This window comes from Achroia grisella, unplaced genomic scaffold, assembly GCF_030625045.1.
Source record: "Achroia grisella isolate CSIRO2021 unplaced genomic scaffold, CSIRO_AGI_Agris_v1 utg1240, whole genome shotgun sequence".
Taxonomy (NCBI): Eukaryota; Metazoa; Arthropoda; class Insecta; order Lepidoptera; family Pyralidae; genus Achroia; species Achroia grisella.
Genome location: NW_026712603.1, coordinates 9,767 through 81,855, shown reverse-complemented (window position 1 = coordinate 81,855; position 72,089 = coordinate 9,767). Strand labels below are relative to the sequence as shown.

At 32.0% G+C, this 72,089-nt stretch overlaps 2 protein-coding genes across 2 annotated transcripts; one reads left to right on the top strand and one right to left on the bottom strand.

Annotated features, from left to right (window-relative positions):
• The first annotated feature begins 1,187 nt into the window (after positions 1–1,187).
• Positions 1,188–11,859, top strand: LOC131854591 (uncharacterized). Its single transcript, XM_059205710.1, has 3 exons — positions 1,188–1,304; positions 3,317–3,442; positions 11,767–11,859. Exons 1-3 carry the CDS (start codon positions 1,203–1,205, stop codon positions 11,857–11,859), a joined length of 321 nt encoding a protein of 106 aa, XP_059061693.1. The 5' UTR covers positions 1,188–1,202.
• Positions 11,860–42,661: 30,802 nt separating this feature from the next.
• Positions 42,662–44,497, bottom strand: LOC131854585 (leucine-rich repeat-containing protein 24-like). The gene is given in 2 exon segments (XM_059205705.1): positions 42,662–43,029; positions 43,032–44,497. Coding segments are annotated over 2 exon segments (1,761 nt in total). The 5' UTR covers positions 44,488–44,497; the 3' UTR covers positions 42,662–42,724.
• Between the last annotated feature and the right edge of the window lie 27,592 nt (positions 44,498–72,089).

The following is a 72,089-nucleotide window of genomic DNA, read 5'->3' as shown; positions in this document are numbered from 1 at the left end:
ATAACTCCGAAATTGTCAATTTCTATGGCATTCATTTATTCGTGTAATGAGAGGGAAAGATTATATCTTGATGCCTGTTCGGTAAATACCACGAAATTGTTGTCATTATTCGTGTAACGTTTTGTAAAAGTGATCGCCCAAAATGTTTGCAGCGCGCCCATACTGTGTCGTGATATTTTTCATTTGTGTGACTTGTACGGTGCTCGCTGAGGAGAGAGGTGAGTGGTCATTCGATATTTGACAATATAAATAAATAAAAATTAATAACAATTGTATAAAAATAAAATATATTACATTAGCTTTTGTAATAACATATGCTGGTTGGCTCTATTCTCCCAAATTTGAATTTAAATGAATCTGTATTATTGTAAACATGTATTGAAACAACATTTATTGAAAGGAATACGAGCTGAGTTGCTTGTCAGTTCTTCTCATCTCAAATCATTCCGAACTGACGGTAGATTTGACATATTATAAGAGTCTGTAATAGGCTTACATGAATAAATTAAATTAAATTCAAAATATCTTTAATTGAATTGAATTTAATTAAAATTTATTATTGAAGTCAATGACAAATAAAACATTGAATTTTGTAATATTTATTCAACTAATAAAATTTAATTAGATTCATATTAAATTAAAATATGTTAGATTAATATTTATTATTGAAAGAGTCAAAGACAAAGTCAAAGACATACGACACTTACATCGAGAAGTAATTTAAAGAATTTTTGACTTTCTGTTGTACGTGCTAATCACTTAATCTGTTCAATCAATTTCGGTGGTACTGTCAATCGCAGATAGTTAGTAGTATAATAAGTAACTTAACCTACTTTTATTTCAGAAATTATATTTATTTTAATGTGATTTGGGTACTAGATATACTTAGATAATTTTTTTCTATAAACACACATATTATGTACATATAAAACACAGACTAATGCAAACAATCTTACTCATGAATACAAATGTTAGTACGAATGAAATTGAATTGAACCTGCGACCATCAGATGTGAAACGCTGTATTAAATCACTATAAGAATAGAATAATGACTAAATTAACTTGAAAAAAATCCAAGCAAATATAGTCTTTATACATATAGGAAAACGTATTTGTTTTTGTTTCAATATTTATAAAAATTACAGAGAATCCATTCACCACGGTGGTCCGCAAGACACTGATTAGCACGGCCAGATCTTGTATGGACCATGTTAAGGCGACCGAGGCAGATTTAGAATACCTGCGAGATGATCCGCCATATCCTGAAAAAGCTGCTTGCATCATCAAATGCCTGTTGGAAAAGGTAAATAATTATTATAGTAAAAATGAAATGACAATAGAGAGATGCTTGTATATACGTCTTTTATTGCAGAGCTTTTATTACAGTGACAGAAGTATTATAAAACAAAATGTATATAAAGAACATCATATTTTGAATATGGATGAAAGAATATATAAAAACTGCCAGTGACTCTCATTGTAGGTCTAACAATTATTTACCCACACACATATTTGGACTTTGTAAAAAGTCCATATATGGGTGTGGGTATACATTTTATTTGCTCTTTTTTTCGTTTGTTGTTTATATTGTATTTTTTATATTGCACTGAATAAAATATTTTTCTTTCTTTCTTACTTTGTAGATTAAAATAATGAAATATTTTATATTATATATTCATATACCTATCATAAATTCATCATATGAGTATTTTACTGTAGCATATGAAGACTCTGTGTGGGCATAAAGGTATACTGCTTTTTAGCACACAGTCACATAATTTTAATTGTCAGGCATTGTTGTTTTGTAACAATAATAATAATAATAATATCAGGACAATTCACACAGCGCCGTCTAGTTCCAAGTTAAGCTTGTGTTATAGGATCTAGATAACTTGATACAAGTACATAGATATATTTTTTTTCGTAAATACATACATATTATACAAAGAAAACACCGACACACAAGACCGATACAAACAATCATACTCTTGAATACAAATGTTTGTTCCGTGCAAGGAATCGAACCCGCGACCATCGGAAGTAAGGCGTTGTGCTAAACCTAAATTAAAAAAAAACTGCTTTGTAATGTGTGCTTTGGTTGTAGGGTAAGGCAGTGTAGTTATAGGACTAATTGGTGAGAACTGTATTGAAATTGGTCAAGCTGTTTAACTGTAAACATTTCGTATTTACGTTTGTCAGTATGGATGGATGAATGGATACTTTTTACTCTTTCAAGTAAAAACTACTGTACACATTTTAATGAAATTTAGTATACAGAAGCCTCATCTATGGTATACAAATAAATAAAATTGAAGTGTCTATTTGTAATTTCAAGTTAACAGATTTCCACTACTTCTTGCTAATGTCTGAAACGGTTAGATCGATTGTGATGAGACTTACACTCACAGATACCTAATATTATGAGGAGTAATTTAAACCACTTTAATTTTAGAAATCTTATTTAAATAACTAAAAAGTTAAATTGTACGAGTACAAAGTCACGGGTAATAGCTTGTATACAATATCAATACAAAGTACTATTTATATGAACTGAAATGGGATGTAGTTAGTAATAAATACATATGTTTAAATAAGTCGACCTCACGACCTCAGCAAGAGGTACCTCCGTATGCCGAGACTTATTTGAACAAATATTTGTATGCCCTATTAATTAATTTGAATTATTCGCCTTGTGTTTGACTTGCCGCACAACTGTGGGCACTATTTGTCATCGCATTGAAATTGTTAGTTTGCGTAGTGAGAATAACAGCAGAGAAGAGAGTTTGTTATAACATAACAACACCGTTTACAAGCTTCTAGGCTAATTAGATCATAAATGCTGAGTGGAAGTCATTTCAGCGTCACTTAGATTGGAAATTAAAGTAAAAATAACATGTGGAGGATGATAAAGAGCATGAGGTGAGGTCAGTTAGCCCATTGTGACAAATTGATCAAGATTTTTTGTCACGATGATTTCCTGGGGGAACCGCGTGGAGGTCAACCTGACATGGTACATTGTTATAAGATCATCAGTCCACATTAATATATAATATTACAGTACGATCAATAGGATAAGCTGTAATGAAAAATATTGCAACAATATTGAGAATTTAATAATTTTTGTATACGAAGTGATGCGCTTCAGCTTTTGATAATGAGGTAAAACGTTTACTCTGTAAAAAATACAGTAATATAATACAAAAATAAAATAATACAAACAAAAATCGTCATATAACAAAATCAGAAGTAATACACCGAAATGACGGTTGAAAAGAATAAAAATACAAAGAAAACTCAAACAGTGTCCTTTCACAGGTTGGTATAGTAAAGAACAATAGATACTCGAAGGCTGGGTTCATGACGACCGTAACTCCTTTAGTGTTCAAGAACAAAAAGAAGCTGGAGCACATGAAGACTGTGTCTGAAAATTGCGACAAAGAGGTAAGAACAAATTGTTAAATCATAATTATGTCAAAACTTTTTTCAGCAGTTTCAAATACAAATCTCCACCAATTGCATAAAAAATGAATAATGATGACTAATGAACGCTTTTTTACAATACTCATAAGATTTTGATAATTTATTTTACAAGGTAATACAAAAAAATGTATTACATTATTAAAAAAAGCACACTCTCATAGTTAAAATGGGTTTAGGATTTAGTTTTTGTTTCTTGTACATATTATAAAATCGTAACGTGGCGAAAAATGTCTGTATAAGATCAAGCTTAACGTTAAAACGACTGAAGGAATTATATGCAATTTTCTAAGAATATAGTTTATATATGGAAAATATAGTTTATATAAAGAAATCGGCGACAAATACGATATAAAATTTACCCAGCAAATGTCACATAGTAAAGAGCGATAGGTGTATATTATTTGTTCCAACTTAAGAATAAAACAAAAAATATTTCAATATCGTGTAGATTATTAAAAAAAAGCAAAAACAAAAATATTTAGTAGTATAAATACAACACAACGATTGTTTAGACAATTGATTATAAAAATGGTCAAAAAATATATCTGACCTTGACACATTAAAGTTTCCTTGTAAAGTATGTGACCTATATATTTTCGCCGAAACCTTTTTCAAATCTGTCAAGGAATACCATAGAGCAACTGATTGTTAGCAAACTCCAAACATGTAGAGAATCCTATAATATTCAAATTTCCGCAGCCATAAAACAAGGGTATTTGAGCCGTGACGATCAGAACCAAAGTTAAATGAAAAAGCAGTGAAGCGGGAATCGGCAGTATAGTTGATTGAATAATCCATTCCTGATAGTGAATATACTGTACTAATTCATCTCTAAATTTTAACAGTACTCTGGAATTTAGTGTGCTCATATGCCGGAATGGCTATAATTTTGTTATAGAATTTTCTCTTTTTTTATGTATTTGAAATGAGTACTGAATCGTTTCTAATGTTAATAGTACTCTGGAATTTAGTGTACTCATATTCCGGAATGGCTATAATTTTGTTACAGAATTTTCTCTTCTTTTATGTTTTTGGAATAAGTACTGATTCATCTCTAATTTTGAATAGTACTCTGGAATTTAGTGTGCTCATATCCCGGAATGGCTATAATCTTGTTATTGGATTTTGCTTCTCTTTTTTGTTTTTGGAATATGTACTGATTTGTCTCTAAATTTTAACAGTACTCTGGAATTTAGTGTGCCTATATCCCGGAATGGCTATAATCTTGTTATTGGATTTTGCTTCTCTTTTTTGTTTTTGGAATATGTACCGATTTGTCTCTAAATTTTAACAGTACTCTGGAATTTAGTGTGCCTATATCCCGGAATGGCTATAATCTTGTTATTGAATTTTCTTTTCTTTTATGTTTTTGGAATGTGTACTGATTCGTCTCTAATTTTTACTAAGGTCTTTTAAGGTTCTGTCCAAAATCTCTATAGCTCATGGTGATTTCATTACATATAATCAATGAGGCGTCTTATAATAATTTATAAAAAGGTTTGACATTAACAATTAATTATTTATCAAGAATCAAGAATCGGCCAACCAAGAACGAGAAGCTGCAATATCAGCCAATATCATGCGGCGACGTCAATGATGCAGGAACAGCAATGATAGCAGTTGAAGCTTTTTTTTTACAACTTTGAATGGCAAACTGGAATGTGTACTGATTCGTCTCTAATTTTTAACAGTACTCTGGAATTTAGTGTGCTCATAACCCTGAATGGCTATAATCAATATATATTTAATAATATAAGAATTGTTATTGAATTTTCTTCTCTTTTATATTTTTGAAATTAGTACAGATTCATTTCTAATTTTAATAGTACTCTGAAAGTTAGTGTGCTCATATCCCGGAATGGCTATAATCTTGTAACTGAATTTTTTTCTCTTTTATGTTTTTGGAATATGTACTGATTTGTCACTAAATTTTAAAAGTACTCTGGACTTTAGCTGTCCCGAATTAGTTATAATTTTGTTGTAGTAGTTTTTATACAATTGGAATGACTATAACCCTAATACATAGGACTAATAAAGGATAGTAACCGTCGCATGACAATTTCACAAAAATTTATCACGATATTTTTCAGGGCGAACCGCGTGGAGGTCAAGATTACTAACAATCCCCCAAATATCCGTGGTTAGATGTAGCAATATAAATGCTTAAGAAAGTGTAAAATGTGGTTATACTTTTTAATTTAACAAGGAGAAACGTGATTCAGGGCCAGAACAATAAGAAACCGCGGAATTGAATTTCTAATTAAAATATACGAGATAATGGTTTTGGGAATTGTGTAAATTGAGCCTTTTGACGCTTATATCTACAGAATATGATTGACATTTATTAGAGAGGAAAATGAATTAATAGAATAACATTTTTTTCAGCGACTTGGAACTAGGATATTATTAATTATACTATTGTTAATTGTTTTACTTAATTTCTTACTGCCTTTTTGCAGCTTTTAGATATACAAATATTATATGTTAGGTAAACTATAATAAATAGTAATAATTATTAAAAAAATAAAAAAACTATAATAAAATAAGAAATAGGTATGACATATAGGCATAAAATATATAGAAAATTATTATCTATTCATATATATAATAAAATAAATATGAAAAACAAAAGAGAAAATAAATTTATTGCATAGCAGTGTTAAGTGTTGAGTGCAAAACAAAGACAACATTGTTTAACCATATTGGTTTGCTATTTCTTTGAATTTGAGGAACATATTTTTTCATGCATTTCCAAAGGATATGTTACGATTCCAGTGTCATTTATGTTAACAATAAAAAATAGTTCATGTAACTTTTAGTTTTTGCTGTTTTACTAATAACGTGTCATGTTACGCGTTATACACAATGAAATATCTATACATATAAATAAAATTGGAGTGTCTGTTTGTAATATTGAAATAACGGTTTTTTACTACATGCATATGAATATAAATACTATACATACTTACATCAAAATATCATTTTTACGATTTTTGTCTGTCTGTCTGTTTGTTTCGGGTAATCTCTGAAATGGCTGGACTGATTTTCACTCTTTTTTGGCAGGTAACTGATGTAATAAGGCTCCTTTAATTAAAAAAAACATATTTTAGAAAAATATAGTTAATTTCCACGCGGACGAAGTCGCGGGAACAGCTATATATACATATATATACATAGTGCAATTGAAAATTACTTCTTTTAAGTAATAACACTACATAAAAAAATATTGAATATCTCCTACTTTTAGAAGTCAGTTGAAAATGTCCGAAGAAAACGCACTAACTTTGTACTAACAAAATAAAAAGAAAACTTTGGAAAACTGTCATGAAAGCAACGGAAATCGTTTTTCCCAACAGGAAAATATCCGGTCTCTGGCTTACCTGTGTAACCTAACAGAAAAAGATTAACCTGGCTGCTAGCTTACTTATTTTTATTACCAGCCAAGCAAACACGAAAGTACTGGGAAGCATTTAAAAATATAGTATTACTACAGAAAAAATACTAAATAGACTTATGCTACGAATAGAATAGAATAGAAACAATCATTTATTCAAATAAAATTAATTTAAGCACTTACGGCAAGCGATTTCGGACTTTTATCAATATACTAGTATAAATGAGAAATTTTGTGAGTATGTATATTTGTAACTCTTTCACGCAAAAACTAATGAACGGATTTTGATGAAACTTTACAGTAATATAGCTTATGGATCACAGCACATAGGCTATATTGTTATTGAAATTTATATACTGAAATTTAACGCGGGTGAAACCGCGGTCACAGCTAGTATACATACAATAATTGATGTTCTTCTTTTATTTAAACTAAGATATCTCCTAAAGTGATTGTTGATATAAAAAAATTGATAGGGCATTTTGTTCAAAATTAAACACTTATTATAGGTAACGTATTTATTTGAATAAGAAATAATATCATGTTTATAAAAACATCTTCGCAAATAATTCATTCATTCATTCATAAGAAATTATATTATTTATTTGCTATGTTTCATTGCTGCTCCGCTCCTATTGGTCGAAGCGTGATATTATAGCCTGTAGTACTCGGGATAAAATACTATTCTAACACTGAAAGATTTTTCAATCGGATCAGTAGAATAAACCAACATGTTTGTATGTTTGTTTGTTCAGAATAATCTCCGGTTCCTCCTTTATAATTATTAGTGTAGATATTTTATTCAATAAGCAATATAAAGTGTTAAAATAAATAACGTTAAAGAATATGTAATGATCATACAAGTAAGCCAAATACATTCATCAATATTGTATTCAGGTAAGAGTAAAGAATAGAATAGAATAGAATAGAAAATCATTTATTTAAACTTAATTTAAGCACTTTTGAGTAGTCATAACAGGTTTTTTTATCTACCACTCGTTCGTAAAGCTGCCTCATCATAAGAACATAGTTTCCGGATAATTCGCGGTCTTCTAGTATTACTTCCCTAAAATTTAGTCAAGCGCAGTGATGGCCGACTCATCCGTCATACTTGTGAACGAGTTCTGCTTGTTCACAACAATCTTATTGTGTAAATAACATTTTAACCCTAATAGATTAGTGGTAGTTAGTATTTTATATTCACACAACACAATATAAAAATGTAAAGTTAAATTTCTGTAAAAGAGCAACACGCAAGTTTCTTGCTCGTTCTTCTTGCGATGAGAAAGGTCTCCGAATGAGCTGTAGATTATAAATAACTATTCAAAAGTGCTTAAATTAAGTTTATTTGAATAAAGGATTTTCTATTCTATTCTATTGGTGTCATAAAATTATTATATACACAGCAATTTGTCAGGTGTTGCGCCATAGTAACTCTAGTTAAATATATAGCTAATATATGCTATTACATTAGCATAGAAAAGTCATTAAGGTAGCTAAGTACTAAGTATTTAAGTAGTTATACTGTAATTAAAGAGAGAGATTGGATTTTGTTATAAGAATAGTAAAGTCCGGCACTACTGGATAACTTTGAAAAAGAAAGAAATTTTTGTTTGAAAATTTCATTCCAAAATGAAATAGTTCAGACTTTTGTAGTCCCCGAGCCAGCTGCTTATTTAGTCAATCATTTTATCTTGGTCGAATACTTTTGAAATGGTTAAAGTAGTTGTATTAGGAAGCCTGGTGAAATCAGCTGTGGTTTTGAAGATGGGTTATGAAGCATGACCCTCGTAACCGCAGCTGAAATTCACCAGGCTCTATAATACCTTAACCATTATAGAAGTTTTGAGCCGGAATGAAATTAGTCACATTGACCTGTTGCTCGTTCGCGATTATATTATGTTAAAATAAATAAAACTCACAAAAGTAAGTACCCAAACGAGGACGCAACGGAATGCTTGTCATAAAATAATTCTATAGAAAGATCTTGTTTGTTACAGCAAAATTCAAACTCGAAATTTCATTTTAACATTTAACATTTTAGTAGTTCCCTATTGTTTATAATCAAACAAACACATTACATTATACTATATATAGGCCTCGGTTGCTAGCAGTTTAGCACACCTTGCTTCCGATGGTCTCGGGTTCGATTCCTCGCATGGTACAAATATTTGTATTTATTAATATGATTGTAATGTATCGGTCTGTGTATTTACTATGTATAATATATATGTATTTGCGAAAAAAATATATATCGACGTATTTATATCAGTTATCTAGTACCCGTGCGTATGTCAAATATGGTACCTAGTGTTGTGTTTTTAATTTTTTTTTTTAATTATATTTATTTTTAAGAAATAAAAATATATTAGCATTCTGCACTAACCAATTACGTACTGACGATCGGTGATGGGTTTTTTAAAAGCAAAGAAAGTTCATTTAAATTATTTATTTAATTCTAACTTACAATTTATTAATAGGATTCGTCTTATACTAAATTAACCTATTTGCGTTCGCGACTAAAACTAGAGTGCTCGTCCTACCATCCTTTGTTCTCGTACTTCTTGGATGCCGCTCATTTGAGTCAGCAACTGTTAGAAAGTTGGGACTTTCCAAGAACAATCGCTATCCAAGAATAGTCGGTATCCATACAGATTGTGTAACTACAGGTAGGTAGTATGGACTTAGGCGGTCTCATTACAAAAAATCTGTTAAAACTCGGACGAAACGTGGTCTAAATGGTCGTGGTTTAAACCATTCCTAAAGTTAATACTTGGAATAAACCTAACATTATTACGAATCCAGATCTAACAGAGGACTACTTAGTACTACAGTTAAATCGTTCATTATGTATTCCATACAGAAATCAGTCACTCATGTCTGTCACCGTACAATTACGTTCCATTTTACCAGAAAACTGAAAAGATCAAAAATAATATTAGTTCAAAGAAAAATGTATAAACTAAAAATAAATTTATTTCTATTTACCTATGTCTTCATTATAACTATTTCATTAATATATAATATTTATTAATGTACTATTAGGCTGAAAATCAGTTTTAAATTACATGTAGGAGTCCTATACGGAGAAAAGGAACGGCGAGATATTTTTATTGGATCGTTCGAATGATGACTATTTCAAAGTCAAATGAGTGAAAAAATAACAATTAACGTCTTTTATATGTTTTTATTGTCGTAAAATTTGCTTTAAATATTTTTAGTTAATATATTTTTAATTTAGTTAAAATATTTTTCCAAAAACTACAACTAACAATAGAATTTTTAAAATGGAGTTTGTATTTTTGCATTTAGACCACTGTTAAACTAGGGGCATGATTCGTCTATGGTCTAAAGTTAGACCTGCGATGCCCCTAGTTTAACAGTGGTCTAAATGCAAAAATACAAACTCCATTTTGTAATAAGGAATACATTGGTGAATGGTTTATTACTAGTGCTAAACCAGATTTATCTTTTTGTAATAAGGCCGAGGGAGTTTGTACTCGTAACAAACTACATAATAATTGTGAGCGATTTCCTACTACACCGTCCACGTAAGTTTCATAAAAAGTGGTAGAAATTTTTTTCGCGTATTAATGTACCAGAAAATTCTTTTACAATTAACCAAGCGAAATTTCTAAACTCTAATCGACAACGTTCAATGAATGCTTAAAATAATTTAAGATTCTCAAACGAACTAATCTAAAGTTTTGCGTGTAAAGTTTCGTTTTAAATTTAATATTGGTTTCAAGATTGGGTGGACAAGACGTACCTACTTACTCTTAACCGAACGCCTCGCTCTTGACATTCGTGAAAGATATTCTGAAACTATTGTAAAACTATTTTTTAGTTTTGTTAAAGTTTTTACTAACTATTTTTAACGGCTTCGGTAGTCTAGTGGTTTAGCAAACCGCATTATTTCCGATGGTCGCGGGTTCGAATCCTCGCACGGTTCAAACATTTGTAGTCATGAGTATGATTGTTTGTGTTTGATTGTGTTTGATCTGGGTGTTAAGTATATACAAAAAAAAATGTATTTATTTCAGTTGTCCAGTACTCATTACATAAACTCTGCTTAACTTGGGACTAGTAGGCGCTGTGTGTACAGTCCAACAATATTATTATTTTATTATTAAACGAAACTTATTAGAATGGAAAATTTAAAAAAAAAAAATTACCATTTACGATATAATATCGTATATATATATGATATTCAGGATGCAGGTAGTGCAGCTATTTAACACATGACTTCGCGTTTCGACAGACCTTGATTCGACTCCTATCTAATGGATCGTAGAGTGAACAACTACACTCTATATCCTGAGGTTTTTTAAGTGTATATTAATATCTATATATCTATCTATTTGTTAAAATAGATAGTTACAGAACTACATATGTTTTATCCATGAACTAGTAACCGACCCCGGCTTCGCCCGAGCGATTATATATATAATTGGCTGTGCCCACGACTTCGCCTGCGTGGAAATTAACTTTATTTTTCTAAAACAAAATATTTTTTTTCCGGAACAAACAGACAGACAGACAAAAAATGTACCGTATTTATATTCATATGCATGTAGAATATAAATACGGTAATAATGAAATAGAAATAGAATATAAATAATGTAAAAAACGTTTATTTCAATATTATAAACAGACACTAAAATTTTATTTATATATGTATAGATTATTACAATAATTATTAATTTTCATTATTTTCGTTTACAATATTATTGACTTTACAAAAACATGTATATCTTTATTTAAGTAAATCCGTTGAAGATACTCATGATAGTCTATTATCAGTTGGGAAAGTCGTTTGAGTGCAGAGTAATTGAAATTGAACATAATTATAATATATGTTAAAGTTTAATTTATTTTTATCAATTCACAGGTCAACCATAGCACAGAAACTCCGTGTCAACTTGGGAACGAAATTACTGCTTGCATTTTCAAATACGCACCCGAGCTACATTTGAAGGCGTGAAATTTACATATATTTTCCGAAAAAATATTTGTCAACTTAACATATTCCGTATCTGTTGTAATAAAGTGAATTTATTTTTTATAATACTTTTTTATGATTGAATTAGTTTTTAAACATTTTTATTATTAAAACTTCTTTAAAAACCTCATTTTATAGTAAGGTTTCTTAATACACGTGATACCCCTGGTGTTTCAGGCGTCCATAGGCTATGGTAACTATTTACCATCAGATGGGTTGTGTTTCTTTACCAAATGGAAGTATAAAAGTAACTGTGATACTCTTAATGCGTTGCCATTCCAGATGACTGAGATAAAAGAAAGAAAGAAGAAAGAAAGAAACATATTTTATTCTGTGCAATGTAAAAAATACAATATAAACAACAAACGAGAAAAAAAAGAGCAGATAAAATGTACATATGATTAATGAGGTGTCTATATACTGTAATTGAATAATAATTTATTTACTTAACTTTAATACACAAAAACAATGTGTACATATGGCGAACTTAATACCTATCGGTTTTCTACCAGGCAACCATGAGTGGTGCAGAGAAAGATTGTTGGCGGTGCAATATAAATGAGATATGTCAAAAAAGAGACACATAAATGTAAAGCAAAATATTTATATATATAATTCTATAAAAATAATAATATACGTACATAATGGCGGTGCACTAATATAAATGAGAAATGTCAAAAAAAGAGATACATAAATATAAAGCAAAATATTTATATGTAAATTTCTACAAAAAAAGTAATAGTTGTAAGCGGTATAAACCACAAAGCGTAAAAATAGTAAACGCTTATAAAATGAGACAACAATAAAAAAAAAACCAGTAATATTATCAACTACAGGAACTATTTCTAAAACGCTACATAAAGCAATAGAAGATCTGAAATTAAATAAACTAATCTACTATCTATCCCTTCTGCAGTGTAACTAATCTTACACTGCAAAAGGCTGTTTACTTAGATACATGTGCAATGGTCCGTCACTTCCTAAGTGCTACAACAGAATAAAAATGAACATCATCACGCAAAATAAAGTAATGAGAGACTTGGCAAGTCGTGTCTTCACTACTAATCACCAGCTTCACAAAAAGAGAAAATAATAATAATAATAATAAAATCCGTCATAATCCGTCATACTCGTGAACGGGTGCTGCTTGAGGACTGGTCTGTTTAGGTTACGAAAGCTGATTTTTTCTTTTTGCAATAACATATGCTGGTGGTCACTATATTCCAAATTTGAATTTGAATGAATCTGTGTATTATTGTAAACATGTACATTTATTTAAAAAGAATACGAGCTGAGTTTCTTGTCAGTTCTTCTCATAACGAAATCATTCCGAACTGACGGTAGATTTGATATGTCAAAAGTCTGTAATAAACCTACATTAATAAAGATATTTTGAATTTGAATTTGAATTTCAAGGACATTTAGTCAACATTATCAGTAGGTTTCCAATATTTTTTTTTATTCCATCATTTAACCGAAGTTCTGCCTACGGATCAAACTGGTTGACTGAAATAGGTGAGACTGAAGTACCACGACAGGATTTTTTGTAGTCTACCTCGATGGAAACTGGAACAGCGCATACGAGGAGCTCGTATTTCTGCCTACGGATCAAACTGGTTGACTGAAATAGGTGAGACTGAAGTACCACGATAGGATTTTTTGTAGTCTACCTCGATGGAAACTGGAACAGCGCATACGACGAGCTCGTATTTCTACCTCGAATCAAACTGGTTGACTGAAATAGGTGAGACTGAAGTACCACGATAGGATTTTTTGTAGTCTACCTCGATGGAAACTGGAACAGCGCATACGACGAGCTCGTATTTCTGCCTACGGATCAAACTGGTTGACTGAAATAGGTGAGACTGAAGTACCACGACAGGATTTTTTGTAGTCTACCTCGATGGAAACTGGAACAGCGCATACGACGAGCTCGTATTTCTACCTCGAATCAAACTGGTTGACTGAAATAGGTGAGACTGAAGTACCACGACAGGATTTTTTGTAGTCTACCTCGATGGAAACTGGAACAGCGCATACGACGAGCTCGTATTTCTGCCTCGATCCAAACTGGTTGACTGAAATAAGTGGGACTGAAGTACCACGACAGGATTTTTTGTAGTCTACCTCGATGGAAACTGGAACAGCGCATACGACGAGCTCGTATTTCTGCCTACGGATCAAACTGGTTGACTGAAATAGGTGAGACTGAAGTACCACGACAGGATTTTTTGTAGTCTACCTCGATGGAAACTGGAACAGCGCATACGAGTTCGTATACGACTCTAATAATATTAGGGTAAAAAAGCATATTACATATGTAAAATTCTTGGAATGTCAGAAAATTGTTTCGTATAATAAATGTTAATGGTATTCAAAAGCTTGTCATATACATGCAAATGTGTGAGAGAACACTTGTTTGGGAAAGGGTTGGACTACATGTACTTGTAGCTGTTACAGGTGTATATTTTAGTCCCTTTATGTACATGAAATTTTACATTTTGCATACTTTTTTTATTGAGTGTCGTAAAATATGCGTGTGCACTATTTTCAGTGTACACTGAAGTGTAGTAATAATATTCTGGAATGAGTAAAAATGTACTATTTTTAGTGCTTGTTTATTAAAGATGTTGTTAAAAGGACGGTAGAGAAAAAAATTAAATTAGAATATAAAAAATTTGACGTTCATAAGCGGCTAAAATGTTCTACATGAATAAATGATTTTTGAATTTGTCAGCGCTATGGATTTTAAGTTTTTCTATTAGAATATTATTATCGCTAATGAATTCTTAAATTTTATAGTAAGCTTTTTTTGCAAAGGAAATGTTTTATATGACATTTAAATCTTTTTTCAGGCAGATTTATAACAGACTCTGATATTTTGTTGTAATTGCCATAAAACGAATTACTAACTTTAGTTATACGACATTTAGGTAAAATCAGTTTGTTTTTGTTGCATAGCATTTATTAGTGTAATCACTAACTCTTTTGAAAATATCTATATTCTTCCTGGCATACATGATATTTTCATAAATGTATTGACAAGCAACTATAAATGGGTACCATGGATACTATAAATGGGTTTATCTGTAAGTTTCTTAAGTCGTGTAAACTGTGATTACCGAAATAGATTTTGTTTCGTATAAAAAACACTTTTATGTTGACATTATCTGAGATTAATCCACGAAAGCTATACATCAACGTTGACTATTATGATATGAAGAGGGAAGGAAAACCTTTTCATATTAAAAAATATTCCAGTCTGTGCAAACAACACGAGTAACAAAAGTACAAAAATAAATAGACGATTTAAAATTCTTTATTGAATTTAGTTGAATACAATACGAAAAAAATAAACATTAAAAATAAAAATTAAACTGTCTTGTAATAAATAACATTTATTATAAGAAAGTAATAGCTACAAACAATTACAAAAGATGTTATCGTAATCTAGTCAATCTTAATACGCATATCAAATCTGATCATATTTTTTATATGCACTTACATATCTTATTTTAATACGCATTAACAATTAAAATAATTAATGTTGATTTTGGGACAAATAAATATAATTATAATAATATTTCCTAATGCTAATTACTTGACATTACCTATTGTACGTCTGATGCTAGCAATGTATCATGTCAGGTTGACCTACACGCGGTTCGCCCTCGAAACCATAGTGATAAATTTCCTGTGAATTTGTCACAATGGGGTAACTGATCTGACTAGCCAGCGTAAACCGTTAGCGCAGGCGGGTGCACATTATCATCCACTAAAAAAAACTTGTCCATTTTGTATCTGTTTTCTTTGGTTATCGATCGAAAATACATAAAATTTTGTGCAAAATCCACTCCCTGACTCCACCGAATATCACCAACTAATCGAAGTAGATCACAATGATATCGCGCAATAAACAAAAAATAAACATGTCGTTTTAAAATCTCCTCCCTTTGGTTATCGGTTGAAAATACGTTAAATTTTGTGCAAAATCCACTCCCTGACTCCACCGAATATCACCAACTAAGCGAAGCAGAGTATATGCGAAGCATTTTAATATTTTTCGCGCCAAAACTTCCCTTGAGCGTGACACGGCGTCCCCCGCCATGTTTTCGTGTTGTATTTTGATGGGTGTTATTTTTATTTTTTATCGCTCGCTTCGTATTGCGTGCTTGAATTCGTATTAGCTCTTTAAATATATAATGAGCGCTGTGTTTATAGGGACGAATGGTAGACGGTGAAATAAAACGAATGTTATATTTGGATGACAAAGTAATTAGGTACAATTTATAACATTTATTTAGAACAGCATGTATATTTATTACAACATAAAAATTAAATATAAACATATGTAATGTTTATTAAAATTAGCATACTAAAGTATACCTAAACATAAAGTTATCTGTAAAATTTTTATTTATCATAAAATGAATTCGCTGCCTCTGTCTGTTCGATTCGATCTCTTAAACTACACAATAGATTTTAATGCAGTTTTAAGCAATATCTATATAGATATAAAGAGGAAGGTTTATATGTATAATACATTTAGCTATATGTAGCATGTATGGAAGCTAATTATTTATAAATAAATCAAACAGGGAGGTAACCCAGTTCCAACTACTTCTACCTAAATAACTTTTCTAAAGAAGACACGTTGAAATTTTATATGTTTGTTTAAAGTTACAATGATTGTTACGATCACTTTATAATTAACAGTTCCAAATTAACATTCAGATTTCGACTTTATCTCTTTGAGAAAGTAGTTCAGTTTCGTCTGTAATCATCGTCAATATATGGATAGATAGATATTTTTTTAATTTATTTTTTTATTACAAAGTCTACAATCACTGTCCTCTAACACTTCTATCGGGGTTTATCTACAGGTACGTAGTTCTCACTTATTTACTGAATAGGTACTATTTATATTATTGAGACAGTATTTTAATGGAAACATGAAATACAGTTTTCCGATTTTATAATATTTATATTACATAGTAATACTGAATCTGATTTCGACTTGGTACCCTGTACTACTGACTCTGTTTATTGATTGATGATAGGTCATTTACAGTCGCCTCAAGTATTAGATTTTTATATCGATACAAACAAACATTACGGCTCTTACGACAAGTCAATATTTTATTTATATCCGTCCCGCATCTTGTCCTTACATAAAATTCATGAAACCCTAGACCTGAGGGAGAAATAACTACACCCTTCATCAACAAAGTGGGTAGAGTGAAGATCGATTGGCTTCTCTCATATGACACTCTACAGAAAAGGTAAAACTAGGACGACAAAATTTCTGTACCTTATTTTTATTACATATGGAAATTTAAACAACTTAAATGCATTTCACTTTTTTGCGAAAATAGTTTTAACTCCAGTATATATGAGCCTCAACTTCTCGCTTCGCAAGATAAGATGCATTGAATTGACTCTACTCTGAAGACTAGAAATGATGTGGCAACATCATTAATATCATAAATATTTTACTTCTACACATTTTCTTCATTCATTTCATTACTTACTTGATATGTTGTCATAAATGATATCAAGACAACGTATCAAGTAAATAATTAGTTTATTAGCATACAACGTTATAATTTAATTTTCTCATTGCTTTCTTGATTTAATTGATTGATTTTAGAAATATGAAAGCGTAGCGGTTTTTGTATTGATTGCCGCATGCATTCTTATGTAAAATGTGAATACTATCAGATGACAATTGTAAGTAGCTTTGACGTGGTCTAGTGTTTTTAGTAGTCATGCTCACTAAAATGTCCAGACTTGTGGCGGCGTGGTGGGCCGGGTCATTGGGCTCCCTAAAATATGGTCGAGCACAGTGATGGCTGGCTCATCCGTCATACTCGTGAACGGGTGCTGCTTGTAGGGACTGGTCTGCTCTAATCACTATGACTGATTTCCTCTAATTAATTGTTTAACCAGTTGGTTATATATTCAATATTTTTTCTATTTGAGTATTTAATTGAATTAGTGCTAATTGGTGGTTTGTATTCACACACTTAATCTTAAAAATGTAAAGTAATAATAAAATTATTTAAAAGAGCAACACACAAGTTTCTTGCACATTCTTCTTGTGATGAGTCTGCGTTCCGAATGAGCGATAGATTAAAAAATGTAATGACTATTCAAAAGTGCTTCAATGTAAGTTTATTTGAATAAATGATTTTCTATTCTATTCTATTCTATTCCCTCGGTACATTTCATTAAGTTTGATATAGAATAGCCAGTATAGTTATATATAGAGTGTTATGTCTATACATATGATTATAATTATGTATGTGTAGGATTCTAGAATAGGGAGAAGGGATTTGTTAGTAATGTGGACTCATGACCTCATTACTAGCAACATACCATGTCAAGATCACCTCCACGCAGTTCCCCCTGGAAGTCACTGTGATAATCTCCTGGTGAATTTGTTAAAATGGGAAAACTAACCTGACTTCATGTTCATCTTATTATCCTCCACTGGTGCCCCTTTCCATTATAAACCATAAAAAAACCTGCAGTAGCATACATATACTTTATTCAATCATATTTGTACGCGTAATTGCAGAAGACAGAAAAACTTATTAACTATTCTTATTAGCTACCTTGGTATTCTGTACTTCATACATAAATCATTTGAATTTGAATTTTATAAGTATTAGGATGCATTCATTTATGTAATTCCATTTTCATTTTGTATTTTATGAACCCACTTAAAACGTTTACAAAACAATGTATTTATTATTTAGAAATTTCGCAGCTGACTTTACATTTATTGTTGTTTTGTTCATGTAAGGGAAAAACGATATAGCCATTGAGAATTTTATGTTGGAATTTGGACTACACTCAATTCAAAAAAGCCAACAAGACTCAAACAACTTGAATGTTACAACTAATTTGTAATATTCAAATTGTAATATTCAAGTTGTTGTATCTATCTAATATAGATACACAGATAAATACTTTTTTCATCAATTTCAAACACGATGATACATGAGATCCAGAACTATAGATTTACTAATTAAAAAATTTATTACCTATGGATATAGGTAAGCCATTCTTCATTCATTCTGGTCTTTTGAATCGATCGTGGATTTAAAGTCTACCTCCATTTATCTAATTAAATTGTTTGATATCTATGTTTCTGTCACCAAAATATAAATAGTCACGAAATTTTTTTTGGTGTCAGCCATATTCGAAAACAAAATTGATTGTTCAAGTAAACAAATATTTATATTAAAACTAAAAAGCTGGTTATTGGGAAAAATAGTAAATTATTTTGTATACCCTTGATAGCAAATCTGCTGTAGTATAAGTAAATGTAGTTCCATATTATAGTTTAAACGGAGTGCAATTATAAAAAAAAAATGAGTGTATTTATTCGCCAACAAAATATCAAGCAGTTTGGCGAGAACTCTTGTAAATAATTATTTTTGTAGCAAAATACTATTTTTTTTTGGGTAGTTTGGGCTATTGTCAGATGTGTAGCACCTGTAGCACTGCGACCTACATAGATCTATTGTGCTCGCCCTTTTCAGAGTTCGCTACCTAGACCCGTCAGGGACAAGAATTGAAGGATATTCTTAGGAGCGATCGTTTTTATCTCCTCGGGAAAGAGTGTAAACTTTCTAAAGGAGATATTTCGTTTATGCATGAGTGGGCTACAACCACATAGGATGTGTAGTGGCGTTTCCTCTTCAGTTTGGCAGAATCTGCAGATACTTGTCGTGCATAGGCCTAGCTTAGCCATATGCTTGTTCAATTTGCAGTGTCCTGTGAGCAAAATACTAACTTAAATTCATAACGCTGACAATGTTATCTGATTGAACAAAGATTAAGTGGTAGCGGTTTCTAAGTTAATTGTCGCATGCGTAATCCTTGTTCAAGTATATTTACTTAGAATAACATTTATTTAAAAGAGCAACACACAAGTTTCTGACTCATTCTCCTTGTGATGAGTCTGCATTCCGAATGAGTGCTAGAATAAAAAATGTGTGATTATTCAAAAGTGCTTATATTATGTTTAGTTGCGTAAAGATTATTGCTATTTATAATTGTTGTAGTTTATTCATGTAGTAATAAAAAAAAGACTAAAGAAAAATATATATTAATACTACCTGTCCCGGCAAACGTTGTTTTGACTTAATATAAAAAAAAATAGGGGTGGACTACCCCTAACATTTAGGGGGATTAAAATAGATGTTGGCCGATTCTCAGACCTACTCAATACGCTCACAAAATTTCATGAGAATCGGTCAAGCCGTTTCGGAGGAGTATGGGAACGAAAACTGTGACACGAGAATTTTATATATAAGATAGACTACTGACATAACAGAATAGAATGAAAGTGAAGTAACAAACAATAATCTACAAAAGGAACTATAAATTTTAAAAATAAATTTAGAATATATAACGTTTCTTCATTAGACAGTTACAACAATAATAAACTAAAAAACCTATATATCTAAGTTAAACACTCAATCACAACACTCTCAAGAACAGTGAATAATGTGTACATGCAAGAAGATGCTTGTCGTTCAAATTGAATTTCGGTTTCAAGGTGTATTTTACAAGGAACAAAGCAGTAAATTATACATAAAGGAACTCGAACAAAGGTTACGTGGAACGTAGAGTACACATTTTGACAATGCAATGCTCAAAGTACACGTGAAACTAACGGTACAGAGAATGCGCGCTGCATTGCTGGATTGCACTGTTTGATAAAAGACAAAGACTGAACAGCATGTTTCGATAATAGATCTATTGTAAACAGTATATAACGAGAGTAACTAGTACGATACTAGTAACGAAGTACCGTATCGGTACTGTTATTTTTGTTTATTGCAATACAAACAACAAAACTGTCGCAAACTGGAATATGGCTCATCTGATGATAAACGTTGACCGTAGTCTGTGTACAGCCTCGGTGGTCTAGCGATCTCCATGTATTTTATATATATATATATATGTATATATAATAGTGAACAGTGCTATCTAGTCCCATGGTAAGGAGATCTTGTGTTATGGGTACTAGACACCTTATATAAATACTTACATATTTCTGTAAATATACACGTAATATAGAAAACACCCGACCGATACAAATGTTTGCACCGTGCGAGAAATCGAACCCGCGACCATAAAATGTAAAGCGGTATGATTAACCTCTGGACCACTGAGGCCGTTTATTCTTCTTGTTTAGCTTCTCAATATATCTACGAAAATATTATGTATGCCAGGAAAAACATGAACAGTTTTAAAAAAGTAAAAAACTCCCAGAATCTGTACTCAATTTTCCAGAAAAAAAAAATGAAATGTGACATAAAATAATTTCTTTGTAAAAAAGCTTATTATAAAATTGAAGAATTTATAAATGATAATAATGTTTTTAATCTAACTTAAAATTCATAGCGCTGACAATGTTATCTGATTGAACAGAGATTAAGTGCGTAGCGGTTTCTATGTTGATTGTCGCATGCCTAATCCTTGTTGTTAATTAAATATAAGTAAATCCATATTTATTGAAAAGAGCAACAAACAAGTTACTTGCTTATTCTTCTTGTAATGAATCTGCATTCCGAATAAGCGATAGAATCATAAAACTTGACTATTCAAAAGTGCTTATATTAAGTTTATTTGAATAAAGATTATTTCTATTTCTATAAATACTCTAAAAAGAAAAAATATAGTACCTGGGGTAAAAAACTACGGAACTGGTAAACTACTATACTATGTAGGAGCACAGCATTTGTTATATTTGCAGCTCTATTCGATAAATTCGTATCTTATTGTAGACACGGTTGCACAATATCTATTATTGCTATTGATTTTTACAATACTGAAACGGGACGTGCGTTGGGATAATACTTGCACCGTTAAATTTGAAGTACGTAAGTTCGAATCTGAAAAAAATTATATACATATGGTGGCTAAAATCCGCCTACTCAACAAAGCCTACCCCAGCGAGTAATTGTCAACATTCCTAAACAAAGTTATTAAATATATTGGTTGTGAAACTTTGTAATTGAAATACATACCGAGTATATGGATTCAAATATTTGCAGTAATCAGGAGTTTTTTATTTATTTATGTCTACATAATTTTATGTATATCAATTTATTATATATTTAATATATCATATCATACATCGTGTTCAACACGGCAATACACCACCCCAGGTCTGGTGCTGAAAAACAGCGTTGCAGCGCTCCAGCCGCTGAGCACTATGCTGAGCACCTATTCAGTAGATGCTTCGACAGACATACACATGCTCGCGCAGACATGTAATTTGTTCACTGTTTTTTTTTCTAATTGTCGCACTGTTTGTTATTTCTTTTTTTTGTTTGTTTAATGTGTGTTTTAGTTTATTCTTCTATTGAATAAATATCATTTCTTATCATTCTTCTTATCATTATTATACATGATGATTGTTTGTATCGGTCTGGGTGTTTTCTATGTATAATATTTATGTATTTACAAAAAAAAAATCTATGTATATGTATCAGTTATCTAGTACCCATAACACAAGCTCTAGCTAGCTTAACTTGGGTCTAGATGGCTCTGTGTGAATTGTCCTGAGATTATTATATTATTATTATATATTTCATTTCATTTCAGAATAAAGTATGTATAGTTTTATAAAAAAATTTCGACTTAACATATCTTAATGAAACTTAACATGAAAATTCTATAACGAGGATATTGGCTACCTTATCATTACAAAGTATAAAATAAAATCGCTATCGATGTTTCTCCCTATGTATGTTTAAATCTTTAAAACTACGCAACGGATGACGCTTTATTTAAATATAGTACATAGAGTGATTCAAGAGGACGGTTTAAATAATACATGTACACCCATACGCCGAGGCTAGTAACTAGTATTTAATAAACAAAGTCGCGGTAAGTAATATACTCGAAAATTACGACCCACATTTCGGCAATTCACGATGGTCCAATAGTAGAACTAATTTACTGTCCCTTTCCTTTGTTTATGACTATCTCTTTCTTAATTCATAGTATGGGACTATAGTACGTGATAGTGTATTCATGCCTCAGAGGTAAATTAAGTCTATAGTTAATAAATAGTACAGATAATGTTGTATTTATAATACCAGCGCTACGGCGATGGTAATGGAAAATATGTTCTATGTGTGTCCGTGAAGTGTTTGTGAATTAATTATTGGACTCTACAGCTGATATATAAGTGATAATATTTAAATTTGTACAACTAATACATTTTAAATTACACCCAAATAAAAAAGAATCATTGCATAGTATAAAACAAAGTCGCTGTCGCTGTCTGTCTCTATGTATGCTTAAATCTTTAAAACTACGTAACGGATTTTGAATCGGTACATTTTAATAGGTAGAGTTATTCAAGAGGAAGGTTTATATGTATAATACATACACCCGTGCGAAGCCGGGGCGAGTAGCTAGTACTCTAATAAAGCTAAGTACCAGCTTGACCGCCATGTCACGTCAGCTTCAAAACAAAATACAATAAAACCTAATCATCCCTAATCGGTACATTAGTCGAGAAGCTTCGATGCTATTTATACAGTTAGATAGATACATCAGACAAATTGGTATTTGCAATAGACTAAAGGTGTGACAGTACAGCATTTCAATGCTACAAATAACCGAATTGCTTGCCCAATCGGGTTTAAGGCATTCGGCCGTGTCAAACATAGGTACCTATTTTCCAGAATACCTGGCAGCTTTCCCGATTCATATCTGTGTTGCAATATTAACAAAATAATTGATTTATTACCTTATGCGTTTAGATTTAGAGTATAAATTGGAATTGGCTGCGCCGATTTTCAATGTGAATTTTCCGTGCAATTTCCATCTTTATTTCTATACGATAAGAGTGTTACAAAATTGTTTTGCAAAGTAAGGAACCATTGAAGTTTTAGAACGAACGATTAAGTGTACGTAGAAAGAATCTTTTCTAACAATAATAGTATTGAGAATATATTTTAGTATTTATCTGGTGTCCCTTATCGGTTTCGTCCCGATGCTCTAAACGATAACTATTTAAATTTTAACTTATATATAGCATCTCACATTAAAATAATATACATTTCAATCAGTTAGAGAATTTCTCAAGTGGTGCAGTGGTACACGTGTTCTCTTTCCTCAAAACAAAATCTCTCTGTAAAATCTTAATACAGATATACCTCCAGCTCATTTTCGATAATGATAACGTGAGGTAATATGAATGTTTTGAAATCGCACATGGGTTGCCGAGCCAAATCTACGGTCTAGGTTAAAACTCAGAACAATGAAGTAAATACGCGGATATAGGAGTATGAAATTATCCACAATTATAGTTTACTAGCTACCCATCCCGGCTTCGCGCGGGTGTACTTGTATTTTTTTTTTTTTGATAATGGAGTGGAGCGTCCGCCTGCTCTAACGGTTTACGGTGGCGGAGCACCAGTGGAGGATGATAAGATGAGCATGAGGTCAGGTCAGTTAGCCCATCGTGACAAACTCACCAGGAATTTATCACGATAGTTTCCAGGGGGAACCGCGTGGAGGTCAACTTGACATGGTACATTGCTAGAAATGGGGTCATGAATCCACATTACTAACAATCCCCTTCCCCCCCAAAAAAACCGCTTCAAAATCTGTTGCGTAGTTTTAAAGATTTAAGCATACATAGGGACGGACAGACAGCGACAGCGGCTTTGTTTTATACTATATAATGATGATATAGAGACGGAGTGCAGAATGCTAATATGTTTTTTAAATTATCTATAAAAATACATTTAATCAGTAAAAAAACTACCATATATTTGACACACACGCTTTAGTCTTTTGTTTATTGCCAGTACGACTGCCAGTGTTTGTTTATGATAGTATATTTCTGACAATAGAAACTTAATAATGTTCAAACGTACAATTTGATTTAATTATGGTAGAATTTCGACCATTGGGTGACCACTAGTTATTTAAATATGTCATTATGTATATAAGTTTGGAATATGTCGTTGTTGTAATATTTTATTATGCAAAAATAGCCGAGATAACATTAGGTCCTGTAATATTCTAGGACAATGATTGTACCCTTATTATAAGGGTCAGATAATCGGTTAGGATGGCACTTTAGGGTATGCCATTACACTTCACTTATTCTTTCTTTTACATTTTGTATTGCCTGATGACAGAATTATCTGTGAGATCTTTATCAGAATCTATTTTTATGGAGCTGTGTCCGTAGTGCTTCACCCGCATGTAATTTATATCCTACCAGCTTCTACCTATGGCTTCGCTCGCATTATTTCATTACTAGCTGCTAGATGGCGCTGAACTAGCAAAATGTTGTTTTTTTTAATAAAAAATATCCTATGTTCAAAAATATCCTGTGTACAAAATTTCATGATGATCGGTTTAGTAGTTTTTGCGAAAGCTTAACAAACATTTCTACTTTCACATTTATAATATTAGTAATGTTTTATTCTGATGTCATAGCTATATTATTGTAAAGTTTCATTAAAATCTATTTAGTAGTTTTTGCGTGAAAGAGTAACAAACCTCCATCCATCCTTCCATACTCACAAACTTACGCGTTTATAATATTACTATAGTAATAGTCTCGGATTCAATTCTCCATACTTTGTCAAATTAAATATCTTTTTTTATGTGTATGTCTATCACCCTTTCATTCATCGATTATAAATGGAGAATTTTTTACATGTACTAGGAGTTCATAGGCTATGAAGAGTATGTACACATCCAGCTATAGTTTTTATCACGCAGTACTATATCTTGGAATATATTAAAAGGAGCAATTGAGAAAACAATAACATACAGGGTGTGTTGTACCCATATCACGGATATACGCATTGCAGAGTTCCGCATATGGCGGAAAGGTTTAGGTACCAACATTAATATAAAGTCCAAACTTGTGGCCGCGCGGTCTGTTATATCGAGTGCAGTTTATCTGTCATATACTTAGTTAGACTTTGGGACTTTGTAGACTTTGTGCATGGATGTCACAGCAACGATTTTAGCTACCAATTGCTTTCATTTCTATGCTGCATTTCTGTTGAGAAGTGTAATATAGCGTATATTTATATTCGTCATACTCATCAACGGGCGCTGTTTGTGTGTATAATAATACTAGCTTTTGCTCGCGGCTTCGCTCGCGTTAATTTATCCCCTTAGGGGTGGAATTTATCAACATCCATTCTTAGGGGATGCCTACGTCATAGTAGCTTTATGCCTGCAAAGTCTCAGCCTGATCGGTTTAAAATTGACAAAGTTTCATCCCCTATTTTATCCCCTTGTGGGTAGAATTAATCAAAATCCTTTCTTAGCGGATGCCTACGTCATAACATCTAACTGCATGCTAAATTTCAGCCCGATCCGTCCAGTGGTTTGGGCCGTCCGTTGATAGTTCACTATGTCAGTCACCTTTGAGTTATATATGTATAGATATAAATATAATAGGATACGATGAAGGGCATTATAATGGTTATAACAGCAGAAGATAAGGGCATAGTAGAGCCGAGTATGTTAAATACGGACGTATATCATAGTACGCTTTTCAGCACAATTTATTAAAAAAAAAAACTCAACCATAAAACATAGAAGTTGAATAAAAATAAACTCAACCATAAAACTGTGATGCACACTATTGCTTTCCCGCCATTTTACATCAGCACGCTGCCTACTGGCAGTGGTCAATTTGAAATATGATAAAAAAAACAAATAGAGTTGTCATGATATATAACTTCACTATCTGCGTTTATAACGCATTCATTTTATAAGCTGTTTTATATGTCCATAACCGTTGAAATTAGAAATGCGATACGAGCAAGTATGTTGAAAAATGACTAATGAAGTCGCGGGTTGAAACTAGTATATAATATAAGTACCAGCGGCCTCGGTGGTCCAGCGGTAAAGGACACCGCTTTTCTTCCGATGGTCGCGGGTTCGATCCTCGCACGTATTCATGAGTATGATTGTCTATATTGGTCTGGATGTTTTCTATATATAATATATAAGTATTTATGAAATAAAATCTACGTGTTTCAGATATCTAGTACCCATAACACAAGCTTTAGCTATCTTAGCTTGGGTCTAGATGGCGCTGTGTGAATTGTCCAGTATTATTATTATTATCAACTCACGTAACGACCTTCATTGTGGTGACAATAACGAAGATATGACAACAGTGCAAATACATACAAAATGTCCCATCGAAATGACCAAAAATTCCTCTAGAAAAAGGAATACGTCTGAAATATATCAACGAAAGCAACAAGGAATACCGAATAAGCACGCTCCACTCAAGTTGTTCTCATAAATGTACGGTGTTAGTGGCTCGTTGTGTCAGATTTATGTAACGAATAGACGGTAGTCATGTTATATTTTGACCCACAACCCGGATATGTGTGTACTTTGTTTTATTTTATGTTATCATCTAATAATACACATTTCATCTGAATAAGTGAATAATCACTTCAATCTGTTAGAATTGTGATGATATATTATATACGTAATGGTTACTGAGGAATACTGGCCACTATAAGTAGATAATCACTTCAATTTGTTGGAATTGTAATATATATGTAATAGTGACTGTGGAATACTTTGTGTCACTTAAAAAATAGTTAAAATTAAGTAGTGTCTATTTCTTCCAAATCTTATTTTCAATTGAATTTTTCTTCTAAATTCAAAATTTAAGTGGCCATATATTTTATTGGTGGCCAGTATTATCCAAGCGCCCTTTACAAGCCAGTGATAGAACCTGCTTATTATATTATATTATCTGTGCTTATAGTAAGAAACGCGACTCATGAAATCAAGAAAACTATACATTAATATTACGTATACATAATATAATGCAAAAACAAACAAACCAAAAGAAATCAAACCTGTAAAATTATGACTATATATAAAATTAAAGCTATAGAATTGTTAGTAATGTAATATCTCTTATGAATTAGTTCATGCTTAAATATTTTATTGTTTAAGTATTTTGCCATAAGTTTTCAATAAAACTAAAATTTAAAATACAATTACACATAACTATATAATTAATGTACTGTTACAATTATTGTAACAATATGTAACTTATTTAGGAATAAAATATAAACTCTATTAATTGCTAATGGTGTGGTTGAATGAATATCTAAAATCAGTTAAGTATTTTCTAATTTTATTCATTACAAACAAAAAAGGAAAATATTTTTTCTCTTTACAGTATTTATTAAGATTTGCCCGCGGTTTGACTCGCGTAAAATTTAAAGCCTTTGTCTTATTCTGATGTATAAGTTATATTACTGTAAATTTTCATCAAAATCCGTTCAGTAGTATCTGTGTGAAACAGTAACAAACATCCATCCAACCATCTATATTCACAACTTTCGCATGTCTAATATTACAGTTAAATTGAGAATATTATCATTTTAGAAAATGGCTGAAAAGAACTCCCACACATAAATTTAAAAATAATATATACCTAATTCTATTTTCGAAACAGCATTCCATATTTGAATATATAAAACAGAATCAGACGTAATTGAAATTCTATGCGCACGTTAAAGTTGTACTGCGCTATCTATTACAAGACTATTTCAATTTAGAATGCTAGAACCGTACAATGCATTTTGCTTCATTAATTAACGTTTCGATTTAATAGTTTTATTACGGTTTTTTTTATTCTTTATTAATTTAGGGACTTTTATCGATTTTTCGGTAAGTCAGTCCCGTCGTAACTTAACCTCTAATAGAAATAAAAAATAAATTTTTAGTCAACAAAAAATCACTGTGTTTGAAAAGGCAACATGCCTTTTTAACATTAAAATACTTATTGAATGTATTTTAGCGCGTCATGATCAATATATTGATATATTACTCATGTATATACTATAAATATAATTGTAAGATCATATTCTTATAATTTAACTAAGTTGTTAGAAATTTAAAAATCTCTATAATTATAAAAATATCATTGTAATATTTGCCTGTTTATTCCCCAGTATTATCCACAAATATGTATCTTATAATATTCTAATATTAGATACATTTTTGTAACTTGTAACAAATCCTGCGTCAGGTTGACTCATTGTTTTTTTTTTATTACTTTTATATATATATAATTTTTAATTCCTTTATTTGTGGCAGTACATGATATTCCATTGTCAGATTATTAAATATGTATTTATGTATGTGTACATATATACTAGCTTTTGCCCGCGGCTTCGCTCGCGTTAATTTATCCCCTTAGGGGTGGAATTTATCAAAATCCTTTCTTAGGGGATGCCTACGTCATAACATCTACCTGCATGCCAAATTTCAGCCCGATCCGTCCAGTGGTTTGGGCTGTGCGTTGATAGATCACTACGTCAGTCACCTTTGAGTTATATTATATATAATATATATATATATATATATATATTTAGACATATGTAATTATATGTAGTTATTTATTCATATATATTTTTATGTGTATCATTACTATATTTATATTTGCACTGCCAACAGTTATTCTCTGCACCACCCATGGTTGACTGGTAGATAATGCCGCGTGGTGTCAAGTTCGCTATATGTACTTTAAAATTATGTGCATTAAAGTTTCAATAAATAAATAAATTCCCTCAAGACGAGATATGCAATATATGATAGAGAAAAATAGTCTAACCACTGCACCATAGGAGCATCTAAATAGAATCTTCAAGGAATTACTTCCAGTTCAATAGCAAGTTTCAATTAACTAACAGGTAGCTGCTGAATTTCAGCGAATTTCAGCGTTTTACAGCGCAATTACGGGATTTCTCACGTCTCTGCCAATGAAGAAAGTCTATGGAACGATCTTGTTTGTTACAGCAAATTTCAAACTCGAATATTCATTTTAGCATATTAGTAGGTACCTACCTACTGTTTATATTCAAACGGACATATTACATTATACTATATATAGACAGCTCGGTGGTTTAGCGGTTTAGCACACCGCCTTAATTCCGACGGTCGCGGGTTCAGTTCCTCACATGGCATAGATATTTGTATTCATGAGTATGATTGTTTGTATCGTTTTGTGTGTTGTATGTACATAGCATATTTGTACTTACAAAAAAGATCTATGTATTTGTATCAGTTATACAGTATTCATAACACAAGCTTTAGCTAGATTAACTTGTTTAATTGTTTTTTCTTAATTGATATTAGAAACGTATTACCACAGATAATATAATGTATTACCAACGTTACGATTGAAGGGTAAAATGTGGCATAACAAGGAATGACCGTAAGTGTACTTCAATATTAGTATTTTACTAATACAATACATATTAGTTACTTTGTTATTGGTATTCCCATCACCCGAAAGTTCAATCATAATTTTCATGTCAATTAATTTCTTTTGCGATACATTTTCCGCATTTTTTTAAGATTTTGCCGCAATATTGTAAGCACATCGTAGTGTGATGTTATATTGCCCTATAGCCTTCCAAGACAATTAGGGCATCAAACACTAAAAGAATTATCATTTTTGAACATCGGAGATTATTTATCATTAGGTACATAGTATAAAACAAAGTCGCTGTCGCTGTCTATCCGTCCCTATGTATGCTTAAATCTTTAAAACTACGCAACAGACTTTGAAGCGGTTTTATAAATAGAGTGATTCAAGAGGAAGGTTTATATGTATAATACATATACACCCGTGCGAAACCGGGGCGAGTAGCTAGTTATTTTTTTTAATTTACTGATTTTATTATTGTATTCTATGTGCAGAATAGAGTTTATTATTATTTTTTTAATTTATATACTCTTCTGGATAAGTTACATGAATCAAAATTAACAGAGTACTAGAACAAAAGGCGGCCTTATAGCTTATGCAATCTCTTCCAGACAAACTTTGGGTAGAGGAGAAAAGACAAAAGGCAGGTGGTGCTAGAATAGAATAGTAAGAATAAATCATAACAATTGTTTTTTGTAATTGTTTGTATTGAATTATGATTATAGATCACTTCAAAATAAAATAAAATAAAATAATGTCATAATCATAACAATAATTATATCGAAATTCAAACTTTACCTACTTATAATATTAGTGTACATTCATGCAGATAGCTTATGAAAACCATGCGATATTTCGTTGCTCAGCCCGCGTAAAAAAGTTAGTTGTACTGGGCTCGGCAACGCGTTCGTCCAAAGCTCACCGGTGAGGCATTAGGGTCCGGAAGGTGGTGTGCAGAGGCTATTCCCTGCACACCTAGATAAAAGGTCCCTTCGATGGGAACCATGCCGGTGGTCTTGGAGAATGCATATGCGATCAGGTTACTGCGATATGTTCGAGGAGGAATAGTCGTCAGGTTTTTGGCCGGTAAGAATCCGGCAGTCCTCATTTGGCCCCTAAACCCGTGGGCTGAAGATTTTTCTGACGTTAAAAAAAGGGTCGGCAATGCGTATGAAACATCCCTGGTATCTTAGAAGTACATAGGGCATTATAACCGTTTACCATCAGATGGGCCGTATTATTTGCCACCATCGCAGTATAAAAAAATTGCCTGCTAGTGACGGCAACGCGTAAGTGTTTCAGATGTCCATATATGTCGTAACAGGTTACCATCAGATGGGTCGAATTATGTGCTACCTAGTAGTATAAAAAAAATTACTTGAGATCATTCTCCTTTACGTAATCGGTTAACAATCACCGCTCTCTTTCTGTCCACACTGAGACAGGTTTACGAAATAAATTCGGAAGTCAGTCAGCAGAGAAAATAGGTCAGAGAGATAATGCTCCAACAACAAATTGTTTTGTCAGTTGCGCTATAACCGTTTGCATCGGATGTTCAGGGATTTATAATTTACAGGTTCTGTTTGATAAGAGATTACAGTTGTAATTTTACGTAACACTTCTAATCGGTCCTTGGCATTTATCACTGTCATACGGCATTTTATGTGATGACAAAAATATATTACATAATTTAAGAGGGATTTTCGTTGTAGGTACTTATTTTTGTACGTTATTTGCTGTAATAAGTTACAGCAAATAAAGATAGAAGTGTAAGAAGCACTAATTACGAATGTCGACTTAGGCTTTCAGCCAGCTACCGGAAGAGAAACCCTAAGTAGCCTTCGTGACATGGGTGTAGGTTTAAAAGTCCCTTTTAGAATGCATTAACACTCACCTTCACTACTTACAGCTTCCCCCCAGGCCCAAGCAAGACCGGGATAAACCCATTTTTAATACAAATCACTTTAGTATCCGAAATACAACCGGCACGCCCTGCACTCGTCGACTGAATGCCGCGACTTATTCAACGAAAGAGGATTATTCAACTATAGCTCCGTGTTTCGGACTACTCTAATGCTGTTGGCCGCAGCTTGTCTTTACAGCTTCACCGGACGTTAGGGGGCGAGTACAGATGGCACTCCAAACCCGCGGAAGGACTTATGGAGCCGCTGAAGGCCAATTCCTGCCTGACAGATACGACTTTAGTCTGTGAGCACCACTATGGGTTCGAACCTCGGCTCAGCCCGTCGTAATATCGATCCTCGTTTGAATTGGACGGGGGATCAATCGGAGAGGCGCCCGGGGGCGCCGGTGTGGAGCGCCCGGGCGCGCGCAGGCGCCCGGTTGAATGCGCGATATTGTGTGTTTGAGGTCGTCGTCGTCGCCGGCGAGGACGGTGGCGTGTGTGTGTGTGTGTCAATGTGGTCGGGGTGGAACGGATGGGCCTGTGCTTTGGCCGAATAGTTCGATCGGGTGATTCGTAGAGTCGAATTCCCTGCTAAAGTACACTGCTGCATTTTTTTCGGGATTGACTTCTATACGCCACCGACAGAACCATTCGCCCAATATGGTTACGGCTTTCTGAAGCCGTCTGGCCATTGTCGTACGGGACTTGGACGGATGTAAAGAGAGCCGTGTCATCGGCAAACAGCGATATTTTGGAGAATTTGGGGATGTCGTTGGTGTACAACGAGTAGACCATCGGAGAGAAAGATTATTCAACTACCGACCTCCGTATTTATAGACCGAAGTCTGTGTAATAGAGAGAGAAGCGGGGGTAATGGTTATCTAATGACAAATAACTTGGTTCGGTCTATAAATACTAGATGGCGTTATTTACAATATTTGTAATAATCTTTACATTGGGTATTTCATTAGTACTAAACACAAACTACCTTCTTTTAATATAATGTTAAAATATCGGATTTTTCTACAATATTGATGTGAACTCTAACAATAGAGAGTATTAGTCGATGGAAGCATTCCTGGTGATCGCGATTTCGACCTTGAAGAAACGACTCAGAAGAAGAAGGTACACTTAATTTCAGTCTTTAGTCTATTTCATTAATTAATACATTTTCTTGAAGTTCATTAAATTTAATAAACTAAATGATTTTAGTAATTCTTTCACCTATAAAAAGAAATCAGTGTAACAAGGTAGCAATAAGGTTTTTCTTTTTGTTTTTAAATGCATCTATGCGAAGCCTGATCGCCAGGTAGTGCATCTATACCAAACAAATATATATAAATTACTGAAAGACTTTATACAGAGTATTTTATATATTTTACATGCGATTGAAGTCATCTCTGAACATTGGAAATCCTACCTACAAATTTTATTTATAATTTTAAATAATTTCCCTAGACAATAGCATGGGGTTTTCCAAGAAAGGTATATATTAACATAGATAGATAGATAGATAGATATATCGTTTATTTGTTTGTTACTAATCACACACAACATGTTCATAAGAATAGACAATACATAATACGACATAAGATTTATAAAATTGTGTTATTATGTGTGATCTGTAGCAATACAAAAAGGTCGAAGCTCAGCGTGGAACATTGTTCAAGGAACAAAACACTGATTTTCAGATTAAGGTTATATGTATATTAAGATTTCTTAAGAGTCGGCAACGTGCACGTAACAACTCTAGTGTTTAGGCGGCTATAGGCTGCGGTAACAGGTTACCATCAGATGGGCCGTATGCTTATTTGCCACCATAGTTGTATGAAATAAATGATATCACATTAAAATTATTCTCATACTACGTTTATACTACGTACATACGTTTACATCACATTTACTTGAAATATATCCTTTTGGTGAGAAGAGGGTCTTGTTGTTGTAATTAAACTCGGAGATTAGTTTTTTAATTTATTTGATAGTGGTTTACAATGGTTGCGTATACGATCGTTGACAGAATTTGAATATTGAACTGTAACTGTCGTAATTTTGTCTCTGGCCCGCTGAAACCCGACGATACAGTGTTGCTATATAAAAAATTCTATTTGGACCACATATAGTACAGCCGCGCCTAAACAATATCATTATTTTTCTCCCAATTTACATACCTGTGTTATTCTGATATATAAGGTATATTACTGTAAAGTTTCATCAAAATTGGTTCAGTAGTTTTGCGTGAAAGAGTAACAAACATCCATACTCACAAACTTTCGCGTTTATAATATTATTATAGTAAGATTTATTACAGACATGTTATTTGAAAATATCTTCAAAAGCAAAATACGATAAAGAAGCCGTAGTTAATATGTATTCAGTACAAGACGAATATATACGTACAAACTGAAAAGGAGGTGTATTGATGAGAAAATAAATTACAAATTCGCTTTGATACCAGCGTCTAAGTTAATATATGCTGAGATAGAGGAATAAAGTGATATAGTACATAATATATTTATTTTTGAACTCCTTAATACATTAATTTATTTATATACTAGCTACTCGCCCCGGCTTCGCACGGGAGTACATGTATTATATATATAAACCTTCCTCTTGAATCACTCTATCTATTAAAAAAACCGCTTCAAAATCTGTTGCGTAGTTTTAAAGATTTAAGCATACATAGGGCCACATAGCGACAGCGACATTGTTTTATACTATGGAAGATACAGTGATATGCTGTGTTCAATAATAACAACTTTAGACTATTCACACAGCGCCATCTAGTTCCAAGAATCTGAGCTTGTATTATGGGTACTAAACAACTAATACCTATATATATATATATATATATATATATATATATATATATATATATATATATATATATATATATATATATATATATATATATATATATATATTGTAGATACATACATAATATACACAGAAAATATACAGACCAATACATATAATCATAATCATGAATACATCGAGGAATAGAAACGGCGACCACCGGAATCAAGGCGGTGTGCTAAACCCCTAGACAACCGAGGCCGTCTGTTGTATAGTTCTGATATGCATATCTTTTAAGTTGTATCAAGTAGCCATAGTGATCCTTTAAGTAATGATTAAGTACTTTTACATCTATTTTTTAATGCCAAAAGTTTATTTTTTAATTTCTATCATGTATAAAAATTAAAAAAAAAATTTTTGGCCAAAAAATAAAAAAAATATGTTAGGGATGGACAACCTTTATTACTTAGGGGTATGATAAATAGATAGTAGCCGATTCTCAGACCTACTGAATATGCATATAAAATTTCATAAAAATCGGTCAAACCGTTTCGGAGGAGTATGGTCACTAATATTGTGACACGAGAACCTTATATATAAGATATCATTTAGATAGATAGATAATTGATTTATTGCCAACATAACACAAATAATACAATTTACAATAAGACAAAACAGGAAATAAATAATAACATGGAAGTTGGCAATAGGAGCTGCCTCAGCTGTCGCTGATATAAGCACAACCTTAGTGAGGTGCACCTATGCAGCGCTGGTTTTCCAGCAGCAACCATACTCATAAAAAAAAAACTAAGATACGGGTTTTTTACAACATACAGATACATATAATTTAAACACAAAAAAAAATATATTAAATAAGATCTATAATACACAAATATAAATATATATAAAATGATTTATTTACACAATATGTACTTCAAGATATTACAGACAATATAACAATGTGTCATGTTCACACCTTATCTAGCGAAGGAACACTGACAACAATAATAGTAAGGCTTAAAGGAAAAATGTCGTAACACATCCACGAAAATCCATCAGGGATTTAACTTATAGAAATAAATTCAATAACCGATACTACAAAGAGATTTTCTCGATCAGTTTGCATCATATCGATATAATTTTGTACTGTATAATATTAATGTGATGCCTAAAAGTAATATAATAAAAAAAAATATCATCAGACAACATAGTCTATTTTGTTCATCACTTTTCAGTCCGGAAGACGTCCACTGCTGACCAAAGGTATCACCCAAAGATCTCCACGACGAGATCTTGTGATTGTGCGCGTGGTGTCGCCGAAAGAATAGCACCCCGTCTCTTCCCGTGGGTGTCGTAGAAGGTGGATAAGGGATTCCTCGACCAGAGGACGAGCAGCAGCATTCTGAATAACTACCATCACACTGCAATCCCCAACCCACATGCCAAGCGTGACGATTATGAATACCCCAAGTGGATTTACACGCATTTCGTTAGTAACAACTTAATAACATAATCTATATTAGTAATAAAAATAAATATATAGATCTTAACGTATTACCTGTCCCAGTATGTCCCAATATGGCATTGAACATGATCGATCAGTGTTGCCAACTTTACGATATGTTTTTATGTTACTGGAATGACAAATCAGCTCACATAAATTTATAAATAAATAGCATGATGCATCCTGTAATTTATCTGGTGCAATAAATAAATAAATGACAAGTATGTGCGTAGATATAATAATCTCAAGCATTCACACAGCGCCATCTAGTCCCAAGTTAAGCTATATAAAGCTTGTGTTACGGGTCTAGTACCCGTAACACAAGCTTTATATAGCTGATACAAATACATAGATATTTTTTTTTTTCGTACATACATATTATACATAGAAAACACAGACCGATACAAACAATCATACTCATGAATACAAATGTTTGTGCCGTGCGAAGAATCGAACCCGCGACCATCGGACGTAAAGCGGTGTGCTAGACCGTTAGACCACCGAGGACGCCAAAATATTACATATACAAAATACCAATAATACTCATAAATTCAAATGTTTGTGCCGTGCGAGGAATAGAACCCGCGACCATCGGAAGTAAAACAGTGTGCTGAACTGAGGCCGTTTAAAAAATAAAAATATTTACATAATGGTTTGGTGCTTGTTGGTTTAATCGTACATTTTCAATACAAACAGAAATATGTATAAACATTTTATATAAAAAGTGTGTTCTAAATAACAATCCAGATCCTAAAGCAAAAAATTAAAAATATTAAGATTCTTTGCTACTATAGAAACAGGCTCAATACTCATCTCGGCAAATTATACTCACAATATCATTATGTACAATGAAAACATTTTCCAATCGCGAGAAGATCAAACTCAATAAAATAAATAAACCGTAATAAGATATTATGATATTCTTAATTTTATGCTAGCTAACCAATTTCATCTGCAATTCACGTACTTGAGTTTTATCATTATACTAGCTTTTACCTGCGGCTTCGCTCGCGTTAATTTATCCCTTAGGGGTGGAATTTATCAAAATCATTTCTTAGAGGATTCCCACGTCATAGTAGCTTTATGCATGCAAAGTCTCAGCCTCGGTTTAAAATTGACAAAGTTTCATACAAACTTTCATCCCCTATTTTATCCCCTTGGGGGTAGAATTAATCAAAATCCTTTCTTAGCGGATGCCTACGTCATAACATCTACCTGCATGCCAAATTTCAGCCCGATCCATCCAGTGGTTTGGGCTGTGCGTTGATAGATCACTATGTCAGTCAGTCACCTTTGAGTTATATATATTTAGATTTCACCCAATTTATATAATTTCTTTTTAAATTATAGCCTATAGGCTATAATTTAAAAAGATTATGATGTAGAATCTACATTACTGTAAACTTCAAATCCGTTTAGTAGTTTTTGCGTGAAAGAGTAACGAACATCCATCCATCATCCATACTACAAACTTTCGAGTTAATAATACTATCTAGTAAGATTTATTGAACTTTGATACGTTATAAATTCTGAGACGGAACGGAGTTTGTCGTGTCAGCTAGAATTATATAAAAAACAACACTAATTAGAACTGTCGTAACCCTCCCACATCTTTTGTATCCTTTGTTTTGTCTCAATACCTCGGTGGTCTAGCGGTTTAGTACACCGCATTACGTCCGATGGTCGCGGGTTCGACGGCACAAACATTTGTATTCATGAGTATGATTGTTTGTATCGGTCTGGGTATTTCCTATGTATTATATAATATGTATGTATTTACGAAAAAAATATATCCATAACACGAGCTATTGCTAGCTTAACTTGGATCTAGATGGCGCTGTGTGAATTGTCCTGAGATTATTATTATTATTTCAGGGAATCCAGCCGCCTGTCTTAACGGAGTACGTCGGAAGATCACCAGTGGATCATAAGGTAATAGGAGACGTAGTTTATCCATAATGATAAAATTACCTAATATGGTAACTAAACCTACCTAATATGATATTTGAAATCATTAAACTTTTTTGTAAACAAACATTGTGTGGCATAAGATACCTGGTTCTACAGTAATGTGTTTATGTGAATGTATGTGTGTGTATATATAGATTAGAAGTAAGTATTAAGTTTTATATAGCGCTTTTGCTGCAGACAACCTGCTGAGCAGTTTTGCGGCTTATTGTTTTTATATTATGTTGTATAAATTTGTGTGTAAATAAATAAAAAAAAATATATTTTGCATGGCAACATGGCGCAAGAAACTGTAAGATTGGCAACCCTGCGTTCAATAACTCGGCAGCATTTCCCGGACCTTGACATGGGGTCGGATTTGTCTACAATCCCATGGGATCGAAACCGTGGACAAATAGCCGCATATTGTAGTACTTTCTGGAGAATTTCTCTTTTATATCAAGGCATCATTGTCTAGCGGTTTGACACTGCCTTTCTTTCTAATGGTAGCGAGTTCGATAATATCAATATAATAGCATAATATAGGAATCTGCAATAGGATCAAGTGAAAGTTATTTACCGTAAATGCATTTAAAAGAATAACTTAATTACTTAAACTTTTTTAACACATTATTAATCGGGTATTTACACGAATAATTTTATGGTAAATAAAGATTTACGTAATATATATAGACATTTAAGAAAAAAAAATATATAAAAAATAATTTATAACATACACATATACAGAAACACGTCGATATTGATGTCCTATATAAAACTGTAGTACATCACTTTGCGCTATTGTCAATTATTTCCAAAACGTACGTGATTTAGGTATTTTTTTCTTACGATGGATTATATTATCAAAATATTCATATGGAAAGGTAACGTTTTTGAAAAATTACTTTCGCTATGTTAATGTAGAATTTTAATTGTAATTTTTTTCCAAATCGATCCTTGGTGTTAAAGCCTATTCAATGGAAAAAATCTAATCTTTTCTATATAATATTACATTTACCATAAAATTTATTTGTGTTATGACCTCATTAACTATATTAATAAATTATTTCGCAATTTTTTTATCTTCGTTATTTATTAATATATTTTGATAATTCATTTTGTAATTGAAAGTCTATGCTAGTACCATTATAGTACCGTAATTCTTGTGGAATAAAGTAATAACTATATCACAATTTACCATAGTAACAAAAAAAATTAAGTAGGATTAAGAACATTTTCTAATTTATTTTAAAATAGTGATGCCCTTTGACTTTTCTTCATTAATATCAATTTGAATTGACAACAAAAATCTCTGGTAATTTTTATGTATTCGGGTTGTTGAAAAAGCAAATAGATTTAAAAATGACACAGAAATAAACTATAGTATGGTAATTTTTGTGTAATCTTCTTAATATATATCATATATAAGATATATATGATTACAATATTATATAATATTATAAACGCGAAAGTTTATGAGTACGCCTGAATAGATCAAAGAATGAATGTTTGATACTTTTTCATGCAAAAACTTTTGAACAGATTTTGATGAAACTTTACAGTAATACGTTTAAACATTAGAATAACATATAGGTTATAAACTTCATGCAGGTGAAACCGCGGGCACAGCTAGTATAGTCATAACTTTATCATTAAAATCGCAATTTGCTGTCTCAATAAGTATTAAGTACTCATAAGAACCTTTTCTAAAGTAGTTTAAAATAGTGATTAATGCCCTTTAATTTTTTTTTATTAATATCAATTTGGATTGATAAAATGTCTCTGGTGAATTTTAATAATAATTTATTTATTTGCTTGCTACATGGTAGTTTCGGATCTTATTAACTAATAAAAGTACATGACATGCAGCACCCCTTAGAGGTATGCAAATATTCAAATTAAATCATATTCAATTTAATATAAAATTATGTCATTACATTACGAATACCCACAAATATATTTAAATATCTATATTAATTAATTAATGTTAATATTTATAGTTATTAATAAAAATTATATAATGTCATCTATTTTGCATGTAAAATAATCTTTCACTGAGTATAAACACTTAAGCATTGAGGTTGTTGAAAAATCAGATGGATTTAAAATTGAAACAGGAATAAATTACCCTCGTGCAATAAACCTGAAGGACAATAATGCTTTGCAATAATTCCTTAGCGTCAAGGTTGAATTTTCACGCATCCCCCTTTGAATTCCAACGTGAAAACATACCCCTTACATTAATTCCGTGAATTTCTCGTTCGTGCGCCTTACCTTTGTACAGTTCAGTGGTTCTTTACCTTTACCTTTCCGTGATGAGAGACCATTCGATAGAATTTTTGCTTTGCAGTGAATCTCTAACTGTTTGAGAATAATAAATAGTTCTATCTATTTTTATATAATATAATATTATAGAATAAAAAATTACTGGACATTCTAACATTTTACGTTCTCGAATGATTCTAATAATAAGACTAATCATGAACATTCCATACAGCGCCATCTAGACCCTAACTAAGTAGAGCATATCTTATGGGTATTATTTTATTTATTTATTTATAATTGCACATGTATATACATAAATTTACATGTAATATATGAACAATACACATGGACTCTGTTTAAAGAGTATAGCGATTTCGTAGATGACTCATTTCCAAAAAGAAATTAAAATTTAAGTCTGTTGTAATGTTCAGCAGTGTTAGTTCCTACAGTACGTTTGTTAAAAATTCTTTTACTGTATAATAAGCTTTTTTAGTCAGTAATTCTTTAAGCCTTTTTTTTTTAAATAAATTAATTTTCCCTTCTTGTTTTATGGTTTCCGAGATTTTGTTATATATTACAAAGGATCAGTAATAGAGACAACACAATACTAGTCAACTGATAGATATACTTAGATACATTTCTTTGTAAATACATATATAATATACATAAAAAACACACAGATGAATACAAATAATCATACTCGAGTAGTGTCTGTTTTGTGCGAGGAATCGAACCTGCGAAGTAAGTCAGTGTGCTGAACCACGGGGATCTCTCCAGTGGCTTCAATGGATTAGTAGTAGTTTGAGGGCCATGTTTTGTAAACATTTCATTAGTTGGTTAAATTTTTTCACGTACGTACTAAGATGAGAACAACGGTTTAGTTAGTTAATTACTTTTTAGAGCATCGTGACCTAGTGGCAAATTACTCATATTCATAAGGTCATGAGTACGAATCTGGTTGAAACCAAATTATTTTTGGTACTGTTTGAGAATATTGAAAGAACACTAACTTTCCATGACTGTACTCTAAAAGTATTACAATTTATAACTAACTAGCTATTCGCACCGGCTTCGCACGGATGTACATGTATTATATATGTAAACCTTCCTCTTGAATCAGTCTATCTATTAATAAAAAACACCTCAAAATCCGTTGCGTAGTTTTAAAGATTTAAGCATATATAAGGACGGACAGACAACGACAGCGACTTTATTTTATACTATGTAATATTGTTATAATTTTTCAATTTTTCCACAAATGATTTTCACCATTCAATCGTGATCGCCGAACATATAGATTTGTTACTCACATTTATAATAATTCACAATGTATAAAGCAAAACAACGAGTAATTTTCAAATACTAATGCTTGTACATAAATAACATTCATAACAATATGGCCCACGGCAAATCGTCCAAATTAAATCTCTTGGTAGCAATTCATTGTCAACGTCATTTCGATATTTGGGGTCCCCAAGTGAATGGTAAATACATACAATAAAACGAAACCAAATTTTACATGATCTGTTTATTTTCATTTACATTAGATATTTGCTTTCAAAGTAAATATTTAGAAGCTATCTTGTCTAAGAGGAGTGTATATACACTTTCGTTAAGTCACAAAGAGAGACGAAAACAAGACAAAAGGGTCAGTCTTATGTTTGGGAAGTTTGTATAATACGAATAAACGATATTTACAAAAGTTGGGAAGACACATACGCGTAAGACTTAAAGGAATATCTAAAGACAAATAAAGTGAAAAAGTAGCTGTAATATTCAAAGAGGAATGCGATATCAGTCACCGTGCCCTCGTCTGAACGGTTCAAAGATTGCAAGCGATGTCGTGTAATGAAACGGTATTCAACTTGAAACGCATTCTGATCTCTTTGAAGATATCGCATCTTTACTTCAATCATCCCAACATATTAACAAGTTTCATAAAGGGTTTATTATACAATTTATATTATATTGATAACAACCTTACGTATATCTCACAGGATGTCACACATCGTCCGCACTTAGCACTCTAAACTATTTACAAATGAATAATCACGTCAAAATTGCATTAAATACAATAAAATTAGGGATAGTCTAATTGACTCGAAATGTCCTAGGTACCAGGTCACCTCAGATTGGAGGCGTCTAGTACCAATGGCCTAGGCTAAAGGGAGACAAACTCTGGAGGTGGAGGTGGTAATGTTAAGACAGGCGTCTCCGATTGATCAGCATTATCTGAATTAGCGCCTGGCAATGACCAGGTCGAACTCCCGGTTGCTGTAACTCTGGGACCCATGTTATCATAAGCAGGTGCAGCACAGCATGTTCTACTCCGCCTGGGTAAAGTAGCTCCACCACTTAGTAAATCTGGATATTTCCCAGGTTCTCCTCTCCCTGCCACTTGCACCGATATGAATATATTGCCATAAGGAACTGGTACTGCAAATTCCGCTGGTGGTGGAGGAAAAGCCCCGGAGTACCTTCTATAGTTATATGAACAGGATCAAATCCACATCCCCTAGATTGATTATCATCAATTGATAATGATCTTTCAGTTAACTCGAAATCACATGGTGATGCCATATCTCCAATAGAACGATCGCAGCTAACAACTACTGATGCGTCGATAAGTCTTTTTTCTTGGTCAGTAAAGCTTCGACTCGGTGGTACAGTTCGTCTTCTTAAATGCCAACAAGCAACAGCGGCAATAAAACCAAGGCTGGCTAAAACACCTAAGGCGCCAAATACAACTCCTAAAAGCTGTGGAATACCTGGAGCGGTACGGGCAGTCGCGGTTTGAGATCTTGGTAAAACTAGACTTATAATGGCTCTTGCTTCGCCTGCTATACTTTTAGCTACACACGTCCACTCGCCTGCAGCGCTAGATGTCACATTTAAAAGAGTAATATTAACCCATCTTACACTACCAGGTACTCTTACTTCAGAACTATCATTGTCTATACTAGTCTCCGATTCTTCCATATCGATATCAACAGTACCATTATGAACATCCACTCCATCGAATAACCATGTAATTCGTGGTTTTGGAACACCGTGCACCCAACAACCAAAGGAAGTAGGTGCACCAACTTCAGCTCTTACCACTAATGTACTTGAACGCACTTCTGGCGCGCAGGCCATACTTTCACTAGGTACGTTGCGCCACTTATTACCCGCTTGTGTTGATGGTTCTACGCACACTAACTCCTCTGTACCCAATTTACTATCTAAAAACCAGTCCTTAAACTCACGAAGACGACAATCGCAACCCCATGGATTTCCAGATAGTGATATTGTCTTCAAAGCGGGCAATGAGAACGTACTTAAACGAAGGAATGTTAACTGATTTCTACGCAAGTCTATTGTCTCTAATGATTTCAGATTCCTCAACGAATTTGTATGCAAAGATCTTAATCTGCATCCATCTAATAGAAGCATCCGTAGGTGTGGTAATGATGGAAATTGGTCTGCAATTAGTGTTGTCAAAGGATTGTTGCTCAGTACAACTAAGCGCAGTCTTTCGTTACCTCTAAATATATCTCTCGGTATGCTTGACAGGTCGTTATCGGCTAAATCGACTTCGATTAAAATTCTTAACTCTAAAAATGCATCAGCATGAATCGATCTCAATTTAGTCGCTTTCAAATTCAATCTTTGTAAATTTAACAGGCCTATATTAGCGAAAACTTCCTGAGGGAGATTTCTTAGCGGGTTGTCGTGAAGATCGAGAACTTGGATGTCTGATGAGAGAGACGGCGGGCGGCGTAGGTCACTGGAGGCACATGAAGCTGTCTTCTTACCCGAGGACCATTTGCAGCGGCAGGTAGCGATGTGGGCGCAATCGAGCCAGTCGCTGGCAGTCCTCGCAGCGCAAGTCGTGAATATAACAATCCAGTACCATCTGGCCCACGCCACACGCATACTCATCTCATTTCGGCTTTATGTTTACATCGGCCGACTGCCTGAAACAACAAGAGGAGGAATGTTAATCACTGGAGATTAGCTAAACAATACTGGACCGGGAGATACAATGGATCTGGTTAACGTATCTGTAAACGAGTTTGATTAAATCGGACTTTTGTTAGGGTTCATGTCCTATATTCTATTCTGTACTAATTACAAACTAGAATATTAATCAGCGTGGACTAAAAATAAACTAGATTTTATAACAGTACTAAACTTTACAATCTTTGTAGTCTCAATCACTCTGATTTTTATAAAAGTTGGAACAAACAGTAAGATTAATCTATAACTTTACTTTGTAATCAGGTGGACAGTATGAGATTGATCAGGCTCCATTTTATTAATATAGAAAGTGTTTTTTACAACTAGTCTATAATAAAGTATTATATTATTAGTTTAGTTATCTAAATATATATAACTCAAAGGTGACTGACATAGTGATCTATCAACGCACAGCCCAAACCACTGGACGGATCGTGCTGAAATTTGGCATGCAGGTAGATGTTATGACGTAGGCATCCGCTAAGAAAGGATTTCGCTAAATTCCACCCCTAAGGGGATAAATTAACGCGAGTGAAGCCGCAGGCAAAAGCTAGTTTGGTATATAAAATTACTGTAATTTAATGAGAAATAGTAAATTGAAAATCATATACATAATTGAAGATGTTTCAAAATTTAAAATGTAGTACTTTATTATGTACGTAACTTAATTATACAACAATAAAATTAGAAACCTTAAGAAATAAATAGTAAATAAGAATACTGTAATGCTGAATAAATGTCTTATTATTACTATTATTATTAAATAACTCACGAAATTTAAGGAATTAAGTATGAATCTAGTCTGTAATTTGTAAATGGTCATAATAAATAATATAGTTAATTAAGTCTTAACATAAATAATTGTATAATGAATAACAACAAGAGAGCTAATAACAACCTTTAATAATAATGCGTATTAAACATGAAAGTATAAAAATAAAATTGTCGTAATAAATTATTCGTGAAAGTAATAAATTTAAAGTAAAATGAGATTATATTTTTTTAATAAAAGTAAATTTATAGTAATATTTATTTATCATGAAAATGAATTCGCAGTTGTTCACATTTATATACATTATATAAATGAGATAACCTGATAATATTATTTATATGTTAAGTTAAATACTTCTTTTGTAAGAGATTGCCTTTTGTTTTACATTTAGTGTTTATATAAAGTTCTTTTTTGTAAATATTTTTTCTATACTTTCTGAAATTCCATCCAGCAATTCAGGCCCATATCACTGGATGTAATTTCATGTGACAAAGCTTATATCTACTAAACTTCGTTATATCTCTGGAATTGTGAAAGTAGTTATAGAAATTTACAAATGTAAAAAATTCAATAGGGTTTCAAAATACCAGTATACCTAATACTTAAAAATAAGGGTAAACCTAGATTAGCTTAAAAAAATCGCAATGATACACTGAGTGTATTCTGGCGTGATTATCAAGAGTTCTCCTTCTCCAGTAGTAGAAGCGACGGTGTACGTAGAAAATAACTAAGAAAGTGGGTAGACAGATGCAGTATTTAGCAATAGATAGTGTTTCAAGAGGAACGTTTACAACTATAATTTTTTTTTTTTTATTTATAAAAACTTCATGCACAAATATAAAACAAAATAAAGGTGCATATGGCAGACTTAACACCATAAGGCATTTCCTCCCAGTCGACCATAGGGCAAACAGAGATTAGTGGGAAACAGAAACAGAGATTATAATATTATGTGATCTGTGGTATAATACATGCGTGTTATAGTATAGAAAAAGCCGAGAAATCAAAGATATATAATAGATCATTGCCGGACGAGTCGCTAGTAAAATTTAAATAAATTATTTAGAACATGTAGAAATGTATTTTTTTTAATTTAAATTAAATTATTTTAAATAAATCATTTAGTACAATAGGTAGAAATGTAACGTGTTTAATTTAAATTAAAATCAATACAAAGGCGTAGAAAACGGTGTATTGAATTCTAACGGGTATTTTAGAATATTTACGAAGGTGATAACGTCAATTTTAGAAATTTGCTATCGCCAGTGTCAAAGGCGAAATTCATCAACACTAATTGGGTAGTAATGACTCTGCCTCTAATTAAATTAGTACGGTACTCCAGTGATATCAAGAGGCGCTTTCCTTTTGGACCAAAGGTATGTATAAGTATAACTAAATAGAAATCATATTTATTTCTCAGCCCGCGTTTGTATATTTTTGAGGACCCCTCCGATCGATTCCCCGTCCAATTCAAACGGGGATCGATATTACGACGGCCTGAGCCGAGGTTCGAACCCCTAGTGGTGCCCTCAGACTGAAGTCGTATCCGTCAGGCAGGAGTTGGCCTTCAGCCGCTCCATAAGTCCTTCCGCGGGTTTGGAGTGCCATCTGCACTCGCCCCCTATCGTCCGGTGAAGCTGTAAAGGCCAGCTGCGGTGTTGGCCGCAGCTGGCCTTTACAGAGTAGTCATTAGAGTAGTCCGAAAAAAAAAATTTGAGGTAACAAATTAAATCAAACCAAACATTTATTTGGTAAAGATAACCGTTGCAGTCCTTTCATGTAATATATCTAGACATGTTCCATTTGGATCTGTTCAGCAGTTTAGTCATTTAAAGAATATAAATGCATAAATACATATATTAGCATTTTGTATTACTACCACATATTAGAATATTTTCAGTCTATAGAAATGTTTATACTTCTTTTATTATTAACATTTTTTCAGTTATAGATTTTTAATACATTACGTTTAAATTAAAAAATATTTTTTCAGTCTCTAAAAATGTTTATACTATTTTTAATAACAATTTTTCACTTTTAGATTTCTATTTACCTTTAAATTATAAAATAACCTATAATTTATAAGTTATTTTTAAATTATGAATTGAAGATACAAATTAAAGATTTGTTGCATGCACTCCACTAGATAGTACAAGACAAGTAACAGTTTAAATATTTTATTATGTTTTTTTATTTTGAATTAATATTCTTTCTGAATTAACAGGAAAAAGTTTTTGATAAAAATACAATATTCAATACTATAATATTGTATTTATCAAAAACTTTTCCCTTATAAAGTACAAAGAAAGATACAAGTATTGTTTTGTATATATAAGATATGTTGTGAAAGTTTTATTAATAAATTAATTAATTGGCTAATAACATGACTAGATGACACTCCTCTCAAATTACAGCAAATAAAACTTATTTCTTCTGCAAAAAACACGCAGTGAGGAAAGGAAAAATCTTATAAGTTTTCATATCGTCGAACGAGGAATTGTGCCACTCAACTCGTGTTGATAAATACCTCACTGTGAACGCTCACCTTCCGGAGATTTCTGTCAAGATTAGAAGGATTAATGGTCCAGAGTGGATATTTGTCTTGTCCAGTTCTGAATGTCCGTCCAATAGATGGATGATTATACTCTAATGTAGTGACCGCTTTGACCTGACCTCCACTTACAAAAGATTCATGCACTTTTTATATATAGGTATAAAATAATAAAAAAAATACAAAAGGAACATTTTACAAATTTTTGATATACAAAAAGGCGGTCTTGTAGCTTAAATTAATCAATCAACATCTTAAAGACGACCTGGGAGATCGATAACGACGACGAAAGAGTAAAGAACAGGTCGTTGGCGCAGTATAGAAATAGGTAATATACCATTACAAATTACATATATACACATGTAAATACTGAAGGTATTTATAATAAGTAATATTTGCCTAATTATATAAATAAAATAAAATACATATTTTAAATGAAATGTTTAGATACTTTTTACAAATTAAAAAATCACAAACAATATATATTCAACAGTGATTCTTCAAATTAATTGACGTAACATGGTACACTTTACAAAAATAGCAAGATATATAACATATAAGGAAGGAGCAGACAAACATAAATCTTGAGGAGAATAAAGACGGTAGGTACATAAATTCCACGGGAATCTAATTTCATATCTTTCATACGTTCATCTAATAATTCTTTCAAATTAAAAATTAATTATTAACTGAGATATTTATAAAGAAATTGACGCAACATGGTACACTGCAAAATATATAACAGTATCTATAAGCAACGACCAGGCAAATATAAATCCTGAGGAGAAAAAAAAATAGTAGGTACCTAGGTACGACGGGAGTTATTTATTGAACCTTTCATATTACAGACACACGCTCACCTAACTCTTGTTAAAAATTATTATTTTTCAATTGAGATATTCTATAAAGAAATTGACGCAACGCGGAACACTGCAAGATATATAAACGTATCTACAAGTAACAACCAGGTTAACATAAACCATGAGGAGAAAAAAACAGCATGTAGATACAACCGAAGATACTTACTGAACCTATTATATTACAGACACACGTTCACCAGACTCTTTTTAATAATTAAAGATTAATTAATTCAGATATTCTAGAAAGTAATTGACGCAACGCGGAACACTGCAAGATATATAAACGTATCTATAAGTAACAACCAGGCTAACATAAACCATGAGGAGAAAAAAACAGCATGTACATATAACGGAAGATACTTACTGAACCTATCATATTACAGACACACGCTCACCTAACTCTTTTTACTAATTAAAGATTAATTAATTTAGATATTCTAGAAAGAAATTGACGCAACGCGGAACCCTGCAAGATATATAAACGTATCTACAAGTAACAACCAGGCTAACATAAACCATGAGGAGAAAAAAACAGCATGTACATATAACGGAAGATACTTACTGAACCTATCATATTACAGACACACGTTCACCTAACTCTTTTTACTAATTAAAGATTAATTAATTCAGATATTCTAGAAAGTAATTAACGCAACACGGAACACTGCAAAATATATGTATAACTGTATCTATAAGTAACAACCAGGCTAACATAAACCCTGAGGAGAAAAAAAACAGCATGTAGATACGACGGAAGATACTTTATTGAACCTTTCATGTGACACAAGTTCACCTAACTCTTTCTACATATTAAAAATGAATTAATTCAGAATTTGACGCAACATGGAACACTGCAAAATATATAACCGTATCTATAAGTAAGGACCAGGCAAACATAAATCCTGAGGAGAAAAAACAGTACATAGATACGACGGGAGTTACTTATTGAACCTTTCATATTGCAGACACACGTTCAGACTGCAAAGTACAAAATTCCTCTTTATTTTTGCAACGCGAGAATCTTTTATAGTTTTTCGACCCATTGTTATTGTTCTCGCATGGATTTATTTCCTGGCTCTATTTTTCTGATGCCGTACAGTTTCTTTTTCTGGAATTGTTTTTCACACTACAAATAACTAGCGGCGGATCGTGGCTTTACCTGCGTTCTTTCTTTTATTTATTATTCTTATAGGTTTTTCTGAAAATATTTATTTAATGATTGCTTTCAGACAATGTTTAATAGAAAAGAGCTATTTTCTAATATTATGTATTTGTTATTTAACTATACAATATAATATAATAACAAAAACCTTATCTTTACATAGTATAAAATTAAGTTTCTTCTGCTGTCTGTCCACTTAGATCTTTTGAACTACGGAACCGATTTTAATGTAGATTTTAGCAGCATACGAAATTGAGGTATTTAGCTAGTACATATTAGCTTTAATTTTTATCTCATTAAAATATAGATAAAATATTAGATAACTTTAAAAAAATCTAATAACTTGTTGCTAAAAACTATCTCAATCACTCCAGCTTCAAAAAAGCTCAAACATTGCATTATATTCGATTTACAGTACCAAGTTCGTTTAGTAATACTAATAAAATTTAAACTCTTATTCCAATTTATACTCTTACTAGCTACTAGCCCCGGCTTCACCCGGGTATACATGTATTATACATATAAACCTTCCTCTTGAATCACTATTTATTTCAAAAACCGCATCAAAATCCGTTGCGTGGTTTTAAAGGTTTTAGCATACATAGAGACGGATAGACAGCGACAGCGACTTTGTTTTATACTATGTATGTAATGATTTAAACACTGATCGATATTCCGTGTATGCCTAATTTGAATATAATTGGTTAGATAATAATAGAAAAAGAAATAAAGGAAACAAAAACAATTACTCAACACAAGCAAACTCCTTCATAATTGTTACAATTATTTTACAATTCATTATTACAAATATTGTAACAATACGCTGTAAATTATCAATTATTTATATGTTTCACGAAGATTTTCGTTCAATTACAAATAAATTTTCATAACATCTTACACCGAAATGAATCTTCAATAACATCTCGAAAGTTCGCTCAAATAAATATACGCTTGGAATTTTCGATGGAGAAAGTTACTGCAGTGTTGTTACCGACTGTTTTGATTCCGATTCTGTTCAAGGAAATCCACGCATCATTTGTGATTCGGCATTCGGTATACGTTTCTATGTAATGCAACATTCGTTACTTTTGGTAATATCTCCAAGACTTTTTTAGGCAATTTGAGGTAAGAGAGATTTTTTCACGAGATATTCAAATTCGAGTATCAATTTAGTTTTGTAACACTATCTAGTCAATGTGTGACTTTTATACTTTGAATCTGGTATTTAAATATCATTAATTGGTATCAATTTAATTATTTGCACAATTGTATAATTTCTGAGCACAAATATCACGCCTATGATTCTGTACATTCACTGCCTGCAAGTTAAACAACATACAAAACAAACTTATTGGCGAGTGGAATTTGGCATATTGGTATCAAATACTACAAAAATGATACAATATAAATTTATCGAATGAATATCTTGCAAAACTAAATTCTTCAAAAACTGCAAACAGATCGTGTATAGTCTATGCTATATAAACCTTATATTATTCGAACACTAAATTCTTTATTGACACATCCTACTACTGTTCTCAATAGCCTTCTCTTTCTGATCCCATCTGTTGTCTTTTTCCTTGAAATACATATTATTGTTATCATTATTTCATACGCTGTCTCTTTCTAACCGCATCTATTGTCTTTTTCCTTCCTATACATAATTATTATTGTTATCATTATTTCATACGCTGTCTCTTTCTAACCGCATCTATTGTCTTTTTCCTTAAAATACATATTATTGTTATCATTATTTCTTACGCTGTCTCTTTCTAACCCCATCTATTGTCTTTTTCCTTACAATACATATTATTGTTACCATTATTTCATACGCTGTCTCTTTCTGCCCCCATCTGTTGTCTTTTTCCTTACAATACATGTTATTATTACCATTATTTCATACGCTTTCTCTTTTTGACCCCATTTATAGTTTTTTTCTTGCAATACATATTATCTTACCATTATTCCAAAGTTTTCTTTATCACCCACATATTTAACCAACATTTAGAAACCCAGTTCAAAAGGATCTAAAAGTAAGCCGTTCTAAAAAAAAAGTTTCTTAATTGATTGAACCAGACAGATAATCTAAACAAGCTGAAATCTCATTACGTAAACAAAACATCCAGTGCCCTATTTAGACGTAGTCATAATATAAACCAGTACTTCAATAAAATTGTGATTATCTGTGGCGGCAATGTAATTAATTATTATCTAACAGAATGTCTCATTTTCGTATTGCCTGTGTTAAATCACTACATAGTATAAAATAAAGTCGCTGTCTCTATGCATGCTTAAATCTTTAAAACAAGGCACTGATTTTGACGCGGTTTTTTTTAAATAGATAGAGTGATTCTAGAGGATGATTTATATACATATAAAACTTGTACATCCGTGCGAAGCCGGGGCGAGTACCTATTAATTTTTATATATAAAGATTACGTGTCACGTTGTTTGTCCGCGATAGACTCCTAAATTACTGAACCTATTGCAAATTTGATTTGCGCATTGTGTGCAATTTGATCTAACTTGAAAGATAGGATAGCTTACATCTCAATTTATAGTCGCAATATTATTTTATTCAAGAACCTTAGCCACAGCAATGCGTGGCCGGGTCTACTAGTAAAATATAAAATTTACGTATCACGTTGTTTGTCTGCGATGGACTCCTGAACTACTGAACCGATTGCAAATTTGATTCGCACATTGTGTGCGATTTGATCCATCTTGAAAGATAGGATAGCTTACATCTCAATTTATAGTCGCAATATTATTTATCTTTACCACAGTATGCATAGCCCAGTCTGCTAGTATATAATATATTACAGGATGTGTTGTACGTAAACCTTCTGTAAAAAAAACTGACCAAAATAATTGTGTCAAATTATAATTCTGTGAAGAAAACACTGATATTAAAACAAAAATTGTGTTATTACTTGCACCACCTACAATTTTTCATATATCTTCACCGTCTACCTAAAGGTTGCCTGTAAGAGATTGCTTAGCGATAAGACCGCCCTTTGTACTTATGATTGTATATATATATACTAGCTTTTGCCCGCGGCTTCACTCGCATTAATTTATCCCCTTAAGGAGGAAATTTATCAAAATCCTTTCTATGGGGATGGCTACGTCATAGTAGCTTTATGCATGCAAAATCTCAGCCCAATCGGTTTAAAATTGACAAAGTTTCATACAAACTTTCATCCCCTATTTTATCCCCTTGGAGGTAGAATTAATCAAAATCCTTTCTTGCTATCCTTACGTCATAACATATACCTGCAAGCCAAATTTCAGCCCGATCCGTCCAGTGGTTTGGGCTGTGCGTTGTATATGTATATATATAACATATTATAATTAATATGTTTCTGTATCTAGTCCAATAAAGTTTATAAATAAAATAAAATAAAATTAATCGGAACGATGGTACCCTAGGCTAGGCTCGTCCCTTGTCAAGTTGGATTGAAATATACCCAGTCAAATGTTAAGAGTAATGTTCATCATGACATCGACAGATGAGTACCATCCATGGAAACAGTCGTGACGGTATGATTTTGTAAAAGAACTAAGAATTAATTATATTTTTTTTGTACTATTTACTTTCATCAAATAGACGTTCAATCAAAGACCTCCAGACAGACAAAATTTGGTTGAAAGGTCTTTCTGATAGAGACAGATATATACATACAGAGAGATATATACTATATAACTTCACGTCTAATCTAAAAACTAATTAATTACAATCTTGCCAGTTGCGAAAAATAAATATTAAAACATTGGCAGACTTATCCTTTGAAGGTAAATTTCATTTAAATTTACAAGGTTATTTTGGGATGTTAAATATTTTATAACAACTAACTGTATTTAACAAATTCTATTAATGACTCGTCAATTACTATATAAATATATACTTGTTTACTTATACTCGTTATACCCATGAATAATATACTATATCCTTACTAATTAATATATAAATGCGAAAGTAACTCTGTCTGTCTGTCTCGCTTTCACGCTGAAACCACTGAACCGATTTAAATGTCAATTTAAATTTTGTACACAGGTAGTCTGGATCCAAATATAGGATACTTTTTAAAGCGAAAAAAGGGTTGTAAGGGGTTGAAAGGGGAGATCAAAGGTTAAATGGAAGTATTGTCATTTTACGCGAACGATACTCGTGAATAAGTGATGCTGTATGGACTGGTTGGCTCTAATAACTATGATTGATTTATTTTATTACTGAAGTAATATTATTTACTAGCTGTGCCCGCGGTTTTATCCGCATGAACTTTATTTTTATTATTTTTTATTTATTACTCTTTATTGCACCATAATAACAAAAAAAAACATATATACAAACGAAAACAATATTTAGATTATGGGTACAAAAGGCGGTCTTATCGCTTATGCGATCCCTTCCAGACAACCTTTGGGTAGAGGAGAAAAGACAGAAGGTGGTGGATGGCGCATGATGGAGTAGAAACATTAATAATATTAATATATAAAATAATACATATCATAAACATATACATTCTACATAATATATAAAAACATAACTACAATACCCTATGTTATTCTGATGTATAAGCTATATTACTGTAAAGTTTTATCAAAATTCGTTCAGTACTTTTTGAATGAAAGAGTAACAAACATACATCTATACTCACAAACTTTCGCGTTTATAATATTAATAAGATTTACTTTTGGCAGTCTTATTTAGCAGTTTGTATTCACACAATATTCTTAATATGTCATTACTAAAAACATTTATTTAAAAGAGCTACACACATTTCGTTATCTTGCGTTGAATCTGCTTTTCAAATGAGCGGTAATAAAAAAATATATTACACGACTATTTAAAAATGATTATTTTATTTTTACTCTAATAAAAATTATTTCTATTTTTATAATATAATAATCTGTGTAAAATATCAGATAAATATCAAACGCAAATGTAAACAAAACTTTAAAAGCTTATTTCGTTCAAATATCTAAAATTAAACACAATAATCTTCATACCTTCAACAGTTGTTTCTCACTGTTTCTTAGGTCCTAATTGATATTTAATGGGCTGATAACACATCAGTCATGTTAGTAGAGGGTTAGGGTATTAATTACCCACGATATATTATTTCAGCGAAACTTATGCGTACTATGTAAGTTGACCAAACCCTTGCAAAAACAAACTGTGGCCTAAATAAACACTATTGCGTGCAAAAGATTTGCGAGATTTGCGAACATGAAAATTCATGTGTTTGATAATAATATATTTTATTAGCGTTGTTTGTTTTGGTTATGGAATTAACTGTATTGATTTGAAATATCTTCATCATCGTTAGCCCACTGCAGTCCACTGCTGGACATAGGCCTTTCCGAAATCACGCCACTGGACATGATCTTCAGCCCTTCTCGAAAGAGAAGACACACGTAGAACATCGAGAGAGAGAGAGAGAACGACATACATAGGGTTACGGGTAATAACTGAAAAGTTACCTAGCTGCAAGTGTCCTACACTACGTTTGCCAATTCGCGGTGTCCACTACAGAATACGTGTACTCCAGCGATTATCGGTAAAAAGGAAATATTGTAAGTTTTTGTATAATTATAATATTATAGAAAATAGAAGGAAACTTAAGAGTTTGATAGAAGATCGTAGAAATTGGCAAGATCTCTACCGACAAGAGCGCAGCTCTTAAATTATGAAAGAATGTGTATAAATACAATATAAGTTTAAATTGTTGCTGACTGTACAATACTGTACATGAAAAGCAGGATTATATGAGAAAAAATATATCATTGGGTAACTAACTATTTTATTTATATACCCAAATATATAAATAAAAATATAGTTTTGTGCCACTTTGTACCGAAATATACATGAAAAATATGGAAATGGTCCAGTGTTGTATTTACAAAGACTTCGACAGGCATTGTCGCCTCTATCTACCCCATTTAGTAAAACAGTCGTGAACTATATCTTCATAAATTAATTAAAAATAATGAAGGAATACTTAACGTTATTTTTTGTAAGACCACTTTAATAAACAATACATAAAACCTTTCAATTCTTTTATTAAATAATTAATTTGCATTTATAAAAGCTAATACCTTTTCAAAAATACAAAACAATTGCGTTGTTCTGCCTTAGATGTTGTTCTTTCATAATGAGATTACAACCTAAAGCTACACAGCTATTGAAAGCCTTACTTGAGTAATTAATGTTAAGAAAACCCATAGTAATTAGATTACAGAGTATAATTATTAAAATTACTGCTAAGTTTTTTTATGTTTTATTTTTTTTGTCATAATAAACCTTAATGCTAGAAATATGTGGTTTAATATCCTTTGTAGATTCTTTTTAATATCAAATAATCTGACAGAATTTGGAAAAAAGTTGTCTCCGTGGGGTAACTAAGACTCAAAATGGAACGAAATCTAAAAAAGAAAAGAAGTAAAATCTGCCAGATATTTATTGTATTAGTATTTATATTTATAGTATTGTAATGTTTCTACAACAGATATGAACAGGCCACTTTCACTTCAGCTTGCAAATTCGTAGACCTATTAGTTCGTTTAGTTCTCTGCGGATTGTAGATTTACTTCGTTTAGGATTTAAATATAAATCCATTAAGTACTAAATCTACTATCAGTTCCAGCTGTATTTCCATCTAATACTGATAAGATTCTCACTCTTTTAAAATGCCATCTTCCATCTCAATATCATATCAGATAATACATCTTTACATATTCTCTTAGTCTATTCAAATTCAAAAATCCTTTTATTTATATAGGACATTTTAGCCGCTTATGAACATCAAATTTTTTTACATTATAATTTTTATTTTTTCCCTACCGTCCAGTTCAGTATATAGGTCCAATTGTGGAAGAACTGGCAAGAAACTCAATTGAATTTCTTTCTTTTTTTTAAAACATATATAGGTTGTCTATTCGCTTAGATCGTTTAAAGTATTCAATAGATTTTAATGCAATTAGATTAGATTTTAGCAACAGATAAAGTAATTGAAGAGTAAGGTTTATATGTATAATACATGTACACCTGTGTGAAGCCGGGGCGGTTGCTAGTAATTATAAAAACTTAGTCATGTCATGATGAATACAGTGACTAAACTTGTTTTTCGGTCTACCCTAATACTGTTGGCCGCCTTTACAGCCTCACTGAACGATAGGGGGCGAGTGCAGGTCGTACTCCAAACCCGCGGAAGGACTTATGGAGCGGCTGAAGGCCAACTCCCGCCTGTTGGATACGACTTTAGTCTAAGGGCACCACTAGGAGTTCGAACCTCGGCTCAAGCCGTCGTAATTTCGATCCCCGTTTGAATTACACCGGGGATTGATCGCTGGGGCTGTTGACGTGAAGTATATGCTCTAAACTGAATAGTGTTTTATTTTCGTAAATTTCCGTGCACATTCGGAATATTTCGTCGAACGTAGGGTGTATGTATCTAATATGAATGCAAAAAGAGGACGGTATAGATGCATAAATTCTGTTTTATATATCATACGCCATTTATATTTACGTTGGGTCGGCGTAACGCGACAAAAATGTTCCGGGTACGCATTCCACGATACGCATGATTTAGAAATGTATTCGTTGCCATAGTATATATGTATATATATATATATATATATATGTATATATTGCTTTTAGAGATGACTATCAATATATTAATATAATATCTTATTTATCTAATTTAATAAATCTATAATTCATAATCTAAAGGTCCCTGGTCCATTCCCGGGTTTCAGCACCAATTTTGTTTGGTTCTAGCTGTGATCTATTTTTAATGCATTTAAAATCAATAAAATTAATAATAAATGATAGACTGTGTTGACAGAAAGAAAAAAGTTTTTATTTATTTCTAGTTACAATAATTTTGGATAATGGATTTTGTACAAAAAGAGGTTTCATGTGCTAACATAATCTAAGTTAATAACATGTCAGGAATAGTTATACTACGCCGCTTTTAGGTACGACTATTATGTTCTTTTTTTTCATAATTTTTTTATAAAATCTCAGGACTATTTATACAGCGTCATCTAGACCTAAGGTAAGCAGTACTTGTGTTATGGATACTAAACAACTGATATAATTACATAGATAGATATTTGTTTTGTAAATACATAATGTACATAGTAAACACTCAGATCGATACAAACATTCTTACTCATGAATACAAATATCTACACCGTGCGAGGAATCGAACCAGCTACCATCGGAAGTAGAGCCGTGTACTAAACCGCTAGACCATCAAGGTCTAGCGGTTTAGTACCGCTAGTACGATAGTAGAATCGAACCAGAGACCATCGGAATTAGAGTGGTGTGCTAAACCACTGGACCAACGAGGCTGTCGAAAATAAATACAGTTTTTTTTTTGTAAACACATAATATACATAGTAAACACTCAGATCGAACGAATCGAACATTCTTACTCATGAATACAAATATCTACACCGTGCGAGGCATCGAACCAGCGACCATCGGAAGTAGAGCCGTGTGCTAAACCGCTAGACCATCAAGGCAGTTAATATAATATTTATATTCTATTCCTTGCCATACTACAATAACCATATACAAAAATCTTTTAAATGTGTTCATATACGAACATTTTATTCAAGAATATTAACTTTATTTTTCAAGTTTTATTACTTAGTCAAGTTACAAAGTCAGGCAAAAGATCCAACACAGAGTACTTAAGTAACCCAGACGCGTATCTAAGGACCAATGGGGTTAGATAATATATTGCTTTTGTCAGAATATTCGTTCAACCTACCAACTATAACTTGGGGTTTCTGTTTATTTAGGTGCTCTGTGACTACATTGCATATTTTCTATGTTAGCTCGATGAAACTGAATTTTATTAGCGGCTGAATTTGTAGTTTTTAAACGTTAAGAATTCTGTGTGTAATTACAAAAAAAATTGTAAAAAATACAGAAGTTTCTAAGAAAATATTTATTAAGTTTCTTAATTTGTATTGTAAGTGGTAACTTTTAACCATACCATTATCATTTTTTTTAATGAATCATAATAACAATAACAATAAATTACATTATATTGTAACGTGATTTACTAATTGTACTTATCCTTACCTGTTCTTTATATTTGGTTCTGACCTGTTTAAATGTTTGAGTGTGTAACTGTATTGTTTTATATAACCAGTTTAAATATAACTTTAATATTAAAGATAAATTCATGAGGTATCTGTTATTGGCTTTACTAACTAAGTAATACTATATATTGTCTATAAATTGTATAAGCTGTTGATTACCTAAAATAAATAAAATAAAATAAAAATAAGATAATAGTATGGTCACCTGTTTGCGCTAACGGTTTACGCTGGTGGGGCTCCAGTGGATATAACTTCAACTGATGGCCTCGGTGGTCAAGCGATTTAATACACCAGTTTACTTCCGATCGTTGCGGGTTCGATTCCCCAAACAGTACACCCATTTGCATTCATGAATACAACTATTTGTATCGAACTGGATATTTTCTTTGTATATTATTTATGTATTTACAATTATCTAGTACTCATAATGCAAGCTCTGCTTAACTTAGAAATTGGTAACGCTGTGTGAATTGTCCTGAGATATTATTAGGTTATAAACTTACACAGTAAAATTACTAACATAATTTTTATAGTTAGTTGCCCTTCGACATGATCTCCCACCTCTGGGTACCCATAAATAAATCAACACCCTCGTTAAGTCGGTGGTTTCTAGAATGTTTTATGTGCATTTAATCACCTATCACTAACATGTCGATCGTCTGTGATAACACTAAATCAAGCTAGAAAAACTTTCCCGCCGGCGAGATTTAACGTGAATTCTGAATTTAGACACGCTGTAACACAAGCAATTTAAGTTTTTATTGTATAGAGAAAGTAAATTGCAATTACAGTGACAGATTGGAGGATTTCTCGAAATTTATTTCGAATTTGGGTTTAAATTCATTGAAATCAAATTGAATCGAACTGAATTGAATATATTTATTCATTTAGATCTATTATCTGAATATATATAACTCAAAGGTGACTGACATAGTGATCTATCAACGCACAGCCCAAACCACGGATTGGGCTGAAATTTGGCATACAAGTAGATGTTATGACGTAGGCATCAGCTAATAAAGGATTTTGATTAATCCTATCCCCGAAGGGATAAAATAGGCGATGAAAGTTTATATGAAACTTTGTCAATTTTAAACCGGTCGGGCTGAGACTTTGCATGCATAACGCTACTATGACGTAGGCATCCTCTAAGAAAGGATTTTGATAAATTCCAAATCTAGTTTATTTATATATTTAACTTTAATGCACAAAAACAATGTGTACATATGGCGGACTTAATACCTTGCGGCGTTATCTACCAGTCAACCATGAGTGGTACAGAGAAAGATTGTTGGCGGTGCACTAATATAAATGAGAAATGTAAAAAAAAATATATAATAATAATAATAATAATATATATACATAAATATATAAATAAATAACTAATGACCTGATAATCAAATTATAAATACATCCTCAAATTGAAAGTAAGAAAAAAAAATATAGAGAGAACTCTAGGGAAATAATTATTAGAGATAAAGATTAAATATTACAGATACCTACTAATGAAAAGCTTAATCTACCTGTCCACATATTTGTCGTCTGATGCCTACGGCTACCTTTTACCATCATACCACTCGCCATCGACATGATATTCATCCCCACACGCTAGAACCTAAGTGCGGTTTTAATAATAATAATAATAATAGTGCCGAGGTTTTTCACGAGACTACAGCATGACATTTTTCAAAAAGACTAAGGTTTCTTAAGGTTCGGTAACGTGCACGTGACACCCCTGGTGTCTCAGGCATCCGCAATGACAAAGATATCATCATTGCCTTGCCTTTATCCCATTATTTGGGGTCGGCGCGTATGTCATTCTCTTCCACTGTTCTCTATCGGTCGTCATATCTAAACATACTCTTCTTTTATTCATATCATCTTTCACACAATCCATCCATCTTTTCTTAGGGCGTTCCCTCCTTTACATCCATCCACATTCGCGATGATAAAGATAATGAATAAGAAATAAACAAAATAAGATAATATTAAATATACACCCATAGCCGTACCTAGACACCTAAAACATCTAAAAGCAAGTCCACTGGGTCTGAAGCAATACTTAAGATTTTATTGTAACGTTATAGTTTATACATCAGAATAACACATGGGGTGTGAATCTCATGCAGGAGAAACCGCGGCCACAGCTCGTTATAAATAAAAAATAATCTTTCAGTACAACGCCCCGTCATGTATTTCTGCAGTATCCACGTGGAACTGATTAGCTTCCTCATGCCAGTACCGCGGTTGCATATTTAGAAACATTCGTGTTAGCCAATAGTGGGTGTAATGTGCATAACATTAGTTCCAGGTTTGGCACAATGCCATCCCCAGGCCTATTCCGAGCACTGACCCGTTTGAGCTGCGGTTTGTTTGACAGCGACTTTATATTCCGAAATTATGTTTCTTTGATGAGGCGATGTTTATAGTTACATAGATAATCAGCATTGCATAGATTTGCATGTAAACCTTCCTCTTTACTCGCTCTATCTATTACAAAATACTTCATTAAAATCCGTTGTATAGTTTAAAAGATCTAAGCGAACAGACAGCGGAAGTGACTCCATTTTGTACTAACTGTGCCAGCGGCTTCACCTGCAAATTCTAATGTATGAGCTATAGTACTGAATTTTTTTACCGAAATCTGTTTAGTACTATTTGGGTGAAAGAGTAACAAATATCCATCCATTATCACAAACTTTCGCGTTTGTAATGTAAATAAGACTATGTAAAGATGTCTCCAATGATATGTACATATTTATAATAATTATTTCTATTCTGAGTATTACTTACATAAAAAAATAAAATATATTGGCGTATTTTGTGTCTGTAAAAAGATAAATTCCAAAAATACTGTAATAATTAAAAAAAATCTAAGTCAAGCTGTCAAGATAAACTACTAGTATTGAAAACTTTATTTAGGTTTTTTCACATATACATTTGTATATGTACACATAATACAGCGTATTGTATTTAAAAAAATTTAAATTTTGATTATAAAATATATAGTAAAATTTAATTATGAGAACTTAAATCGCCGTCAGTAAAACAGCAACTTTGCCAGCGACGTCTTCGTATTTCAAAAAACAATGCGTTTTTATTATACCCACACAATGGTTGGTCAACTGGCCCAAATTCGGGTTATGTCATAAAACGTTCTATTTTTAAATGCCATTTAAAAGAACTGTTATGATGTTCTTTATTTAAAATTTAAATTTAAGAATCTAAATTCTAAAATTCGTCTTAAATCCTTATTCATATTACAAATACGAAAGTAACTCTGTCTGTCTGTCTGTCTGTCGCATTTTCACACAAAAACTAATTACCGATTTAAATTAAATTTAGTACACAGATAGTCTAGACAATAAAAAGGTAGATGGGCTACTTTGAGATGCGAAAAATGGATTGTAGTGGGAGATGAAAAGATATATCGAAGTATCGTCATTTGTAATGCTAGAAGCTTAAAACATATTATTTAGACTGTTGTTTAAATATAAATAAAGATATTATTCAAATTTCCAAAAATTTATTCCTAAAAAATACGACATTCAAATTTGTTAAAATTTTACCCAAGGGGGTAAAATAAAATAGGGGATGAAAGTTTGTATTGAAATTCGTCAGTTTTAAATCTAACACTATAAAATCTCTTTGACCTGAAACAGAGAACTTATGCGTGCGTGCTATGGAATACTGAATCATCAATTTGTATCCAAAACATTTAATGACTTAATTTCCATAACAATATACGTCCAATTGGCTCCAATTTGTAAAGTTCAGAAAATAATGTTTACAAGCCTCTATCATATGAATTAACTTAAATTAGAGGCAATACGTGACTGTAATTTGTACTCACCAATTATTAGGCAGGTTCATTATATATGTATATAGTAACTAGCTGTTACCTGCGACTTCGTTCGCGTGGCCTTTAACTTCATTACATAGTATAAAACAAAGTCGCTGTCTGTTTCTATGTGTGCTTAAATCTTTAAAACTACGCAACGGATTTTGAAGCAGTTTTTTTAATAGATATAGTGATTCAAGAGGTTTATATGTATAATACATGTACACCCATACGATGCCGGGGTGAGTAACTGGTTCCATAGTATAAAACAAAGTCGCTGTCACTTTCTGTCTGTCCCTATGTATGCTTAAATCTTTAAAACTACACAATGGATTTTGAAGCGCCACGCCATTTTCGTAAAAACTGCTAAAAAATATTTGCTTCATGTATTAGTACATATAATGATAAAATTTATATATGTTAGATAACGTATTAATAATATTTCCGTAGTACATATTTTATTATTTCTTAGATAACGTAGGCTTAATAATGTTTCCGTAGTACATATTTTATTATTTCTTAGATAATGTAAGCTTAATAATGTTTCCGTAGTACATATTCTATTATTTCTTAGATAATGTAAGCTTAATAATGTTTTCGTAGTACATATTTTATTGGAATTAGGATATTATAATGTTCGTGACATGAACTCAATCTGTCAACGATTATGTATCGCTGTGTGCCGATAGAAATCTAGGTGTGGTTTTACAAACACGAACAAATTATAGATAAGACTGATTGACAATTATATTGAGTGTAATGCAACACGCGAACTGATGATTTCATTTCTATAATAACCTGTAATAAATAATATAATATTATGTTATGGGGCGGGAGCAGCAAGAAAGAAAGAAAGAAAAATATATTTATTTAGCGCATACAAAACATTCATACAATATTATCACTACATAGTATAAAAGAAAGTCGCTGTCGCTATCTGTCTGTCCTTATGTATGCTTAAATCTTTAAAACTACGCAACTGGATTGTGAAAAGATTTTTTTTTAATAGATAATTCAAGAGGAAGGTTTATATATATAATACATATATACATGTAGATAGTATTACAAAAAATCTAATTAATTATAATATTTTAAAAAATACAGCTGCAACCTAATTGCTTGGTACATACTGCGTAAATATTAAAAGTGATGCAAGTCTTGGCAGTCGTTGACTAAACCGTAGTTTATGGAATAAGTATGATAGTTGTTTTTTATGTATGATTTCAAAGAGCAATGATACACAAAGATTATTAATTTCTTTTTTTATTTATGTACTATATATGTACTTTTCACTTCAAGCGTTTAAACCGAACTGCACTGTCCACACAATATGGTGGTTCTATTTTTCAGTCAGTGTCAAGTCAGTGGGTAGGAACTGTTATGATCAAATAAGAACTTATATCTTGTACTCAAAAATAAACATGATTATATCAAACTTCTAGAACATACTTTTAATATCATAATTATAATTAGATTTAATCTTTACTATTAATTTATAAGTTATAAGCATTAAACATATTAATGAAATAAAAATACATTGTGTTGGTTATCTCAAAATGAATATTGAAATGATATTCCATAGTAGATCTATAGATCTCGAGATCTAGTCAACAATTTTAAATACGAAGTTTTACCAATTGAAGAGTTTGAAAGTTTTTATAGTGTAGGGGAGAAACGAGCTTGCGGCTCATCTGATGGTAAGTGATTACCGCCGCCCATGAGCACCCGCAACACCAGGGGAGAAGTATTTCTTTTTAAAAAGGAATATGCTCTTTTCTTGTCGATTTCAATATCGTATCAAAGTTACTTTTCTCTATACTAATAGAATATACGCGTAAGCTTAAAAATACTAAAATCTCCAAATGTGATCTTATTGAAATATTTGCACAATCAAATATCAGCTTTATTGCAATGACAATAAAAACTCATGACAAGTTCAAATCTCGTTTCACCATAGAGAGGATAGTGATTGAGTCAATTTGGGGAAGTCACGAACAATAAATGATTCGTGTCACTTAAAGTGAAATAGGTTCCAGGATAATTCCATGTTTTCTTTCTGTGCAATCATATTTAGGACAAAATCAAATCATAAGTACCTACGTCATAGTCCAGTGGTTGACTATTGCGACTTCTAAAAAACTAGGGCAGCGAGTTCGAAATTGAGTGATACAAAAAAATCTGGGCTAATTTATATTTTTGCCTCTCCGGTTATAGAAACACTGTTAACAAAATAAATCATTCCGCGAATTCCCAACTCTGTGTCAATTCATGAAAATTAAATTGGAATCATTTATTATAGTTTCGAATTCATGTAATGTATTTCCATTATATATTATTTATTTAATTTTTTTTTATAAAATTAGAATATATGTATAATGTATAAAATATATACATCCTTGATCAACTATTGATACTCAGATTTTAGTTGTTGAGCAAATTAATCATTGTCTAACAACTCATTCATAACCCTATGCCCCAATTTTTTTTTATTGTTACGGTTTTAGGTATTTTAAGTTAACAATTTAGCGTGTATTGTTTTTTTTATAACATTCTTGATCCTTCTTGTTTGTTATAATAATATCCGTGGACTGTATCTACTATTTGCAATGTTTAGTTGTTGAAGATTTTACATATTTTATTATTATTATTTAATTTTCTTTTTAACTATCCACACAGCGCCATCTAGTCTTGAGCTAAGCAGAACTTCTGTATATACTTGTGATACAAGACAACTGATATAAATACTTATCTAACTATAATACACTTTTAATCTATCTAGATATAGTTGATATTTTTAAATAATATAAAATATATAGATTTAAATATTAAGGAGTAATTATGTTATTAACATATTGAATTGCATGGAACTTCCAAACAGGGTTTACTCAGCACAAATATTTGGTTTATCAATGCTCTTATCAAAGTTATAGTCTCAAAGTTATTAATAATTAAGTTGTGGTTATTGGATGTAGTATTACGATGTTAGTAACAACATTATTAACCTAATTTGCAATTATGTTAAGTGAAATTCCTCAATAACTTAGTTTTGAGTATATCTAATAAATTATAACTACATTTGAGAACTCGTTGTGGCTTAGTTGTTTAGTACCACGAAAGAAACTCAAAAGTTCTTAGTTCGAATCTAGATAATATCAAAAACCTTTGTCTGTATGTATGTTATATATATATAACAATTCAATATGAGAATATAGATTGTACAAATACGAATTACATTATTTTACACGAAAACTTTATTACTGAAACAAAAATTGTATGGAGCAGATAATTGTTTTTTTTTTTTTTTTTCACAGACATTCGTTCGTGCCTTTTTTAATTAACTGTAATATTATAATATTTATTTAATTTCCATTTTTGTACATCTCCAGCCGAGATGTTACAATTTGCCTAACAGTGACACCGAGGCAGACCTTATCCGTCTGGCCCAGAACCACCGCTGGCCGGCCGGGTGAGTTGACAACATGCAGTGTCACCCATCTTTATTTGGAGGATTAGATTTATCAATATGCATATACAAGCAGCTAATTGTTGAAGGTTCAGTTAAGGGCAAACGTTCTCGGGTTCAATCAACGCGATAGACTGACCTTACAAAAACGGCTACACGGCAGTCCATTGTACAATGTTCTCGTACAACCAAATCTGTATCAGATGGAGAAAAATTGCGAGAACCTCTGTCGCTAAGGACAACGAAGAGATATCATCATGAAAGCCACGACCACTCTCAAGAGTGAACGACTAAAGAAGAGACAACTACAATCACGGAAATGACATCATCATGTGATAACCTAAGGATTCAGATCATTATCATTGACTAGCCTAGTCAATGATTATAAATAGTCATAGTTTAAAACAACAGGAGTCCTGTACTGTCAAGACTGTCTATATACCTAGTCCTGCCTTAAATAATTATGGAATTTATTTGAAAATTCAAATGGGATAGATAGACTAAAAATCTAGATTCTTTTACAAATATAAACAGAATACAAGAGTTCACAAACTGAAGGGTCAGTGCACCGAAAGTGCAACCATTTGTCGGCAGTAAGCGTTAGGTATTACGTACTTTTAGTGCTAATTGGAACGAAGTACGTTCGTACACGATTTCCAAACGCTTGGGAATGATGGCCAGAAATTTAAAGATTATGACCATAACCTGTACTCTTGCTTTGGTTATATGTATAAATACAATTGTAAGATATCTTTATCTTATATATAAAATTCTCGTGTCAGTTTTCGTTCCCATACTCCTCCGAAACGGCTTGACCGATTCTCATGAAATTTTGTGAGCGTATTGAGTAGGTCTGAAAATCGGCCAACATCTATTTTTCATGTTAGGGGTAGTCCACCCCTAATTTTTTTTTTTTATTTTAAGGCAAAACAACGTTTACCGGTACAATTAGTATAGTATAAAATGAAGTCACTTCCGCTGTTTATTCGATTAGAGCAATTTTAGCAATAGATAGAGTGATTCAAGATGAAGGTTTATATGTATGTATGTATAATACATGTACTGTATTTTGTAACATCAGGTGTTATTTTGTGGGAATTCAATTTCTGACTTAATTGATTTATATTATTTTGTTTAATTCCACTACTTGTAATTGATCAGTAATATAAAACATCTATTATGTTAAAATAGGCAAACTTGGTCACGGGTAACAGTGACAATAAAAATCAACGATTTTCTGTATACACTCAATCTGACCACGATGGACTATAGGTTTGGTACATCACCTTATGGCCGCAGGTTTGATTCCTCTCATGCTATAAACATGAATAAGATTGTTTATTCTAGATGTTTTCTATTTATAATATATATGTATTTAGAAGAAAGTATTTAAATATTTCTATAAATAGTTTAGTACCCATACTACCAGTACTGCTTAGTTTGGGTTTAGATGGTGCTGTTTGAATTGTCCAAGTCAAAATAGATAAGAATGGAATCTTCGAGTGCCCCAGTGTTATATGAGTAAATACTTTTAATTATTATTACACTTACAAAAACAATAAAACAAATGGAATTGACATCAATAGAATTTAAGAACAAAATAAAATAATATTTCGAGCAACATCATTTTTACAATGTGACTGTATATCTGAATTTCAATGTAAAATTATGACATTTACAATTAAGTGACTTTTAATTTGTTTTATAGATATGTATATAATTTAATTTATTATTTTGAATAGTTAAAATGGTAATTGTGACATAATTATCTTAAAAAAAAATTACTACTGACGTGTAACGAGATTTGTGAGATTTGTGAATAAAATTATATTAAATATGAAATATATATTATATTATAAATACCTACAAAATGTTGAATCTCTATCTACCTTTTATACTATACATCTAGTATAGTTCAAGATGTGAAAGAACCATTAAATATAACGTTATCCCATAGCAACCATAATCTTTGTAGTTAACAATATAATTTGGAACACAATATTGGTATATACGCCACAATGGAAGTTATAACAACGTAGCTAGTTGGTTATCAGACCCATGAGAATAATAGGCGGATAGGCTTATCTGGTCGACAAATATAAAATAAGCCATGCCGTACTACAGATATTATAGCACAATATTCACAGATTATATATTATATACAAGCTATATATATTATGTATGTATACACTTATATATACATATGTATATAAGATAATATATATATATATATCTTACGTATAAAATTCTCGTGTCACAATGTTAGTTGCCGTACTACTCCTACCGTACTAGTCGTAGCTTGACCGATTTTTATGAAGTTTTATATGCATATTCAGTAGGTCTGAGAATCGTCTACTATCTACTTCATACCCTTAAGTTATAAGGATTGTCCATCCCTAACATTTTTTGTTGTTTTTTCGACATTATAATTTATTTTTATATTATTAACTACATACAATCCTAATATTATAATAGCGATTTTAATTTATATTGCAAACGTTTATTTTCATATTAATGCTAATATTATGTATTGTGTTGTAATGAGACGAGCTTTAAGAAGTTCGTCTCAATGATGGCTCTCGCATGAATGCTAAGAATTCTATTTGGTTCGGGAGTGGTGTCCATCGTGTGACAGGGAAACTCCGGGCAGTTCTTCTCTTCTTTTCCAATAAAATACCAGAGTCTGTTATAAATCTGCCAGAAAAAAGATTTAAATGTCAAATAAAACAGTTCCTTTGCAAAAAAGCTTACTATAAAATTGAAGAATTCGTTAACGATAATAATGTTTTTATAGAAAAACTTTAAATCCATAGCACTGACAATATTATCTAATTACACTAATAATTAGTGCGTAGCGATTTCTATGATCAACATAGATCATCGCATGCCTCTTACTTGTTATACTGTTATTATTTATATAAAAAAACATATATTAAAAAGAACAACACACAAGTTTCTTGCTCATTCTTCTTGTGATAGGTAGGTGAGTGGTAGAATCAAAATATGACTATTCAAAAGTACTTGTAATGAGTTTATTTGAATAAAGATTATTTCTATTTCTATTTCTACTAGTTCCTGTTACTTGTGATCTGGTTGTTTGTTTAAGGAACCCCTTGATGTACGTCAGCAATCACCTTCACCGTTCGTGTTTCTCCCCTGACTAGTTAAATCTCGTAAGAGTCTGCTTTATGCAGCTTTAGATACAGGTTTTTTTTTCGGACTACTCTAATGCTGTTGGCCGCACCTGGCCTTTACAGCTTCACCGGATGATAGGGGGCGAGTGCAGATAACACTTATGGAGCGGCTGAAGGCCAACTCCCTCCAGACTTATACGACTTTAGTCTGAGGGCACCGCTAGGGGTTCGAACCTCGGCTCAAGCCGTTGTTACATCGATCTCCGTTGAATTGGACGGGGGGATCGATCGGAGGGGGGATACCTAGTGTCTTGTAGTAGTAGGATAGTAGTAGTAGAATATCTAGTATAGCACTTACTGAAATTCTAGACCTATACAGAGCAAGAACATAAACGAAAGGAAATATTGAATACTTACTAAAGATTCGAACTAAAGGCAAATAGTAGTAAGCTCGTAGTAAATACATTCCGTTTTATTGATGTAAGGTGGCCTTAGGAAATTGACGCCAGACTTTTATAGCTCGTCGAGTAAAAACAGTGATAAAAAGAAGGTCGAGTGAGTGGAAATGTATGTAGGGTGCCTACTACATTGATACGTTATAGTTACAATTTGTAAATCTATTCGCAAATGGATTGGAAATCGATGGCTTACTTTGATATTTTCTTCTATTACATTTTATACATATATTTTAGCTTTTTTAGCTCGTCCCGTCTTCGCGCCGATGCATTACATTTCTTTGAATTTCTCGCCTCGTTCTATAATATAACACCTATGTATTATATATATAAACCTTCCTCTTGAATCAGTCTATCTACTGCTTTCGGGTCACAAGTAACCTCATTAAGCTCTGAAATACTGATATATTCATAATCTGGTGAAGAAAAATCTGATATTAAAACATAAATGAATCAGAGAAATGGTGGTAGGCTCACTCTCTGTTACGTTGGATTGAAATATATCGATATGAATAAACTAGGTACCAACCCCGGCTTCGAACGGGTGAAAATTTATTATATACATAACCTTTTAACCTTTCGTCTTGAATTACTCTATCTATTACTGAAAAGTGCATTAAAATTCGTTGTATAATTTAAAAGATACGAAGGAACTTACAGCGGTTGTGATTTTGCTTTATACTTACTATTATATGTAAGTTATGTAAAAATTATAGCAACTTATACATATATGTACGTTGCTATTCAAGAGACAGCTGAGACCACTTTATATTATATACTATGTACAGATTATATACAGTATTGTACATATACTATTCAAGAGTACTAAGATATCATGCCTCTTATCCTGTAATTTCACTTGCTAATCTGATAACTGAAATACAGCTCACATAGAAAGCTACTTTATGCGGATGAATAACTGAGAGATATTTGACTGCAGGTATAAGTACGAATGCAATTTTATAATATAGTTGGTGGGACTAGGCTACTCTAATTGTTATAGCTGAGTTATTTGTTTTCTCAAGTAACTATTCTATTAATAATGTGTCAAGATTTTCTTCACAAACAGAGGTTTCATTTGTAGCTATCAATAGTAGACAAAGATTGGATTAATACCAAGCGAATAGAGAGTTTAAAAAATTGTATTTGGCTCCATACTTCGTGTAATGCAATCACAGCGTGTACAGGACTCCTTATATTCGGGCCCCTGGCTGGTACGACAATTCCTTATTTTTAAATATTTATATTTTATATCGGTTGCTATGGTTTTATTATTCCTTGTATTGCTCTTGCTTTCATATAGTTTGTTACGACATATCTTATATATAAAATTCTCGTGTCACAGTTTTTGTTCCCATACTCCTCTGAAACGGTTTGACCGATTTCATTAAATTTTGTGAGCGTATTGAGTAGGTCTGAGAATCGGCCAACATCTATTTTTCATCCCCCTAAATGTTAGGGGTAGTCTACCCCTAATTTTTTTTTTATTTTAAGGCAAAACAATGTTTGCCGGGACAGCTAGTATTTTTATAATATACTATTACTTCTTTAATTACCACCATCGTTGGCTGCACCAACCCCAGCGCCCTATACACAGTCACACACACAGCGATTTAGTTCTCTTTGTCATCCCGCTGCATTTTAATATAACAAAAATATTTGACAACCGATTGGCACAAAAGGATAAAACACAATGAAAATTCATAAAAGATTCCAAATTCAAATGTTATAATCTGTATATAAAGTAACTAACTTTCTCTCTTCTCTGAGTTCTCTTTTTTTCCATTTAACTCTCTTTAGTTCTGTGACTGTCAGACTATTTGGTATTGGTATTTTTAAGTTTATTGCTTATATATGTATATATAGGTATCATATTTGCATATATTTATGTTATATATTATTGTATCTCTTAAGTATATATATTGTATATATTTTTTTTTGTTCTGTTTATATTTTGTTGCATTTTGTTTACGTTTATAATTTTGCACCGCCAACATATATTCTCTGCTCCACCTATGGTTGACTGGTAGAAAATGCCGCATGGTGTTAAGTCCGCCAAATGTACTGTACTATATATTTTATGTGTGCATTAAAGTTAAATAAAATATATTTGTAATTGTAACCCAATTAAATGTTATAACCTTATTGCTAGCGATGTACCAC

Excerpts from the sequence above, each read along its gene's own strand:
- LOC131854591 (XM_059205710.1), top strand. The coding sequence starts at position 1,203 with ATGGACCATGTTAAGGCGACCGAGGCAGATTTAGAATACCTGCGAGAT. Across the intron at positions 1,305-3,316 it reads TCAAATGCCTGTTGGAAAAG|GTTGGTATAGTAAAGAACAA; the intron begins GTAAATAATTAT and ends GTCCTTTCACAG. Across the intron at positions 3,443-11,766 it reads CTGAAAATTGCGACAAAGAG|GTCAACCATAGCACAGAAAC; the intron begins GTAAGAACAAAT and ends ATCAATTCACAG.